Raw genomic sequence first — 72,089 nt, forward strand, 5'->3', positions numbered from 1 at the left:
CAAAAGAGTGTTTCTTCAGGGAGGAACAAAAATACCAAACTTCAAAAAAGCTCAATTTAGCCAATTAGGAGAGGCCATAGGCCTAACTAACTGGGACAAAGTCCTCAAAAATAAAAATATAGCCACAAAATGGGATATTTTTAAAAGCATCCTAAAATCTAATTGTGAGACGTACATACCTTATGGGAATAAAAGGTTAAGGAACAAGAAGAATACAATGTGGAACGGTAAAGAAAGCAATAAGTGACAAAAAGAAAGCATTTAAATCACTAAAACAGGAGGGTTGCGAGGAAGCACTGAAAAACTATAAGGAAAAAAGTAGAATATGTAAAAAACAAATAAAAGCGGCCAAACTTGAGATCGAGAGATTAATTGTCAAAGAGAGTGAACTAACCCTAAAATGTTCTTCAATTATATAAATGGTAAAAAGTATAAATCTGAAGGTGTCGGCCCTTTACTGAGTGATGAGGGCGGAGTTGCAGAGAGTGATGAGGAGAAAGCAAAGCTATTAAATATTTTTTTCTCCAATGTATTCACTGAAGAAAATGCAGAATGTAAAAGTAAATTCCCCATCAAAAGTGCCCTGTCTGACCCAGAAAGAAGTACAGTGGTGTCTTAAAAAGATGAAAATAGACAAATCACCAGGACCAGATGGCATACACTCCCATATCCTAAGAGAATTAAGTAATGTCATAGCCAGACCCTTATTTCTGATATTTAAAGGGGTATTCCCATCTTGCTATTTCATCTTCACCTGCAGCCAGCTTTGCTGTTCACTTCCTGGTTTCCTGCTTCTATGGCTGGGCGGGCTTAGGCAGTTTGAGTGAAGGCCTGCCACGCCTCTTTATGACATCACACTGAGAACTCAGTCCCTACATGCTCATTCATGTGGATGAGTCATCTTTCTGGCAGCCTGCAGTGTCTGTGAGGCCCTTCCCCCTGCTGGGAAATCATCACTCAGAGAGCTATGGTCAGTGACCTCAGTAGACAGTAATATGTTCTGTCCTGCAGTCTAATACAGTTTTGCACACAGAACCTGTCGCATCTTTTAGAAACCCATTCTGTGCATCAAAACAATAATTCACTACTATACATTAGCCCACAAGCATGTTAGCCAGTAGCGATATGATCTGTGCTTTTGACTTCCATAAAACATGATTATCCACCAATGACCAGCACTGATGCAAATTTTTCAAATACAGCTCTACTACAGTTGTGTATAAACCTTAGACCTTTTACTTGTATAGATGCATGTACAGCTCTGCTACATCTATCTTGCTCTTCAATATCAGTACTTTGTTGGAATCACTTCATATACAGCTCTGCTACATCTGTCTATTTCTCTCTCCCACCACCACTGTGCCTGAACCGTCTCCTATACAGCTCTGCTACACCGGTATTCCCTGAACTGCTTTAAATACAGCACTGCTACATCTGTCTTTCTCTCCACTACCAGCACTGTGTTTGAATCACTTCATATGCAACTCTGCTACATCTGTCTTCCTCTTCACTACCAGCACTGTGTTGTAATCACTTCATATATATCTCTGCTACATCTGTCAATTTTCTCTCCGCTCAGCACTGTGGCTGAACTGCTTTACATACAGCTCTGCTACATCTGTCTATTTCTCTCTCCATTCAGCACTGTGGCTGAACCTCCTCATATACAGCTCTGATACACCTGTCTTCCCTGAACATCTTCTTTTACAGCTCTGCTACATCTGTCTTCTCTCCACTATCAGCACTGTGTTGGAATCACTTCATATACAGCTCTGCTACATGTGTCTATTTATCTTTCCCCCCAGCACTGTGGCTGAACCACCTCATATATCTGTCTTCCCCTCCCCGACTAGCACTGTGGATGAACTGCTTTATATACAGCTCTGCTACATACAGCTCTGCTAAAATTGTCCCTAGCGTCTTTGCACTAAATAAAATTGTCCCCAGTGTCCCTGCACTAAATAGATAACCCCCTTTGATGGTTATAATAAATAAAATTGTGGATTAGTGGATGAAGTTATCCTGCCAGTTACATGCTGTAGCAGGGCACGTCCTCTGTACTGCCGCTTGCTCGTATAGGCATTCTCCTATCTCCTCCCCTTGCTTGGAAGGCCGTGCTGCATACAGAGCATGCGTGGCTCTGTATCAGATGCGGTGTTTAAGGAACCAGATGAGGGCATGCGCGGCTAGCGTGCGCGTTCCTGTGTAAATGACCGGCCGCCTGGGTGAAAAGTAAGTGCGGTCTGTGCAAGCGCGGCCCATAGATGAGGCCGTGGAGCGATGGCCGTATCTGTGGGTTGCCACATGACAACAATGGGGTAAGAGGGAAGGGAATTTTTCAAAATGAGTGCATCATAAATGATAAAAGCAAGTTGCAAAAAGTATCTATGCCATTAGTGTAAACTTCCCAACTATGATCTTGAAGGTGGAAATACCCCTTTAAGGACTCTATACTGACAGGGAGTGTTCCACAGGATTGGCACAAATGTGGTGCCAATATTCAAAAAGGGTCCGAAAACAGAGCCCCGGTAACTATAGGCCGGTAAGTTTAACATCTGTCGTGGGTAAACTGTTTGAAGGTTTTCTAAGAGATGCTATCTTGGAGCACCTCAATGAAAATAAACAAATAACGTCAAATCAGCATGGCTTTATGAGGGATCAGTCATGTCAAAGTAATTTAATCAGTGTATATGATGAGGTAAGTTCTAGACTTGACAGCGGCGAATGAATGGATGTCAAATATCTGGACTTCTCCAAAGCATTTGACACTGTACCGCATAAAAGGTTAGTACAGTATATAAAATGAGAATGCTCGGACTGGGAGAAAATGTCTGTATGTGGGTAAGTAACTGGCTCAGTGATAGAAGACAGAGGGTGGTTATTAATGGTACACACTCAGATTGGGTCACTGTCACTAGTGGAGTACCCCAGGGGTCAGTACTGGGCCCTATCCTCTTTAATATATTTATTAATGATCTTGTAGAAGGCTTGCACAGTAAAATATAATTTTTTGCAGATGACACTAAACTGTGTAAAGTAATTGACACGGAAGAGGACAGTATACCGCTATAGATGGATCTGGATCGATTGAAGGCTTGGGAAGAGAAGTGGCAGATGAGGTTTTAACACTGACAAATGTAAGGTTATGCACATGGGAAGGAATAATACAAGTCACCTGTACATACTAAATGGTAAAACACTGGGTAACACTGACATGGAAAAGGACCTAGGAATTTCAGTGAACAGCAAACTAAGCTGTAAAAACCAGTGTCAGGCAGCTGCTGCCAAGGCCAATAAGATAATGGGTTGCATCAAAAGAGGCATAGATGCCCGTGATAAGAACATAGTCCTACCACTTTACAAATCACTGGTCAGACCACATATTGAGTACTGTGTACAGTTCTGGGCTCCTGTAAACAAGGCAGACATAGCAGAGCTGGAGAAGGTTCAGAGGAGGGCAACTAAAGTAATAACTGGAACTAGGGAACTACAATACCCTGAAAGATGATCAAAATTACGGTTATTCACTTTAGAAAAAAGATGACTGAGGGGAGATCTAATTACTATTAGGGTTGAGCGAACCCCAACTGTAAAGTTCAGGTTCGTACCGAACGTTAGGATTTTTGGCCCCCGAACCAGAACATTTCTGTAAAAGTTTGGGTTTGGGTTCGCTGTTCGGCGATTTCTTGGTGCTTTTTGAAAGGCTGCAGAGCAGCCAATCCACAAGCGTTTAACTGTGTGCCCTTAGAAGCCATCACAGCCATGCCTACTAATGGCATGGCTGCGATTGGCCCGTGCAGCATGTAACCCAGCCTCTATATAAGCTGGAGTCACGTAGTGCTGCACATAACTCTGCTGTGCTTACTGTAGGGTGAGGATGCTGCTGCTGTGAGGGAGAGAATGGGACAGAATTTTTAATCAGAACTCCAATTGAACTCAGCGATCTACATACATTTAGTTGTGTGGGTGCAGTGCACAATCTTTCATACCTTGCCCTGAGCCCAGTGACAGAGAAAAACAACTGTCATATTCTGTTAGTAAAAAAAAAACCTTTTTGGGCAAAATACTTAATATTGCAGCCCTCGCTGCATCTTTGATTGTTAAAAACAAGTTTGAAATCACCCATTTTTAGCAATAATCTTCATCTTGGGCCTCTGCCGCATTAGTCAGTGTGCAATTTAGGCTAGAAATGCAGCTATAATTTTCTGGGTTTTAAAAAACACCCTTTTTGGGCAAAATACACAATTCTACAGCCCTTGCTGCATCTGCACGTATTAAATTCAAGCGTTATATACTGCTGTCATATTCTGTTAGTAAAAAAACACCCATTTTGGGCAAAAAATAATAATTTTGCAGCCTTTGCTGCATATGTCATTGTGAGATACACCCTTTAGATACTGTGGTTCTATTCTGCTATTTTTAAAAAAACACCCATTTTGGGCAAAAAACTTAATTTGGCAGCCTTTGCTGCATATGTCATTGTGAGATACACCCATAAGATACTGTGGTTCTATTCTGCTATTAAAAAAACACCCATTTTTGGCAAAAATCTTTAATTGCGGCCTAGTCTGCATCTGTACGTGTGAGATACACCCTTTATATACTGTGGTTCTATTCTGCTATTAGAAAAACACCCATTTTGGGCAAAAAACTTAATTTGGCAGCCTTTGCTGCATATGTCATTGTGAGATACACCCTTTAGATACTGTGGTTCTATTCTGCTATTAAAAAAACACCCATTTAGGGCAAGATCCTACATTTGAGAAATATGAGGAGAGCGTCAAATAAGGGACGTGGCCCCGGTCGTGGTGCTGCTGGTGGAGCTTCTGTTGCAGGGAAAGGACGTGGTCGATCTGTGCCAGCTACACGCACAAGTGAAACCCCTTCCTCATGTGCGAGTAGGTGACAGAACCTTCATCGGATAGTAGATTGGGTTGCTGACAGTGCCTCCAGTTCCTTTACATTGTCTCCCACCCAGTCTCCTGCTGAAAGATCAGAGTTGGCACCTGCAGCCGATGTCCATCAGTCTTTCACCTCACCCCCTTGCAAATCAGCCAAGCAGTCTGAGCCTCAAGTCATGCAGCATTCTTCTGCTTTTTGATGACTCTGTTAGCATGGTTTGCCAGGGCCATCCACCTAGCCCTGCCCTAGAAGTGGAAGAGACTAAGTGCACTGATGCCCAACCACTTATGTTTCAAGATGAGTACGTGGGAGGACCATAGCAGCACGTCTCGGTTGATGACAGAACACAGGTGCCAACTGCTGGGGCTTTCGAAAGTGTGCAGGCGAGGCATAAACGTTCTCAACCTGAGCACAACCTGCATGACCAGGCATCTAAGTGCAAAGCACGAGCTGCAGTGGAGTAGACACCTCAAAAACCAAGAAAGGTCTCTGGCTCCTCCTGCTTCCTCTTCTGGTGCAGTCTCGGCCTCTTCATCCACCTCTGGAGTGACAGTGCTACCTGCCACCCCGCAAACAGAGGATCTGCCAGCAACACCACCATCTGGGTCACCAAGCATGTCCACAATGTCCCACAGAAGCGTTCAGCTCTCCATCTCCCAAACACTGGAGCGGAAGAGGAAGTACCCCCCTACTCACCCGTGATCCCTGGCCCTGAATGCCAGCATTTCAAAATTACTGGCCTTTGAAATGCTGTCATTCTGTCTGGTGGAGACAGAGAGTTTTAAAAGCCTTATGGTGGTGGCTGTCCCACAGTATGTCGTGCCCAGCCGCCACTACTTTTCCAGGCGTGCCATCCCTTCCCTGCGATACCAAGTTGGGGACAAAATCAGGTGTTCACTGCGCAACGCCATCTGTTGCAAGGTGCACCTCATTACGGATACGTGGACCAGTAAGTACGGTCAGGGATGTTATATCTCCATAACAGCACACTGGATAAATGCAGTGGCGGCTGGGCCTGAGGCGGATAGCAGTTTGGCGCATGTCCTTCCACTACCGAGGATTGCAGGGCGCTTCAGTTTGCCTCCTGTTGCTTCCTCCTCCTACCCCACTTCCTCATCCTCTACTGGCTCCTCATCTGGTCAGCGTAACTCCTTCACCACCAACTACAGCACAGCCAGGGGTAAACGACAGCAGGCAGTTTTAAAACGTATCTGTGTGGGGGACAAACCCCACACCGCGCAGGAGCTGTGGAGGGGCCCTGAACAACAGACCGATGAGTGGTTGGTGCCAGTGAGCCTCAAGCCTGGCCTTGTGGTGTGCGATAATGGGCGAAATCTCGTAGCAGCTCTGGGACTAACCGGTTTGACGCACATCCCTTGCCTGGCGCATGTGTTGAATTTGGTGGTGCAGAGATTCCTTAAATATTACCCCGATATGTCAGATCTGCTGCATAAAGTGCGGGCCGTCTGTGCGCGCTTTCAGCGTTCTCACCCTGCTGCTGCTCGCCTGTCAGCGCTGCAGCGCAACTACGGCCTTCCCGCTCACCGCCTCATATGCGATGTGCCCACAAGGTGGAACTCCACCTTGCACATGCTGGCCAGACTTTGCGAGCAGCAGCAGGTGATAGTGGAGTTTCAGCTGCAGCACGCTCTGCGGAACAGCACCACTTCACCACCAATGACTGGGCCTCCATGCGAGACCTGTGTTCCTTGTTGCGCTGTTTCGAGTACTCCACCAACATGGCCAGTGCCGATAATGCCGTTCTCAGCGTTACTATCCCACTTCTATGCCTCACAAACACGAGGTACACAATTGTCCAGCCAGGGCACAGTTCTGGAGGATGACGAGGTGGAGGATGAGGAGATGGAGGAGGAACCATGTTGAAAGCAGGGTGGCACCCAGACCAGCTCATGGCCATCACTGGTGCGTGGCTGGGGCGATATAGAGGACAAAGACGATACACCTCCCACAGAGGACAGCTTTTCGTTGCCTCTAGACAGCCTAGCACACATGAGCGATTACATGCTGCAGTGTCTCCGCAACGGCCACCGATTTGCCCACATTCTAACTTGTGCTGATTACTGGGTGGCCACGCTGCTGGATCCCTGTTACAAGGACAACGTACTGTCCTTAATTCTCTCACTGGAGCGTGATCGTAAGATGCGCAAGTACAAGCGCAAGCCGGTAGACGCGCTGCTGGTGGCATTCCCACCTGACAGCGGGGGCACAGTGGAAGCACAAGGTGAAGGCAGAGGACGAGGAAGAGGTCTCCAACGCAGCTGGGGCACCACCAGCACCTCAGAAGGCAGGGTTAGCATGGCTGAAATGTGGAAAAGCTTTGTCTGCACGCCACAACAACCAGTACCATCAGCTGATATGGAACGTCTTAGCAGGAGGCAGCATTTCAGCAACATGGTGCAGCAGTATGTGTGCACACGCCTACACGTACTGAATGACGGGTCTGCCCCCTTCAACTTCTGGGTTTCCAGCTTGAGCACAATTTTGTCTGTTACATTCTTGGGTTGACATTTTAAAAATTTTGCCGTGAATAAACCTCTGCTCTGCATAGGTGACAAGGACTGAAATTTTTTAAAATAATCTGTTCCATTGGTTGGTGACATTAACCCATTTCTGGCAATGAAAACCCCCTGCTCTGCATAGGTGACAGGGACTTAAATTTCTAAAATTCGTCTTTAATTGGCCCTTTCTTTCGATCCTTCTGCTTTAATAACTTGTCCCACATTTCCGCTTCATCCCATTGCAGTCATTGACCTCCCTTGGATGAGGTCTCACTTTCTCACGCTCCCTCTCCAGCGTGGAACCCTGATTCGCCGATAACCGTGATCAACATGGTAGGCTCAGAAAAGAACATCGAAAGTTGATAGAGAAGATATCCAAATGGATCGTGGATGTCACAGGGACATGCGATCAGGCAGAAGTTATCTAGAGTCAACAAAGCGGCAGCAGGGCCTCTCCTGGCTAACGTTTCCAAATCCAAAATACCCCAGTGACATTCCTTATAACTTTTTATTAATCATTGAAATAACAGGGCATCTTAAGAGTCCTTGTATTGCTATTTATCGTCACTACCTCCCCGAGTCGGGAGTGGGTAATTGCCGGGCGCCCCCTCCTTTCCTTCAATTCTTCAGTTTTAATAGCTTGCCCACATTTCCGCTCGATCACAATTAAATTTCATCCATTGATCTCCCTTGGATGTGGTCTCTCTTTCTCACGCTCCCTCTCCAGGGTGGAACCTTGATTCACTGCTAACCGTGATCAACATGGTAGGCGCAGAAAAGAACATCGAAAGTTGATAGAGCAGATATCCAATTGGATCGTGAACATCACGGGGACATGCAACATGGTGGGGCAGTATGTTTGCACATGCCTACACGAACTGACTGATGGTTCTTCCCCCTGCAACTTCTGGGTCTCCAAATTGGGCACATGGCCTGAGCTTTCCTTTTACGCCTTGGAGGTGCTGGCCTGCCCTGCAGCCAGTGTATTGTCTGAACGTGTGTTGAGCACGACTGGAGGGGGTTATCACAGGTTATATTTCCCAATGTTTTGGGGTGTACCCCAATTTAAAAAAAAAATATACATTTAAAATCAAAAAGCAGTGTAGGCTACTTCCTGCTCCTCCACTGCGGCTTCCACCTACACCGCCACATCCACCGCCTCCTCAACCTCCTACTCCATATGGACCTCGTCCTCCTAGATCAAGATTTTGTTTTACGTATTTTATGTTATTTAAAGTCATTTCCCTATCCACATTTGTTTGCAGAGCACTTGCCATGCTCTTAACCACATTTTTATGCCATTTGTAGCCCTCTAGCCCTTTCCATGACATTTTTACAGCCATTTTAGTGCTCAAAAGTTCGGGTTCCCTTTGACTTCAAAGGGGTTTGGGTTCGGATCCCGAACTCAAACTTTTTTGTGAAGTTCGCCGAACCCGTCGAACCCGAACATCCAGGTGTCCGCTCAACTCTAATTACTATGTATAAATATATCAGGGGTCAGTACAAAGATCTCTCCCATCATCTATTTATCCCCAGGACTGTGACGAGGGGACATCCTCTGCGTCTGGAGGAAGGAAGGTTTGTACACAAACATAGAAGAGGATTCTTTACGGTAAGAGCAGTGAGACTATGGAACTCTCTGCCTGAGTTGGTGGTGATGGTGAGTTCACTGAAAGAGTTCAAAAGGGGCTTGGATGTATTCCTGGAGTGTAATAATATTACAGGCTATAGCTACTAGAGAGGGGTCGTTGATCCAGGAAGTAATTCTGATTGCCTGATTAAAGTCAGGAAGGATTTTTTTTCCCCTTAAGTGGGGAAAATTGGCTTCTACCTCACAGCAGTTTTTTGCCTTCCTCTGGATCAACTTGCAGAATAACAGGCTGAACTAGATGGACAAATGTCTTTTTTTGGCCTTATATACTATGTTACTATGTTACATGTTGTAGCAGCAGCTGGTTTGTTTCTTGCTGCTGCTTCTTAGCTTCCCGCTGCTGCAGGTTAGCCTACATCAGGGCTTTCACGACAGCTTCCATTTTTTTGAGGGACACGGGTTGTAATCTTGCTGGTTTGATGTAAGACATACAACCGTGCCCGAAAAAAAAAACTAAAATATTTTGGCCTTCAGACCAGCCTCACTGCGCTTGCATCATCCACCAATTGTGGGCTTTTACTCTGGTAGATAGGGTAAGCGGATGCAGTACACAGATAAAATACATCTGTACATCACTTTGCAGTCTTTGGTGTTAATTCACACACAAATGGAAAGTTCAATTTGCACAGAACACCTTATTGGCAGTTCTGCCTCCAGTAGTCCACAGCAGGCTTTAGTGGGCCTGTTCCCCCTGCACATGGGTCTCAGCCCTCCATTTAAACTCTGAGGTAGACAACTCTAGGCTAATCCCCCAAACAATCGGAAATTGACTCAAGGCTTCTCTAAATTTGCCAGCACCCTCTGTGAGTATTTCCTGGAATTGCCCCCCCCCCCCCCCCCCCTCCCCACACACACACTTTTCTTTCCTACCTGACATAATCTGGGGGCTTATAAGGTGGATGGTTGTTCCTGTTGGGCTAAATATGACAAGCAGTTCCGCAGGTCATGGTAGCGTGACATGATTTAACTTGGGATAGCCAGGATGTCAACCTGTGGCTTCTGGTAATGACTCCTAGTCATCCTGCATCTCACACCTTTCCAGGGAGGGCCAGTGCACACAGCAGAGCATTGGCCTACAGAGCCAATCCCAAGATATTACACCTCCTGCCACTTTAGACACAAATGTTCCCACCGCGGGCCTCCTGTCCCAAGTCCTGTCTTCCAAAAAGGCTACCCTTAGACTAGACAGGTTCAGTCCCTACTAGGGCATCTTGCATTTGCCAGCAAAGTGCTTCTCATGGGCAGAGCATTTCGCAGCAGGCTGTCCCTTGCTACTAAGGGCTTAAAGCAGCCACACCATTTTATAAGGATTACAAAATTTATCAAGCTGGACCTTTCAGTGTGGCCCTCCTTTCTGTCAGAATTTACTGGCGCCTTTTGCTGGCAGGAGCATAAGATCCCAAATACCCATTTGGAACTCTTTACAATTGCAGCGGGCAGCACAGGCATGGGGGGCTACTTTCAGGGTAAATGGTTTGCTACAGCATGGCAATAGTCATGGGAAGGGTCACCATTGCTCTATAATCTTACATGTCTGGAGCTCTATCCCATAGTTGCAGCGGCCGAGGTTTGGGGAGAGGAGATGAGAAAAAGACGCATAGTATTCTAGACAGACAATATTAGCATGGTATACGATGGGCCCAGATTTTTTCTTTTACTTTGTCAGCCAGGTACTAGTGCAGCGGCGACACCAAACAAGTAGGGGCCCCCAAAATAGCGGAAGACCGGCTCTCGCTGTCTGCCAACTGCTCCGGTACCTGGGTAGCAAAAGAAGAGTTGGAATTACCAGTAGGGAGGAGGAAAGAAGATGTGCTGTACATTAGCTGGAGAGGCAGAAAACTTTTCTAAAATAAGTGCTTTTCTAATCTGTTTACAATCGGTAACCGCCTCTCCATGCTGAGTCCCAGTTGCACTCACCTAGTGGACACTCTGGACCGTGACCTACTTTTTGGCGAATACCAGCTGAACTGGAGTCGCGATGTCTATGATGTCCCTCCTCGTGGCAGAGAGATTCTTGGGAAGGCTCTGACAAATGAGCAGAAGCCGCCGTGAAGCGGAAGGTGAGCAGGTAAAGCATTGCTGTGGAGGTTGGACACTGGTGAGCAAAGATGAGGTTGAGGCCTAGGGGATCTGGAGTGGTGGGAGCAGAGGTGTAACAGTGGGAGCTATTTGCGGTTGATCATCTTGCTGAGGATACAGGTGGAGGGATGGGGGTTATTTCTGGCAGTGCTGGGGTTAATGAGTACAGGACTGTGCACCTGAATGCAGCCTTGGGCTGGCTGGTGAGTGGCTCTGCACTCCTGAACCCTGGGCACAGGAGGAGAGCTCTGGAAGCAAGGCAGAAGAGAGGGGGCTGTGAGTGAGGATGATTGCTGTGAGGAGCAGGCTCTGTCTGTTGGCCTCCATAAGTGTCTGCAACTACTCCAAAATTCTCACCATCCCATGGGGACTGGTGAGGGACCTACTAGACCTGATGTGGAGGGGAGGGGGCTGTGATGGAGAATGATTGCTGTGAGGAGCAGGGCTCTGTCTGCTGGGCTCTGTAAGTGTGAGGAATGTCAGCAGCTACTCCAAAACTCTCACCAGTGAGGACTGATTGGGGGGGACACTACACCTGATGTGGAGGGAAGGATGAGAAGTGCTCCGATGTCTGCCTGTTCGGCGGCCATTTATCTCTTATAGCAGGCTTCTTGCCTCTTGACCTCTGAGTTCTGAGTCCTGTGTACAGGGCTGGGGCTCAGGCGATGAGGTGAACAAGAGCATCTGGAACGTGCTGGTGACACAGGTGGTGGGGATGATGCAGGGAGTGCAGAGGGTCCCATGTCTTCATAATTCTTGTCACCTTGAATGACTGAAGCTGCAATGCACTTTGTGCTGAAGAACTAACATTGAAGGTAGGAGCTAGCATCTCCCTACCAAGGTGTGTGTGTGGGGGGGGGGGGGGGGGGTGACCAATAAGAAGAGGGAAATCAAAACTAGCTTTTGACTGGAATATGTGACCCAGACATGACCCCTGCCTTGCTGGATGCTAGGGCTAGTCATGACCTCCGTGGCCTTTAGAGCCCAAGCACGCCTCTACCAGCATATGTAACTGCCCACACCCAAACTCTTTGCCGCCGCCCCCCTCCGCTATGTGAAATCTCACGCAGTCGCAGTACCGTGGACTGCCTGCGCGATGTAGAAGCTTCTGAGGGCAACAGCTTCAAATGTGTCACTGGGCATGCGCCGATCCCAGTGACAAATTTAAAGCTATTGCCCTCAGGAAATTCTACATCGCGCAGGCGCAGGCAGTCTGCGGTACTGCGCCTGCGTGAGATTTCACATAGCGGAGGGGGGCAGAGGCAAAGAGTTCGGGTGTGGGCAGTTACTAATGCCGGAAGAGGCGTGTTTGGGCTCTAAAGGAAGGCGGGTGTGGGCACTGTACGAGGGAGGTCCTGGGCTCCAGATTAGGATAATAACACCCCTCTGGGCACCTTGGACACTCATTTGCATAACATAAAAAGTGGATTTTATCGCTAATGAAACCATGAAACAAAGAATGAGGACTACAGCAAGAAAAAGGGTATTTTTATTGTACATGGCAGTAGTAACACCTTAATATGCTCAAACCAGGTGACAGATTCCCTTTACCTTTCACACAGCTGTAAGCCTTCAGAAAACAATATAACAGACATGGCACGTGTCTTTTTTTTTTTACAATTCTGTTTGAATGTCTTATTCCAAATTCACCATTATTTCTTGGCATGTGGAAGAACTAATAGAAGATATAATGTAATAAGCTGGTCACTCGTGGAGTGAGACTTTACATGTGTGCCACCAATGAAGGGACTTTGCTTTTTTCGTTGAGGACTTGGTCCATTTTCTCTAGTAAATGGGATCCCTAAATGAAAGGAGCAGCTGGATAAATGCTCAGTCGTGAACTATGCTATTTATTGAAAGGTTGGCTTCACAACAGTGTAAAGTGATACAAATAGATCCTGATGACTGATATATCTTTCATTTGTCATAGGAACATTGCAATGAGTCAATATAGCAGCAGTTTCCAGGATGTTCTTGATATTAAACAGTCCCCCCCCCCCCCTCCACACACAGTATTGGATGATACGTTTTGATATAAAACATATTGCCAGTTAGATTTCCAGTTTTAGTATCCCAGACCACCTAGGTATAAAACATCTCAATCTGTATTGTTTTTTTCCCAGTTTGACATGAACTTTTGTAGAATTGGGCATTCGTTCTGACTATAAAATATGAACATTGAGTTATTGTTTCAATTTCCCAAACATCAAAGTGGCTCCATAGTAAATAGTTTTATTCTTGATAAATGTACATGGTTGTTTTTATTGTTTAATTGCTGCCATCTGTCTTTTGGCGAACCGATCCAGGATTCCAATGCATTCTGTAAAATACAGAAAAGAACCTGTTTGCCAGGAGAATATGATGCTATCATATCAAGACAACTCTTTTCCATATGCCGTATATTAGCCAGAGCACAGAGATGCAGCATGCACAGTAAGTTCTGTACAGAAAAGTATGGTGGCTGTTACAGCTGTGGCTGAGAGCTGCCGTTGTTCCACTTACCTCACCTATCTGTCTGAACCCACCTCCCTGTGTCCTCTTTCTGGCAGGTCCAACCGCCAGGTCTGTTATGTCCATCCCCAAAGGCTATGGCCTGCTTTCTGGCAAGGCCTCTCCTCCTCTGTCCTTTGGGCCTGTGTGTGCGCCCAATTTTTCACCAGCCAGTGGCTGGCAACCTTCTGTACCTAGGGCACCGTCCCCGCTTGGAGGGTGCCTGAGAAATAGGTTGTCCAGCCTGCTAGTTCCTGCAAAGTTTTGCTGTATTCTGTTGTCTGCCTATGCTACTGAATTCTGACCCTTTGCTGCCTGACCTGACTTTTGCCTGAACTCCATATTGACCCTTTGTTGACTACTTTTTTTTTTTTTTTTTTGAAAGTTTTATTTTACTTTCGGTAAAACATACATTGAAACAGCACGCCAACAGAGGCGTAAAAGGGTACCATACACATCATCATAGAGGCACAATATTGTACACAACAGGTTAGGATAAGATCCTTACAGAAAAGGCAAGAGTTACTCCATAAGCACGGCTAGCATTCCATAGATTAGTGCATAAAAGACAGCATCGAGGCATGGCTGCATAGAGGGATTGTCAATGCAATTAGAGAGAGAGAGAAAAGCCCAAAGTAGTCTGACACAACTTAGTGAACTCAATACCGCCCTATATGTGGATAAGTCGTAGTCGGCTCGCAGCCGGGAGGGGATGTACATCTCTCTCTACCAGTAAGTTACCAAGCAGAACTGGTCAGAATTTAAATAAATAGACACATTCGCGTAGCTAATATGACCGGGTCGTAAAGGAGGCCATATGATGGTATGGGGTAGACTAATGCTTAGGAAATCTGTACTCCGCCCAAGGGGCCCACTTTCTCAGGAACATTGGGTGAGACCGTGACTCCCAAGAGGCCATTTCCTCAAAGCGGTAAATTTGGTCTACTTTAAGTCTCCATTGCTCCATCGAGGGTAAGGTAGCTTGAAGCCAATGCTTAGGAACCAAGAGACGGGCTGCCAGTAAAAGTTGCTTGAAGAGGAACGTGGGAGGGGGCGAGTTGTCATCATTAAAAAGAGAGAGCAAAGCACCATAGGGGGATAAGGCAATTTTTGAGGAGCAAATTGGATTACCGATCCGGAAAATTTCCGCCCACCATTTGTTGATGCTCGTGCACGTCCACCATATGTGTAAGAAAGTACCTTTCTCCTCTTGACATCTCCAGCACATTGTAGACGTAGCTCTGGAGAAGTGCGACGATTTAACCGGGGTGATATACCATTGTGAGAGGATTTTGTATCCATTCTCCTGTGCTCTAACACATCTAGAGGATTTGTGCGGAGTCTCGAATAATGTAGGCAAAATTTGAAGAGGGAGATTAACTCCTGTCTCCTGCTCCCAGGATCGAATGAAAGCTGGCTTAACAATTAGGGGGGGAGATCTTAGTTTGTTATATATAAGAGAAATAGGTTTTTTAGGAGGGTTAGGGCTAGTTATTAAAGCCTCAAACCATGTAAGGGGGCGAAGGAGTTCACCGTTCGTGTTGTTCTTATTAACAAACGAATTGATAAGTGGGATGAGGTTAAAATCACATGGTTGTGGATTGAGAAGAGTATTAATGGTATCATTTGTTGGGGCCAGGCCCTGGGGTTCTAGAAGAAGGGATATTGGCATGGAGGAAGAACCAACTAGTTTAGAGGAGGAGCTTCTAGGCCCGCTCGTGAATGAACCTAATATATCACTAATCGTGACCAGTGGGGACGGGAAGGGAATTGAGCAGTGGGAGAGATTCCACCATTTCCATGCTTCCACTGTGGCCCTAATAATTGGGAAAGGTTGCAAGTTAGTTTGAGGGGGTACTCTATGACCCAGACATAGGGCTCGAGCAGGTTGACCCATAATGCTCCGTTCCATAGCCACCCAGGACTTGCTGTCAGAGTTTCTCAACCAGTCAATGGTTCGGGACATAATGATAGCCTTTCCATATAGTTCAGGGTCTGGCAGTCCTATGCCACCAGAAGAACGTGACCTAGATAAAAATGAGTAGGATATTCTCGCTCTCCTACCATTCCATACAAACATTCTGAACTTTTGTTTCAGGGCCGAGTAATAAGACTTTGGGATGGGAATTGGGAGTACTTGTTGGAGGTATGTGAGACGAGGGATAATAAGAGCAGATAGGATATTTTTCCTTCCAAACCAGGAAAGGGTTGGTGCTGATTTAGTGAGTTTTTCCAAAGCTAAGAATAGAGCAGCCTTCAAGGGGACATAATTAAGTTTGAAAAGGTCTGAGATGTTAGGGCTAATTTTCACTCCTAGGTAGGTGATAGTTGGGGAGGACCAATTAAAGTGAGAATCCTTCATTAAGGAGAGTTTGAGTCGTGGCGAAACGCCCGTACAAATTACGGTGGATTTGTTTTCGTTAATCTTAAAGTTTGAAACTAGGCTGTAGTTCTTTAAATGTTCCTGGATTAGAGGGAGGGAAGTCTCAGGGTTTGATGTCATAATCATGACATCGTCTGCAAATGCAGCGATCTTGTGGGTCCTACCTCCTAGAGACAAGCCTTTAACCTCAGTATCCATTCTGAGTCTAGATAAAAGGGGTTCCATGGCCAGGATGAATAACAGAGGGGATAGTGGGCAACCTTGTCGAGTTCCGTTTTGGATCCGAAAGGGAGATGATAGGTCACCGTTGACCATCACACGGGCGGAAGCTTGGTCGTACATAGCAAATACAGCCTTGATATATGGATCAGGTAGGCCAAAGAAGGTTAGGACGTGTCGCAGATAATTCCAATTTATGCGGTCAAACGCTTTTTCGGCGTCAGTGCTAAGAAGTAAAAGGGGAGTAGAGGTATGTCTGGCATAGCAGAGAGCGTTGATGACTCTAGTTGTGTTATCTCTACCTTCTCTGTTACGCACAAAGCCCACCTGATCCATATGCACCAGCAGAGGGAGAAGGACTGCAAGGCGGTTGGCCAATAGTTTCGCGAGTATTTTAAGATCAATATTCAGGAGAGAAATTGGCCTATAGTTTGCACACTGCTTGGAGTCCTTCCCCTCCTTTGGAATCAAGGCTACATGAGCAGACGTCATATCCCTAGACAAGGGGACGCCCTGCAGGGACTGGTTGCAGACCGTAAGGAGATGTGGCAGAAGCTGTTTTTTAAATGTTTTATAGTAAAACGCCGGTAGGCCATCTGGGCCCGGACTCTTCCCCTGGGGCATTTGGGCTAGGGCAAGGGAGATCTCGTCCATGGTAAATGCAGCTTCCAGCGATTGCTTTTGATCTATCGATAGCGCTGGGCAGGTGGCAGACTTGAGATAAGCCTCCACAAATGTGGAGTGAGATGTTGGGAGAACGGTAGTGGGAAGGTTGTACAAGGCTTCATAGAAGTCCCTAAATTGTTTAGCAATCTTGAAAGAGTCAAATACCGGGTCACCCTTAGGGGAGGACAGTTGATGAATATAATTGTCTGCTCTTCTAGATTTAATTCTATTCATCAGAAATTTTGTGGCTTTACTATTGAGGTAGTATTTGGCTGAATTATTGTTTAACAGGGCTTTCAATTCGGCCCGTGCCTTAGAGAGCTCTTGGAGATGGGAGTCAGAAGGGGTAGTCTTGTGGGTGGATTCTAATTTGTTAACCTTAGAGAGAAGATTATTAATATTACTCTCCCTGGTTTTCTTTAGATGCGATCCTAAGCTAATAAGTTCGCCTCTGACGAAAGGTTTATGGGCATCCCAGACGGTTTGGGGCGAGATTTCTGGTAAAGAGTTCAATTTAAAGTATTCGTCTAATAGATTGTTGACTACCTTGACCTTGGATCGTTTAGTATGTATTCTGCCTGCCCTGACCTAGGGCTGCCCCTGACTACAGTTTTGCTTGACCCTCCAGTGCACTGCACTGGTGTCTCTGACTTACTGTGGTTCAGCTGTCAACTACACAAAGACTACTCCAAGAGGTTTCGGCTTAGTGGTTCCCCTGCACTGAAGTCCAGATCCCTGTATGGAGGTTATAGGGTGAATAACAGGAGAAGTCCAAAGTCGAATCTGTTGGTTGACACTTTGGTTCCAGACCCACTGCCATAACATGGTCCAAAGCTTTTATTAGATTACCAGGACTTTTTTAAGCCAACTTCAGGTGGTTGAAGGTACAGCTTCAACAGATAAAGGGGTTCTTGTGACAAGAACTTAAGCGCGCTTGTCCACAACCATAATACAGCTCCACGTTCTACTGATCTGTGATAAAACACTTTTAGATTTATACATGCTCATATCATACCTCTAAATTCCTCGAATTTCATATGGAGGCACATAGAGTCATGGGCTGACTGGTAACTTTTAGCCTAAGGGGCAAGCACACAGCACTGACCCATTTCACGTAATAAATACAGTTCACTTAATTAATGCAGCACCAGAACTAAGTTCACTACATAAATACTGCACCAGAACCAAGCCTATAAGGCCCCTTTCACACAAGCGAGTTTTCCGCGTGGGTGCAATGCGTGACATAAACCCATAGCACCTACACTAAATCCTGACCCATTCATTTCAAAAGGTCTGTGTACATGAAAGTTTTTTTTATTACGTATCAGTTCTGTGTTGCGTAAAAAACGTAGCATGTTCTATATTCTGCGTTTTTCACGCAGCCCTGGCCTCATAGAAGTGAATGGGGCTTCATTGAAAAACGCATTGCATCCGAAAGCAAGTGTGGGTGCGATGCGTTTTTCACTGATGGTTGCTAAGAGATGTTGTTTGTAAGCCTTCAGTTTTTTGTCACACACGTGAAAAACGCATCAAAACACATTGCACACATTGCACAATTGAACGCAATCACAGACAAAACTGACGGAAATTATATACAAAATGGTGTGCGTTTCACTGAATGCATCCTGGGCCTATAAATAATACAGCACCAGAACCAAGTTTACTGCATGAATACAGCACCAGAACATTGCTCAAAACACATAAACAGCACTAGAAACATTTTTACTACATACATACAGCACCAGAACTAAGCCCATAAGTGAAATACAGCACCAGATCCAAGTTCACTACATAAATGCCGCACCAGACCCATGTGTAGTAGTGATGTCGCGAACATAAAATTTTCCGTTCGCGAATGGCGAACGCGAATTTGCGAAGGGGGTCCATGGCAACGCGAATTCGCGGAGGGGGAGTGTGGTAAGTTGAAATCGCAATGCGATTTATAGAACTTGAATTAATCGCATTGCGATTTCAACTTTCTCAAATCCGACAGTACATTCTAGCATGGAGTCGTTCCCATGGTGATGGGGACGCTCCATGAGCATGGAAGTCAGCAGAAGTTTTGTTGAAATCGCAATGCGATTTATAGAACTTGAATTAATCGCATTGCGATTTTAACTTAGAGCTTCTGCCGACTTCCGTGCTCATGGAGCGTCCCCATCACCATGGGAACGGCTTCATGCTAGAATGTACTGTCAGATTTGAGAAAGTTGTAATCGCAATGCGATTAATGCAGGTTATATTAATCGCATTGCGAATTCAACTTAGAGCTGCTGGGTTCCTAATGGTTGTATTGCTAGAATATAACGAAGATTGAGAATATAGTGCTATATTCGTTATATTCGTCAATTCTAGCAATACAACCATTAGGAACTCAGCTTGAATTCGCAATGCGATTAATATAATCATTATTATTTGCATTGCGATTACAACTTAGATCTGAGTTCCTAATGGTTGTATTGCTAGAATTGACAATGAATATAGCACTATATTTTCAATCTTCGCTATATTCTATCAATATAACCATTAGGAACCCAGCTCTAAGTTGTAATCGCAATGCGAATAATATAACCTGTATTAATTGCATTGCGATTACAACTTTGTGACACTGCAGCTTCAGAATTAATCTAAGATGGATGCTGTCCTTGCTTTTTGATAGGCGGTGGGAGGGTCTGGGAGGGAGGGTCTGCTGCTGATTGGCTGGAATGTGTCTGCTGACTGTGAGGTGCAGGGTCAAAGTTTGCTCAATGATGACGTATAGGAGGCGGACCGAACATCGCATATGTTCGCCCGCAGCGGCGAACACGAACAAGCTATGTTCGCCGGGAACTATTCGCCGGCGAATAGTTCAGGACATCTCTAATTACAGATGAGGTCACCTCCTGAGTTCTTCCCCATCTGGAACAGGCCACCATGATGACTTCTCCCGGCCACAACTTGTCTCTGCAGATTTTGCCGAAACTATGTCTTCAAAAACTTTGATTTCTGTCCAGCATAACGGAAACCAGACGGATCCGTTAGGCTTTCCTCTAGGCACCGGCAGAGTTTCACATGTGGTCTTGTTAGTGCCTGATGAAGGGCTAATGTTAGCCCGAAACGTTGTGACTTGTGTACCACTGTGCCCAGCTGAAATTATATGAAATAAACATTTACTGATTATCATCATCACCACGGAGTGCTGTCTAAATCTATGTGATACTTACAGTTCTTGAGGTGGAGCTAAAGAACACAACCCGGACGTGCACCCAAGTTTGCCAGATTTAGAAAGAGTGCTGTGGTCTAATAGATTTGAGACTATACTCAGAATAGGTTATCAATATCCGATCAGTGGGAGCTCAACACCTCCACCAATCAGCTGTTCCTTATAGCCTCTGAATGAAACAGGTAGCATAGTCCAGCTTAAAGTGTAGTGGCCATGCTGGATTACTGCAGCTCAGGTCCAGTTCACTTCAATGGGAGGTGAGGTGCAGTACCCTGGCAAGGCCACCACACTTTGAATGGAGCTGTCCTTCCTACTTCATTTTAAGAGGAAGTTCCTGCACTGGAGGCTGGAAAGAGCAGCTGCTTAGATATTATTGACCGTTCATGAGGATAGATTGTTAATATGTGGAGCCATGTGGAAACCCCTAGTATTTAAAATATTTTCATCTTACAGAGGTTGTCCTTTAACAAATTAATATTCTAAACCTTAAAGGGTTTGTATCACGAAAAATATTCTACATTTTTCAAACCATTACCTGGATCTGAATACTTTTGTAACTGCATGCCTTTAAACATTTAGCTTAGCCACTGAACTATTCAATAAAATGCATATGTGTGGCGCTACTTGCTGTTTGTTCTTCTCTTTATTTCTTGACCACCTCACAGAGGTGGTTGCACAAGAGTCAGTTTAAACCTTCGACTGTCACTGTCTATTAAAAAAGGACACACACCCTGAGAAAGGATGTGCCACCTGAGCTGCCAGCCTGAAATACCTGTACAAATAGTCTAACAAATGGAGCAATGAATGGGAAGATCTCTGGTTCCTTTGGTTCTACGGTAGCTTTGTTATAAAGTGATTGTCATGTACTATATGATTTCTGATTTTGAATCAGTCACGGCATAATCCATTTAAGGGAATTTTAAACCAACAGTGCCCCTTGTACTGCAAAGCTGACACTCATTAAACATAATTCATATGGTGTGTTAATTTCAATGGGTGGGCCTGCCCGGGTCTGTTGTCGCTCTGAAAACAGTCATAAACATTGCGGCTTGTCTACAGCTGAATGGGTGGACTCACAATACCAAGACCCATACGATCTGCATCTGGAAGGAAGGAAGGGGAAGGGGGGGTTTAACCTCTTTAACACTTGATAACTCATTAAGACTGCTTCACATATTGCACAGACATCTGAATGTTTGAGCAGCACTGAAATACAGAATGTAAGCAATCAATGATATGGTCCTGTAAAAAAAAAAGGGTAAGGCCGGCCTGGGGCAGAATCCGACAAAAGCTAAATGATAAAGAAAATATATAATTCTACAATAAAATACATTTCACAAAGTAAACAACAGGATTTTGCAATAAATGTCCATTTGGCAAATAGAGTTGGCTGCCTACAATAAACAGTTTTTCTTGGAAAGTGCATTCATTTATTATTGCCCTCGAAAAATGAAATGTTTTGTATGTTCCAGTGGACAATATGTGTGATCCGTGCATGTCTTAGTGGTTATTCTAATGGGAAAAGGATGAGGGATGTTGATACAATTTAAAAATCTGGATATAAAGGAAATTTCCCTCGATGCAGTTAAGTGTGGTTGACCATGTGCCACAGGCAAAACCAAAAGAATGAAGGACAAGAGAAGATGAAAGAAAACCCTGTTAATATGACCAGACTCTCAAACCCTGCAAATAGAAACCTTATAGAAGAATGTCAAAGGGTTTACCTTTCTCTGTATAGCAGGCATGAGAACACAGGCAAAACATTATATATTATTATATTAAGTATATAAATGGTCCCAGAAAGATAGAAAAAAGTCTGGCAACCAGTTCTTGTGCTTTTTGTGCTAAAAGCTTACATAAATTGTGCCAAAAATGGATTCGATAGCAAACGTCATATTTATTATGTGTTTTAGACTAAGAGTTTTTTTTACTCCTGCTGGGGCAACGGTTTTTAAAATGTCACATGTGCATTTATATTCACTTGGTAAATTCAGGCATCCTATTACCGTACTGATAAATCTCAAAGGTAGAATGTTGGCTTTAAAATGAGACCAAGATTCAACACTAGGCACAATCTAGGACAAGATGGAACATGGTAAAATGGGAAGTGCTTAGATTTGGAGGGCCAGGCAAGATGACTGTGCAGGAACTTGGTCCTGTCAATCAAGAGAAGGGCTGGCAGAGGAAGCAGGAAGAGCAAGGGTGCACAGAGTGGCTTGAGCTCGCCCTCTATGCATGTAACAGCTCATTTGCAAAAAAATATGAACATGTACAGTGGATATAAAAAGTCTACACACCCCTGTTAAAATGTCAAGTTTCTGTGCTGTAAAAAATGAGACAAAGATAAATAATTTAAGAACTTTTTCCACCTTGTATATCACCTATAAACTGTACAACTCAATTGAAAAACAAACTGAAATCTTTTTGGTAGAGGGAAGAAAAAATATAAAAATAAAATAATATGGTTGCATAAGTGTGCACACCCTTAAACTAATACTTTGTTGAAGCACCTTTTGATTTTATTACAGCACTCTTTTTGGGTATGAGTCTATCAGCATGGCACATTTTGACTTGGCATGATTTGCCCACTCTTCTTTGCAAAAACACTCCAAATCTGTCAGATTGTGAGGGCGTCTCCTGTGCACAGCCTTCTTCAGATCACCCCACAGATTTTCAATTAGATTCAGGTCTGGGCTCTGGCTGGGCCATTCCAAAAATGTAAGCTTCTTCTGGTGAAGCCATTCCTTTGTTGATTTGGACGTATACTTTGGGTCGTTGCCATGCTGAAAGATGAAGTTCCTCTTCATGTTCAGCTTTCTAGCAGAATCCTGAATTTTTTGTGCCAATATTGACTGGTATTTGGAACTGTTCATAATTCCCTATAGCTTGACTATGGCCCCAGTTCCAGCTGAATAAAACAGCCCCAGAGCATGATGCTGTCACCACCATGCTTCACTGTGGGTATGGTGTTCCTTTGGTGATGTGCAGTGCACCAAACATATCTTTTGGAATTATGGCCAAAAAGTTCAACCTTGGTTTCCTCAGACCATAACACATTTTCCCACATGCTTTTGGGAGACTTCAGAAGTGTTTTTGCAAAATGTAGCCTGGCTTGGATGTTTTTCTCCGTAAGAAAAGGCTTCTACCCCATAGTCCAGACATATGAAGAATACGGGAGATTGTTGTCACATGTACCACACAGCCAGTACTTGCCAGATATTCCTGCAGCTCCTTTAATGTTGCTGTAGGCCTCTTGGTAGCATCCCAGACCCGTTTTCTTCTGGTCTTTTCATCAATTTTGGAGGGACATCCAGTTCTTGGTAATGTCACTGTTGTGCCATATTTTCTCCACTTGATGATGACTGTCTTCACTGTGTTCCATGGTATATCTAATGCCTTTGGAATTTTGTACCCTTCTCCTGACTGATACCTTTTAACAATGAGATCCCTCTGATGCTTTGGAAGCTCTCTGTGGACCATGGCTTCTGCTGTGGGATGTGACTAAGAAAATTTCAGGAAAGACCAACTAAAGCAGCTAAACTTTATTTGGGGCTAATCAGAGGCAATTTAAGTTATGGCAGGTGTATGCTGACTCCTATTTAACATGATTTTGAATGTGTTTGCTTAATTCTTAACACAGCTACATCCCCAGTTATGCACACTTATGCATCCACATTATTTTAGTTTTTTTTAGTTTTCTTCCCTCCACCTAAAAGATTTCAGTTAGTTTTTCAATTGAGTGGTACAGTTTATAGGTCACATTAAAGGTGGAAAAATTTCTGAAATTATATATATTTGTCTCATTTATTTACAGCACAAAAACCTGACATTTTAATAGGGGTGTGTAGTTTTTTTTTATATCCACTGTATAATCCACTATAAATTAGTTTTGATGCTTCTTAAACATCTTCTCAAACATGTCTAACAGCCAAAGTAAAAATATGTGATATGTATCAATTGATTGTAAAATTTGAAAACGCAACCCGAATTTTGCCAAACATTTTGATTCTCTCTCTCTCTCGTCAAGACACAACCGCTAGATGACAGAGCTCAAGCCTCTCGACGTGACCCCTGCTGCCACACCCCCTTTCTCTGCTGCGACCTGTGCCTGCACCAGAAACATTTAGACCTCTGCCCCTCCCCTGTGCAGGGCCTGGCACTTCTCTGTCTGGCATACTGTTAGATCAAATAAATAAATAAAAAGGAAATTAATAAACCTCAAAATAGGCTGTAATTTTCTAACTTCACCACACAACGGCTAATAAGCCCTTTTCCCCACTAATACATGCCAAAAGAAGCTTTAGAACATACAACTGCACCACTGAACAGCAAATAAGCCCTTATTTTTTTCCACTTATGCAAGCCAAAAAAGGCTTTAGAACATATAACTGCACCGCTGAATGGCAAATAATACTTTTTGTAATTTTCTCACTTCACCACACAACGGCTAATAAGCCCTTAGTTTTTTCACTAATACACGCCAAAAAAAGGCTTTAGAACATATAACTGCACCACTGAACGGCAAATAAGCCCTTATTTGTTTCCACTTATACGTGCCAAAAAAAGCTTTAGAACATATAACTGCACTGCTGAACGGCAAATAATACCTTTTGTTTTCTACTAATACACCACAAAAAGGCTGTAATTTTCTCACTTCACCACACAACGGCTAATAAACCCCCTTTTTTCCCTCTTATACACCCCAAAAAAGGCTTTAGAACATATAACTGCACCGCTGAACGGCAAATAAGCCCTTATTCACTCTGGTGAAGTCTTCTCTTGATTGTTGACTTTGACACACATACACCTACCTCATGGAGATTGTGCCGAGGTGGAGAATCCCAAGCCATCATTTCTTTGCCAAAAAGGCCAGTCCTTGAACCTGTCGCTGTCTGCCAAAGTGCACGGCAGCGCCGACGTGTGGAGCTGTAACTATGGTCAGGGACAATACATGTCCTTTATGGCCCACTGGGTGATGTGATTCCTGCATAGTCACACCAGCAACTTGGCCAGGTGACGCCGCTTCCGCCTCCACGTTGCCAAGCCGTTGGCCCAGCGACAATGTCTGCCTATGCCTCCTTAGCCTCCACTGCAGGGGCAATTCATAGTGCCCCTCCAGCATACCACATGTACAGAGCACGGCGGTGTCACGCTGTTCTGCACCTCGTTTGCCTGGACGAACGGAGTTACACAAGGGAGGAACTGTTCCATGTGCTTCAGCAAGAAATTTTATCCTGGCCTTCTACGCGACAACTGAAAATCGGATCCATGGTGACCGACAACGTGAAGAACATTGTGTCGGCGCTGTGTCAAGGAGGGCTGAGCCATGCATCTGCAAGACATTCTAAAAATGGCCAGGAAACTTTGCATGCACTTCAGCCACTCATACACCGCAAAGCACACCCTCCTTGAGCTGCAGCGGCAGAACGGCATCCGCCAACATAGGCTGATATGCGACATTTCCACTTGTTGGAATTTTACCCTCCATATGTTGGACCTACTGTATGAACAGAGAAAGGCCATAAACGATTTCCTGATGATCCAAGCGGACAGGAGTACTCCCCTGTGAAACTTCAATGTCAGACAGTGGCAGCTCATGCATGACACCTGACGTTTTCTCAGGCCCTTTGAGGAGGCCACATTATTTGTCAGTCGCCAGGACTATGGGATGAACGATGTCATTCCATTGCTTTATGTCCTGGAACAAATGCTGGTAAATCTGGCCGGTCAGGGGACTGGAGACGTGGCGCCTAGAAAGATGGTGGCAAAGTTTGATACATTTGTCTGTCAAGATCTCTGTTTACAATCAGTGAACGGGAACATTATTTATCGCAAGGATATGCAAACACCAACCGATGGGGTGTTAACCCCCAGAAATAGGTCATCGCAAAGAAGGAGCAGTCATTTTCACAGCCCAAGGTATTCTCCCGGAAGCTTGACTTCTGCACGTCGACGGTCTGCATTGCGAAGCTTGTCTCAAAGAAAAATCCCGCAGTGCACCCCCTTGGAGGAAACTCTTTATCCGGCACAGGCTGCTTTGCTCCTTCAAAAACAATAGACTCTGTACAGTGTGACACCGATGTATAATTTCTCATACACCAGACTGAAAGAGTATTCCAAGCACCTGTCTGCCCACATAGCTGCCGAGAAGCAGAAGGTTCTTGCCATTGAAGTGGGCTCAGAGCTGAACCTAAAAGCCAAATTTTCCGGTTTACCTGGACTCAAAGGAAAGGACAGAGATCCACTGGCTGTGCTCATACAGATTTCATCCAAGCCTCAACTCACCAAGGCAAGCACAGAGGACCAGATTGTGTGGACAGGTTGGTTTTGCAGGACGTACACAGAGGACAATCTTGGAGGTTTTACCAAAGACATTTATCGAACTTGCCTCCCGCTCTTCCTGTATAACGGCTCCGAGGCGCTCACGGCTATCGTAGGAATGTGGTTCCATAGAAACTTTGACTGTTGTTTCAGTAATCTGGTCATCAGTTCTCAGGACCTTACGTGGCTAGCAGCGATGTGGACTGGGTATGACGTGTCTGGATCAGTGTCAGCCACAGAGTTTGTTTTCTCTGTGCCCGTCGAACCTTGCATGGATATTTCTAAATCAAAGGACGAGGTCACGTTGGAGGAAGTGGACAATTTATTCCAATGTCTTTACTTGCAATTCTTCAGACACTTTAGAATCCACTTATCAGCAACCCAGCTCGTCAAGGTGACGGCATCTGTGGCATCAGCGCATTGTAAAGGAAAAGTGAAGTTCCTCAGTAAGTACTACCTAATCCGAGTGCTGGGATTCATCACGGAGCTAGCCATCAATAACATCCAGTATTGAACACATGGACGACTCTCATCTCGGACCGTGTCCACAATGTTCGGGACCCCCCGGACGTCTTACATGTCTTAGACATGCTCCCTGCAGTGCTTACTACATGTTATACTTGAGTTATTTGGTCAGTTTTGGCCCAGTGACTGCCCAAATAAGTAAAGTGTGCAGTGATTCTAAGAGCGACCGCTGTCATCTGCATGTCATTGCAACACGCCAGACCTGCAGGGTATAGCGAGGTGAGGTCACGGTTATGGGCAATCGAGGGTTACTCACTATATTTTGGAGAACCCTGGGCAGGCGCGTGGCAGTGAAGGAGAGGTAGACACGGTTCCTCTGGGGCACACTCTGTATATAGGGACCAGGCCTGATGGTGGATTGAGGTGCCCTGGATGTTACGGGTATTTTAAGTGCCTGGGGCAAGGTCCCTGTTGGATTCGTGACGCCAGTGCCTTTGGACGGTGGCACGCCGGTTGGTAGTTGAATGATGGAGGTACACAAGTAGAATAGTGAACCAAACGTTACTTTTTACTGAACAGTCCAACTTTGTACAGCAGGTATTAATACAGTCTTTCAATCACAGTCCACAAGTAGGCTTATTCACAGAATGGCAGGTATGAGTTATGCAAGATACGCAGAGGGTAAATTCACAAGCACTCAGCAGCAGGTTGTACCTTTCCTCAGAATCAATGTACACTGTCCTTTCTAGAACTCCTGCTCTGGCTTTATCTCCCAAGGCCCGGATGCCTAAAGAGTGGCTTAAATCCTTGGTTACTATCTTCCTCAGGTATTAATTAAATCCTTGCTTTCCTTTCTATTTGCATCTGCCCGTCAGGGTTACTTAGCTTACCCTGGAGTTTCCTCACTTGCCTGTGGATTGACTGCGGGTTTCTCCCAGGAGGTTGGGTCCTGCCACTGGGGTGACTTCAGAGCTAACTAAGGCTCTCTTGTTCTCAGGCAGGCTGGAGCTTCTCACTAGCCTCCTGGACATCACTAGCAGCCAGGGCTATCCAGCTGCATGTCAGGAGCAGGCTTTCTAACCTCTGTCTTCTCAGACTCCTGACTCTGCACACACTGCACTGCACTAACTCTCCCTGTCTGGGCCTGGACATTTATACTAGGGGCTCCCTATCTCCCTCTAGTGTCTGGGATGTCTAACTACACCCAACTAGGCCTGCTGTTGCATCATACAGGGGTACATTGCATGTAAAACACATTAGACCATACATAAAATGCACAATTAAATATAACATTTCTGTTCCTTGTGAGTAGGAGTAACGCGCACACCAATTGACCCTTGTGTAGTGCCCACCCCTACCTAGTGGGACACTACATCATACTGACTCACAGTATTATTTCACAATGAAGGCTCTCTGCGGCCAGGAAATAGCCGTTTTTAACGTAATTCACTACAAATAAATTCGTATCGAACCGAATTCTTCCCCAAAAATTTGGCGAACTGGCAAATCAAATTTTTTTTATTCGCTCATCTCTAACCGTGTCAGCAGATGTATCATGCCTTTTCCCCCAAGGCATGTAGCAGATGTCATTTTACTGAAGCCTTGACATGAATGGGCATTGACACAGGATAGAGGATAAATATTATGTATGTGGGGGTCTTACTGCTGGGACCCAGTACCTGGCAGGGCCACTGAAATTAGCAGAGTGACAGGTTGAACATGTGCAATCCTATTCCATTTATCTATATATAGGACTGCTGGAGATACGTGAGTGTACATCTAATTCTGGCAGGTCCATAGCAATGAATGGAGTAACAGTGTCCATGTCTGACCTGCCTCTCTTTTCATTTCGGGGAGCCCCGAGCGGTATGGTGATCCCATTATGAAGAGAGTTAGGGGTCACAATTGTAGGACTGTTACACCGTCTACTGTGGATAGGTGATAACTTCAAATTACTAGAATACCCCTTTAACTCATTGTGTGTAAGGCTGCTTTCACACTAGCGTTTTTCTTTTCCGGCATAGAGTTCCGTCACAGGGGCTCTATACCAGAAAAGAACTGATCAGTTTTATCCTCATGCATTCTGAATAGAGAGTAATCCGTTCAATTTGCATCAGGATGTCTTCAGTTCAGTCGTTTTGATTGAACAGGCAAAAGATAAAACCGTAGCATGCTACAGTTTTCTCTCCGGCGAAAAAAACTGAAGACATGCCTGAATCCTGGATCTGGCATTTTTTCCCATAGGAATGTATTAGTGCCGGATCCGGCATTTAAAATACTGGAATGCCGGATCCGTATTTCCGGCCTGCGCATGCGCAGATCGGTAAAAATGTGAAAAAAGATACAAGACAAATCCGTGTGTCCGCATGACAAGCGGAGAGACGGATCCTTCCTCGCAATGCATTTGTGAGACGGATCCGCATCCAAATCCGTCTCACAAATGCTTTTAGTCAGCGGCAGATCAGCGGATCCGGCGGCCAGTTCCAACGACGGACCTGCCCGGAGGATCACACTGCCGCAAGTGAGAAAATAGCCTAATATAGAAATATGATTATACCACAGTGAACGGATTATATTAATCACAAATTCAGCTGTATGAAGGCCTCTCATGAAGGTTGACAGGTTTTGCAGCCTTACATAATGTAGTTAGATATCTTCTGCAGGCTTTTCGTATTTGCATTTTTCTTTTGTCAGGAGACATTTGTATAGCAAACAATGATTTCATCAATAAACAGACTATTTCCTGCCTGATTATTGGCGTCTTAATTTAACATTCTCTGTTTCCTTTTCAGTGTTCTCTGAATAGCTAAGGCTCCTTTCACACTTGCGTCTGCATTATATTGTAAAAAAAATTCTAAGTGTGAAAGTAGCCTCAGACGGATCTGTCCAGACTTTACATTGAAAGTCAATGGGGGACGGATCCGTTTGAAAATTGAGCCATAGTGTGTCATATTCAAACGGATCCGTCCCCATTGACTTACATTGTAAGTCTGGACGGATCCGCCTGCCTCTGCACGGCCAGGCGTTCAGGTGTCCGCCTGCTGAGCGGAGCGGAGGCTGAACGCTGCCAGACTGATGCATTCTGAGCGGATCCGCGTCCACTCAGAATGCATTAGGGCTGGACGGATGCGTTCGGGGCCGCTTGTGAGAGCCTTTGAACGGAGCTCACAAGCGGAGCCCCGAACGCTAGTGTGAAAGTAGCCTAAAACAGTTCTCAAGGATTGTTGTAAAAAAAATGTCTATTTATTTTTAATTTTTTTGCTTTTTTGTTTTATTCAGATTTATCAAACTGGTGTAAAGTAGAACTGGCATAGTTGCCCATAGCGACCAATCATATTCCACCTTTCATTTTCCAAAGGAGCTGTGAAAAATAAAAGGTGGAATCTGATTGGTTGCTACGGGTAACTAAGCCATTTCTACTTTACACCAGTTTGATAAATCTCCCCCAGTGACTCTTATGTCCATGGGCTGTGACACGTATTACTGCCCAGTACTAATTCCAGACACAGCCCATGAACAAGAGTGGCCCTGTTTTTTACCCTTTTTTCCAATTGCTAAACAAGGCCTTTCATCTTTTTTACTGGCTATAGAATACTGACTATATTATGGCTTTAATAACTTTGTAAATGTGTGTGATCATCTACAGTTAGGCCTAGTTCACACTTCAGTTATTTGGTCAGTTATTTCCATCAGTTCTTGGGAGCCAAAACCAGGTTTGGGTCAAAAAAACTGAAGAAGTGCAAACCATATCATTAAACCAGATCTCTGTGGAGGCTTTACTACTGGTTTTGGCTCACAATAACTGATGGAAATAACTGACCAAGTACTGAAGTGTGAACTCAGCCTAAGTTTTATCCCATATACTCTAGATTAGAGATGAGCGAACCTTTAAAGATTCGGTTCGGTTTGTGAAGATGGTCAAGTGAGATAGCTGACAGTTATCCTCATGGGTTCTTTAAACTAAAACAAAAAATCCTGCAGTTTTCACACTGGCCACTATGTCTAATAATTGGCGCCACTTCTTGGTGTTTACAGATCACTATAATGGTATCACCTCTGTGTATAGATAACACAGGATCCACCATTCGCAATACGGTGGTTGTCAGAGCTTATCTATAGAGTTGAGCGAACACCTGGATGTTCGGGTTCGAGAAGTTCGGCCGAACATCCCGGAAATGTTCGGGTTCGGGATCCGAACCCGATCCGAACTTCGTCCCGAACCCGAACCCCATTGAAGTCAATGGGGACCCGAACTTTTCGGCACTAAAAAGGCTGTAAAACAGCCCAGGAAAGAGCTAGAGGGCTGCAAAAGGCAGCAACATGTAGGTAAATCCCCTGCAAACAAATGTGGATAGGGAAATGAATTAAAATAAAAATTAAATAAATAAAAATTAACCAAAATCAATTGGAGAGAGGTTCCATAGCAGAGAATCTGGCTTCCCGTCACCCACCACTGGAACAGTCCATTCTCAGATATTTAGGCCCCGGCACCCAGGCAGAGGAGAGAGGTCCCGTAACAGAGAATCTGTCTTCATGTCAGCAGAGAATTAGTCTGCATGTCATAGCAGAGAATGAGGCTTCACGTCAGCCACCACTGCAACAGTCCATTGGCATATATTTAGGCCCAGCACACACACAGGCAGAGGAGAGAGGTCCCGTAACAGAGAATCTGGCTTCATGTCAGCAGAGAATCAGTCTGCATGTCATAGCAGAGAATCAGGCTTCACGTCAGCCACCACTGCAACAGTCCATTGTCATAAATTTAGGCCCAGCACCCAGGCAGAGGAGAGAGGTCCCGTAACAGAGAATCTGGCTTCATGTCAGCAGAGAATCAGTCTTCATATCATAGCAGAGAATCAGGCTTCACGTCACCCACCACTGTAAGAGTCAATTTTCATAAATTTAGGCCCAGAACCCAGGCAGAGGAGAAAGGTCCCGTAACAGACAATCTGGCTTCATGTCAGCAGAGAATCAGTCTTCATATCATAGCAGAGAATCAGGCTTCACGTCACCCACCACTGTAAGAGTCAATTTTCATAAATTTAGGCCCAGAACCCAGGCAGAGGAGAAAGGTCCCGTAACAGACAATCTGGCTTCATGTCAGCAGAGAATCAGTCTTCATATCATAGCAGAGAATCAGGCTTCACGTCACCCACCACTGTAAGAGTCAATTTTCATAAATTTAGGCCCAGAACCCAGGCAGAGGAGAAAGGTCCCGTAACAGACAATCTGGCTTCATGTCAGCAGAGAATCAGTCTTCATATCATAGCAGAGAATCAGGCTTCACGTCACCCACCACTGTAAGAGTCAATTTTCATAAATTTAGGCCCAGAACCCAGGCAGAGGAGAAAGGTCCCGTAACAGACAATCTGGCTTCATGTCAGCAGAGAATCAGTCTTCATATCATAGCAGAGAATCAGGCTTCACGTCACCCACCACTGTAAGAGTCAATTTTCATAAATTTAGGCCCAGAACCCAGGCAGAGGAGAAAGGTCCCGTAACAGACAATCTGGCTTCATGTCAGCAGAGAATCAGTCTTCATATCATAGCAGAGAATCAGGCTTCACGTCACCCACCACTGTAAGAGTCAATTTTCATAAATTTAGGCCCAGAACCCAGGCAGAGGAGAAAGGTCCCGTAACAGACAATCTGGCTTCATGTCAGCAGAGAATCAGTCTTCATATCATAGCAGAGAATCAGGCTTCACGTCACCCACCACTGTAAGAGTCAATTTTCATAAATTTAGGCCCAGAACCCAGGTAGAGGAGAAAGGTCCCGTAACAGACAATCTGGCTTCATGACAGCAGAGAATCAGTCTGCATGTCATAGCAGAGAATCAGGCTTCACGTCAGCCACCACTGCAACAGTCCATTGTCATAAATTTAGGCCCAGCACCCAGGCAGAGGAGAGAGGTCCCGTAACAGACAATCTGGCTTCATGTCAGCAGAGAATTAGTCTGCATGTCATAGCAGAGAATCAGGCTTCATGTCAGCCACCACTGCAACAGTCCATTGGCATATATTTAGGCCTAGCACACAGGCAGAGGAGAGGTTCATTCAACTTTGGGTAGCATCGCAATATAATGGTAAAATGAAAATAAAAATAGGATTGAATGAGGAAGTGCCCTGGAGTCCAATAATATATGGTTATGGGGAGGTAGTTAATGTCTAATCTGGACAAGGGACGGACAGGTCCTGTGGGATCCATGCCTGGTTCATTTTTATGAACGTCAGCTTGTCCACATTGGCTGTAGACAGGCGGCTGCGTTTGTCTGTAATGACGCCCCCTGCCGTGCTGAATACACGTTCAGACAAAACGCTGGCTGCCGGGCAGGCCAGCACCTCCAAGGCATAAAAGGCTAGCTCTGGCCACGTGGACAATTTAGAGACCCAGAAGTTGAATGGGGCCGAACCATCAGTCAGTACGTGGAGGGGTGTGCACACGTACTGTTCCACCATGTTAGTGAAATGTTGCCTCCTGCTAACACGTTGCGTATCAGGTGGTGGTGCAGTTAGCTGTGGCGTGTTGACAAAAGTTTTCCACATCTCTGCCATGCTAACCCTGCCCTCAGAGGAGCTGGCCGTGACACAGCTGCCTTGGCGACCTCTTGCTCCTCCTCTGCCTTGGCCTTGGGCTTCCACTTGTTCCCCTGTGACATTTGGGAATGCTCTCAGTAGCGCGTCTACCAACGTGCGCTTGTACTCGCGCATCTTCCTATCACGCTCCAGTGCAGGAAGTAAGGTGGGCACATTGTCTTTGTAGCGTGGATCCAGCAGGGTGGCAACCCAGTAGTCCGCACAGGTTAAAATGTGGGCAACTCTGCTGTCGTTGCGCAGGCACTGCAGCATGTAGTCGCTCATGTGTGCCAGGCTGCCCAGGGGTAAGGACAAGCTGTCCTCTGTGGGAGGCGTATCGTCATCGTCCTGCCTTTCCCCCCAGCCACGCACCAGTGATGGACCCGAGCTGCGTTGGGTGCCACCCCGCTGTGACCATGCTTCATCCTCATCCTCCTCCACCTCCTCCTCATCCTCGTCCTCCTCGTCCTCCAGTAGTGGGCCCTGGCTGGCCACATTTGTACCTGGCCTCTGCTGTTGCAAAAAACCTCCCTCTGAGTCACTTCGAAGAGACTGGCCTGAAAGTGCTAAAAATGACCCCTCTTCCTCATCCTCCTCCTCCTCCTCCTGGGCCACCTCCTGTTCCATCATCGCCCTAAGTGTTTTCTCAAGGAGACATAGAAGTGGTATTGTAACGCTGATAACGGTGTCATCGCCACTGGCCATGTTGGTGGAGTACTCGAAACAGCGCAACAGGGCACACAGGTCTCGCATGGAGGCCCAGTCATTGGTGGTGAAGTGGTGCTGTTCTGTAGTGCGACTGACCCGTGCGTGCTGCAGCTGAAACTCCACTATGGCCTGCTGCTGCTCGCACAGTCTGTCCAGCATGTGCAAGGTGGAGTTCCACCTGGTGGGCACGTCGCATATGAGGCGGTGAGCGGGAAGGCCGAAGTTACGCTGTAGCGCAGACAGGCGAGCAGCGGCAGGATGTGAACGCCGGAAGCGCGAACAGACGGCCCGCACTTTATGCAGCAGCTCTGACATGTCGGGGTAGTTGTGAATGAACTTCTGCACCACCAAATTCAGCACATGCGCCAAGCAAGGGATGTGCGTCAAATTGGCTAGTCCCAGAGCTGCAACGAGATTTCGCCCATTATCACACACCACCAGGCCGGGCTTGAGGCTCACCGGCAGCAACCACTCGTCGGTCTGTTGTTCAATACCCCGCCACAACTCCTGTGCGGTGTGGGGCCTGTCCCCCAAACATATGAGTTTCAGAATGGCCTGCTGACGTTTACCCCGGGCTGTGCTGAAGTTGGTGGTGAAGGTGTGTGGCTGACTGGATGAGCAGGTGGAAGAAGAGGAGGAGGAAGCCGAGAAGGAGGAGGTGGCAACAGGAGGCAAAGAATGTTGCCCTGCGATCCTTGGCGGCGGCAGGACGTGCGCCAAACAGCTCTCCGCCTGGGGCCCAGCTGCCACTACATTTACCCAGTGTGCAGTTAGGGAGATATAGCGTCCCTGGCCGTGCTTACTGGTCCACGTATCTGTGGTTAGGTGGACCTTGCTACAGATGGCGTTGCGCAGTGCACACTTGATTTTATCGGATACTTGGTTGTGCAGGGAAGGCACGGCTCTCTTGGAGAAGTAGTGCCGGCTGGGAACAACATACTGTGGGACAGCAAGCGACATGAGCTGTTTGAAGCTGTCTGTGTCCACCAGCCTAAATGACAGCATTTCATAGGCCAGTAGTTTAGAAATGCTGGCATTCAGGGCCAGGGATCGAGGGTGGCTAGGTGGGAATTTACGCTTTCTATCAAATGTTTGTGAGATGGAGAGCTGAACGCTGGCGTGTGACATGGTTGAGACGCTTGGTGACGGAGGTGGTGGTGGTGGTGTTGGTGGTACATCCCCTGTTTGCTGGGCGGCAGGTGCCAACGTTCCTCCAGAGGCGGAGGAAGAGGCCGAGGCGGCAGCAGCAGAATAGGCCGAGGCGGCAGCAGCAGAAGAGGTAGCAGGGGGAGCCTGAGTGACTTCCTTGGTTTTAAGGTGTTTACTCCACTGCAGTTCATGCTTTGCATGCAGGTGCCTGGTCATGCAGGTTGTGCTCAGGTTCAGAACGTTAATGCCTCGCTTCAGGCTCTGATGGCACAGCGTGCAAACCACTCGGGTCTTGTCGTCAGCACATTGTTTGAAGAAGTGCCATGCCAGGGAACTCCTTGAAGCTGCCTTTGGGGTGCTCGGTCCCAGATGGCGGCGGTCAGTAGCAGGCGGAGTCTCTTGGCGGCGGGTGTTCTGCTTTTGCCCACTGCTCCCTCTTTTGCTACGCTGTTGGCTCGGTCTCACCACTGCCTCTTCCTCCGAACTGTGAAAGTCAGTGGCACGACCTTCATTCCATGTGGGGTCTAGGACCTCATCGTCCCCTGCATCGTCTTCCACCCAGTCTTGATCCCTGACCTCCTGTTCAGTCTGCACACTGCAGAAAGACGCAGCAGTTGGCACCTGTGTTTCGTCATCATCAGAGACATGCTGAGGTGGTATTCCCATGTCCTCATCATCAGGAAACATAAGTGGTTGTGCGTCAGTGCATTCTATGTCTTTCACCGCTGGGGAAGGGCTAGGTGGATGCCCTTGGGAAACCCTGCCAGCGGAGTCTTCAAACAGCATAAGAGACTGCTGCATAACTTGAGGCTGAGACAGTTTCCCTGGTATGCATGGGGGTGATGTGACAGACTGATGGGGTTGGTTTTCAGGCGCCATCTGTGCGCTTTCTGCAGAAGACTGGGTGGGAGATAATGTGAACGTGCTGGATCCACTGTCGGCCACCCAATTGACTAATGCCTGTACCTGCTCAGGCCTTACCATCCTTAGAACGGCATTGGGCCCCACCATATATCGCTGTAAATTCTGGCGGCTACTGGGACCTGAGGTAGTTGGTACACTAGGACGTGTGGATGTGGCAGAACGGCCACGTCCTCTCCCAGCACCAGAGGGTCCACTAACACCACCACGACCATGTCCACGTCCGCGTCCCTTACTAGATGTTTTTCTCATTGTTATGGTTCACCACAACAACAAATATATTATTTGGCCCAATGTATTGTATTCAAATTCAGCGGGATATAAATTTGAGGCCTAGTATTTAGGCGCTGGGTGACCGGTATGGATTTAGTGACAGAATTAGACTTGGAAATGCACAGAAGCGTGTGTGTGAAGTTATTCTGAATGACCCAATGTGCACCTTGAATATTATATACCCTTTTTGGGATAGATTTCAAATAGCTCTGATATAGCAGGAACCACTAAATTATGAAATTGCTAAATTGGGAATTGTACTTCAACCCAGAACAAAAAATGTGCTTTGACGGGCACTAAATAACTTTCCCAGCTACAACAGGACAGCGGTAACGAGAGATTTAGAGGGATTTAAATTTGAGGCCTAGTATTTAGGCGCTGGGTCACCGGTATGGATTTAGTGACAGAATTAGACTTGGAAATGCACAGAAGCGTGTGTGTGAAGTTATTCTGAATGACCCTATGTGCACCTTCAATATTATATACCCTTTTAGGGATAGATTTCAAATAGCTCTGATATAGCAGAAACCACTAAATTATGAAATTGCTAAATTGGGAATTGTACTTCAACCCAGAACAAAAAATGTGCTTTGACGGACACTAAATATCTTGCCCAGCAACAACAGTACAGCGGTGGGTAACGAGAGATTTAGAGGGATTTAAATTTGAGGCCTAGTATTTAGGCGCTGGGTCACCGGTATGGATTTAGTGACAGAATTAGACTTGGAAATGCACAGAAGCGTGTGTGTGAAGTTATTCTGAATGACCCAATGTGCACCTTCAATATTATATACCCTTTTAGGGATAGATTTCAAATAGCTCTGATATAGCAGAAACCACTAAATTATGAAATTGCTAAATTGGGAATTGTACTTCAACCCAGAACAAAAAATGTGCTTTGACGGACACTAAATATCTTGCCCAGCAACAACAGTACAGCGGTGGGTAACGAGAGATTTAGAGGGATTTAAATTTGAGGCCTAGTATTTAGGCGCTGGGTGACAGGTATGGGTTTAGTGACAGAATTAGACTTGGAAATACACAGTAGCGGGTGTGTGTGAAGTTATTCTGAATGACCCTATGTGCACCTTCAATATTATATACCCTTTTAGGGATAGATTTCAAATAGCTCTGATATAGCAGAAACCACTAAATTATGAAATTGCTAAATTGGGAATTGTACTTCAACCCAGAACAAAAAATGTGCTTTGACGGACACTAAATATCTTGCCCAGCAACAACAGTACAGCGGTGGGTAACGAGAGATTTAGAGGGATTTAAATTTGAGGCCTAGTATTTAGGCGCTGGGTCACCGGTATGGATTTAGTGACAGAATTAGACTTGGAAATGCACAGAAGCGTGTGTGTGAAGTTATTCTGAATGACCCAATGTGCACCTTCAATATTATATACCCTTTTAGGGATAGATTTCAAATAGCTCTGATATAGCAGAAACCACTAAATTATGAAATTGCTAAATTGGGAATTGTACTTCAACCCAGAACAAAAAATGTGCTTTGACGGACACTAAATATCTTGCCCAGCAACAACAGTACAGCGGGTAACGAGAGATTTAGAGGGATTTAAATTTGAGGCCTAGTATTTAGGCGCTGGGTGACAGGTATGGGTTTAGTGACAGAATTAGACTTGGAAATACACAGTAGCGGGTGTGTGTGAAGTTATTCTGAATGACCCAATGTGCACCTTCAATATTATATACCCTTTTTGGGATAGATTTCAAATAGCTCTGATATAGCAGGAACCACTAAATTATGAAATTGCTAAATTGGGAATTGTACTTCAACCCAGAACAAAAAATGTGCTTTGACGGACACTAAATATCTTGCCCAGCAACAACAGTACAGCGGTAACGAGAGATTTAGCGGGATATAAATTTGAGGCCTAGTATTTAGGCGCTGGGTCACCGGTATGGATTTAGTGACAGAATTAGACTTGGAAATGCACAGAAGCGTGTGTGTGAAGTTATTCTGAATGACCCTATGTGCACCTTCAATATTATATACCCTTTTAGGGATAGATTTCAAATAGCTCTGATATAGCAGAAACCACTAAATTATAAAATTGCTAAATTGGGAATTGTACTTCAACCCAGAACAAAAAATGTGCTTTGACGGACACTAAATATCTTGCCCAGCAACAACAGTACAGCGGTAACGAGAGATTTAGAGGGATTTAAATTTGAGGCCTAGTATTTAGGCGCTGGGTGACAGGTATGGGTTTAGTGACAGAATTAGACTTGGAAATACACAGTAGCGGGTGTGTGTGAAGTTATTCTGAATGACCCAATGTGCACCTTCAATATTATATACCCTTTTAGGGATAGATTCCAAATAGCTCTGATATAGCAGGAACCACTAAATTATGAAATTGCTAAATTGGGAATTGTACTTCAACCCAGAACAAAAAATGTGCTTTGACGGACACTAAATATCTTGCCCAGCAACAACAGTACAGCGGTAACGAGAGATTTAGAGGGATTTAAATTTGAGGCCTAGTATTTAGGCGCTGGGTGACAGGTATGGGTTTAGTGACAGAATTAGACTTGGAAATACACAGTAGCGGGTGTGTGTGAAGTTATTCTGAATGACCCAATGTGCACCTTCAATATTATATACCCTTTTAGGGATAGATTCCAAATAGCTCTGATATAGCAGGAACCACTAAATTATGAAATTGCTAAATTGGGAATTGTACTTCAACCCAGAACAAAAAATGTGCTTTGACGGACACTAAATATCTTGCCCAGCAACAACAGTACAGCGGTAACGAGAGATTTAGAGGGATTTAAATTTGAGGCCTAGTATTTAGGCGCTGGGTGACAGGTATGGGTTTAGTGACAGAATTAGACTTGGAAATACACAGTAGCGGGTGTGTGTGAAGTTATTCTGAATGACCCAATGTGCACCTTCAATATTATATACCCTTTTAGGGATAGATTCCAAATAGCTCTGATATAGCAGGAACCACTAAATTATGAAATTGCTAAATTGGGAATTGTACTTCAACCCAGAACAAAAAATGTGCTTTGACGGACACTAAATATCTTGCCCAGCAACAACAGTACAGCGGTAACGAGAGATTTAGCGGGATATAAATTTGAGGCCTAGTATTTAGGCGCTGGGTCACCGGTATGGATTTAGTGACAGAATTAGACTTGGAAATGCACAGAAGCGTGTGTGTGAAGTTATTCTGAATGACCCTATGTGCACCTTCAATATTATATACCCTTTTAGGGATAGATTTCAAATAGCTCTGATATAGCAGAAACCACTAAATTATGAAATTGCTAAATTGGGAATTGTACTTCAACCCAGAACAAAAAATGTGCTTTGACGGACACTAAATATCTTGCCCAGCAACAACAGTACAGCGGTAACGAGAGATTTAGAGGGATTTAAATTTGAGGCCTAGTATTTAGGCGCTGGGTGACAGGTATGGGTTTAGTGACAGAATTAGACTTGGAAATACACAGTAGCGGGTGTGTGTGAAGTTATTCTGAATGACCCAATGTGCACCTTCAATATTATATACCCTTTTAGGGATAGATTCCAAATAGCTCTGATATAGCAGGAACCACTAAATTATGAAATTGCTAAATTGGGAATTGTACTTCAACCCAGAACAAAAAATGTGCTTTGACGGACACTAAATATCTTGCCCAGCAACAACAGTACAGCGGTAACGAGAGATTTAGAGGGATTTAAATTTGAGGCCTAGTATTTAGGCGCTGGGTGACAGGTATGGGTTTAGTGACAGAATTAGACTTGGAAATACACAGTAGCGGGTGTGTGTGAAGTTATTCTGAATGACCCAATGTGCACCTTCAATATTATATACCCTTTTAGGGATAGATTCCAAATAGCTCTGATATAGCAGGAACCACTAAATTATGAAATTGCTAAATTGGGAATTGTACTTCAACCCAGAACAAAAAATGTGCTTTGACGGACACTAAATATCTTGCCCAGCAACAACAGTACAGCGGTAACGAGAGATTTAGAGGGATTTAAATTTGAGGCCTAGTATTTAGGCGCTGGGTGACAGGTATGGGTTTAGTGACAGAATTAGACTTGGAAATACACAGTAGCGGGTGTGTGTGAAGTTATTCTGAATGACCCAATGTGCACCTTCAATATTATATACCCTTTTAGGGATAGATTCCAAATAGCTCTGATATAGCAGGAACCACTAAATTATGAAATTGCTAAATTGGGAATTGTACTTCAACCCAGAACAAAAAATGTGCTTTGACGGACACTAAATATCTTGCCCAGCAACAACAGTACAGCGGTAACGAGAGATTTAGAGGGATTTAAATTTGAGGCCTAGTATTTAGGCGCTGGGTGACAGGTATGGGTTTAGTGACAGAATTAGACTTGGAAATACACAGTAGCGGGTGTGTGTGAAGTTATTCTGAATGACCCAATGTGCACCTTCAATATTATATACCCTTTTAGGGATAGATTCCAAATAGCTCTGATATAGCAGGAACCACTAAATTATGAAATTGCTAAATTGGGAATTGTACTTCAACCCAGAACAAAAAATGTGCTTTGACGGACACTAAATATCTTGCCCAGCAACAACAGTACAGCGGTAACGAGAGATTTAGAGGGATTTAAATTTGAGGCCTAGTATTTAGGCGCTGGGTGACAGGTATGGGTTTAGTGACAGAATTAGACTTGGAAATACACAGTAGCGGGTGTGTGTGAAGTTATTCTGAATGACCCAATGTGCACCTTCAATATTATATACCCTTTTTGGGATAGATTTCAAATAGCTCTGATATAGCAGGAACCACTAAATTATGAAATTGCTAAATTGGGAATTGTATTTCAACCCAGAACAAGAAATGTGCTTGAACGGACACTAAATAACTCGCCCAGCTACAGCACTAGGGACAGATTTAGCTGGATATAAATTTGAGGCCTAGTATTTAGGCGCTGGGTGACCGGTATGGATTTAGTGACAGAATTAGACTGGGATATGGCCAAAAAATAAACAGACTATTGCTGGTTAAATGCACTTGGTGTGACAGCTTCACCCTGATGTAGGCTTTAGCCAAAAAACAACCACACCATTGAGGGTTAAATGCACTTGGTGACAGGCGCAGCTTGCCCCTGATTTTGTATATGGCCAAAAAATGAACAGACTATTGCTGGTTAAATGCACTTGGTGTGACAGCTTCACCCTGATGTAGGCTTTAGCCAAAAAACAACCACACCATTGAGGGTTAAATGCACTTGGTGACAGGCGCAGCTTGCCCCTGATTTTGTATATGGCCAAAAAATGAACAGACTATTGCTGGTTAAATGCACTTGGTGTCACAGCTTCACCCTGATGTAGGCTTTAGCCAAAAAACAACCACACCATTGAGGGTTAAATGCACTTGGTGACAGGCGCAGCTTGCCCCTGATTTTGTATATGGCCAAAAAATGAACAGACTATTGCTGGTTAAATGCACTTGGTGTGACAGCTTCACCCTGATGTAGGCTTTAGCCAAAAAACAACCACACCATTGAGGGTTAAATGCACTTGGTCGCAGCTTGTGCTGGCGCACCACAAGACACAAAATGGCCGCCGATCACCCCAGAAAAATGAGACTGACAAACGGTCTGTGCAGCCTAAAAACAGTGAGCAATTGAGGATCAGCAGCTCAATGATCCACAGCTGCAGATCGATCAGTTAATCAAGTCCTTTGGAGGAGTTAATCTGCCTAATCTCGCCCTACTGTCGCAGCCGCAACCTCTCCCTACGCTAATCAGAGCAGAGTGACGGGCGGCGCTATGTGACTCCAGCTTAAATAGAGGCTGGGTCACATGGTGCTCTGGCCAATCACAGCCATGCCAATAGTAGGCATGGCTGTGATGGCCTCTTGGGGCAAGTAGTATGACGCTTGTTGATTGGCTGCTTTGCAGCCTTTCAAAAAGCGCCAAGAAAGCGTCACAAAAGCGCCAAGAAAGCGACGAACACCGAACCCGAACCCGGACTTTTACGAAAATGTCCGGGTTCGGGTCCGTGTCACGGACACCCCAAAATTCGGTACGAACCCGAACTATACAGTTCGAGTTCGCTCATCCCTACTTATCTATTCTTTTCTTGTACAATGTCCTCTACAATGTCCTCTGCACAGATCACAGAGCATGCCTAGAAAACTTTCCCATAAAAGTCAATGAGGTCTCCTCACCGTTGTGTCTATGGCCCATGGAGCTGCCATAAAGCAATTTTTTTTAAAGCTGTTAAAACATCTCAGACAAGATGGCTGCCCCCATAATCATGTTCATAACAGAAAATAAAAAATTATATAATCAGAAAATAAAAACAGATTACGGTAGTTTTACTATCTGATTATATTATAACTGGCACATTGTGGTATTGCTGACACATTTCCTTTAAGTTGAAGCATTTAGCTTGCTTCATGTATAAGGGACAAATGCAGCTTTATGGCTCTCCAGGGTGTAGCTGGCGGTCTATGCGGTTTGTATATTTGTACGTGTTTTGTCGGTTGCAATCACAGGATGGACTTACAGTAAACAATGATTTCATCAATGAAGGTTGTGACTGGTTATTTCCTGCCAGCTAATCTGTATGCAAACAACTTTCGATCACTGTTTTCCCATCTCAGGACTTTACTTTATTGACATCTGAGAAAATATACATGCCATGTACAGTAACTGTATTTTACATTATGCAGATGAATGTAAAAGAGGCCTCATTGATTATCTAAAAAATTACATTTAGAGGAAAGTAGGGGTGGACTGGGAACAGCTGCCATCAACAGCTGCCATTGGGCAATTTTGCTGTAAGGGTATGGCCGATCTACCGCTAGAATTAAGAATCAATACAAAAAGTAAGGGAAATATAGGCACATTTGTAACAGGGCCCCACACTACCATGTGCCATTTTTGATACCATTGATTTATGAGGCAGGGCCTACCTTTAGGCCTTCTGAGGCACCAGGTCTTGGGTGATCATAGTTACCAATTGCAGTGTCCCACTCAAGTAACCGTGGGCCCGCAAACGTATCTTAATTATGTATTAATGCCATGTGATATGCCTGTATTTTGTATTTTATCTCCTGTCATATTCTCCATGTCACAATGTGATTCCATATGCAAAAATCCTTTACACAGGCCTAGTCAGGGTGCACTACACTTGTTTCTCCACAAGATGGAGCTGTGTCAGTGTGTATATATAGCTAAGCTCAGACCTAAGTTAGGCTGTGCAAAAGTGTGCAGTTGTGTGCTGTTCTGTGCAGTTCAGTTCCTGGTTGAGGTAAATCCAAACCAGTGCAGATGAGCTCAGGTAAATCCAAGTGAGAGTTCAGTTGAATGCAGTTCTCTCATGAGCCTTCAAGAAAGCAACAGCCATGTAGCTGAATATCGGGAGGGAGGCCCCTTCCTAGCCTCTCTACTCTGTCCTTGTCGGCTCCACAGCCCAGGGTTAAGGCCTGCAAGTATTCTTCCTAGAGGTGAGCAATCCACTCCTATAGATCGCTCCTCCAGGGTGACCAAAGTCTAAACTGTATGCAGCCGAGTATTTAAAGGGACACTGACAGGCCCAATAAGCATATTTAGCTATATATATGCATGCATAGGTCTTCTAATGTGTATTAAAAACATATAAGTCTAACCCCTGTCCACCTTATAAATACAGCAAAATCATGTTTGATAACCTAATGTAACCGCTCTTCATTCTGCCCAAGGGGCGGCGTTCTGAAGCGCTGGAGAGGAGTGCCCGGCGCAGGCGCAGAATGGAGAGGCTGAAGTGGCCTCAAAGAAGCAGAGGGGATGCAGGCGCGATGTGATCCCGGCGAGTGAGGGTGCCGGGCGCATGCAGAAGCTGAAAGTGAGGTCGATGCCCATAGCTTTCTATTGGGCATGCGCGGGATCTCGGAACGTCGGGGACAGCAGAAGCCGCCCAGCGAAGTGAATATTGATGAGCTGGGTGGCACTTGAAAACGGCGGGTTGGGGCGCGTGTGTGCGCCCATGTGGAGCTAAAACGCCGCCCCTTGGGCAGAAAGAAGAGCGATTACATCAGGTTATCAAACATGATTTTGCTGTAGTTATAAGGTGGACAGGGGTTAGACTTATATGTTTTTAATACACATCAGAAGACCTGTGCATTCATAAATATAGATAATTATGCTTATTAGACCTGTCAGTGTCCCTTTAAGCAATTATCACGTTTATGCAAGATAGTCATTACCTAAGGACTTATTAGGCACCTTTGTAGTAGGTGTAGGAGATAGCTTGAAGCATCCACACCTCCAGTTCAAACTCTGAGGACAGTCAGGCCAACTGTCAGAACAACATTGGAATAGAAGTTTCAGGATTCAGAAAAGCACCTTTAATCAAGGATTAGGATCAGGTCGGAGTTGTTACCAGTGTAAGACTTTAATTATTACCAGCCTAGTCTGAGCATTAGTTTTCTTATGTATTACATAATTTGCATTTCCCTTTCCTCATATGTATGGGAGATTGTGCTTAATGCGGGATTAAGCACAATCTCCCATACATATGGGGAAAGGGAAATGCCAATGGATGTACTGTAATCAAGAGTCATCGTCAGTAAAGTACCATTTGGAGTTTCACCCTGCTTACCTCAGACTCAGTCCCTCTATTAACACTATAGTAAATGGTTGTACCTCCAGACAAAAGGTAATGGCGTCACGACTACAAGGGACCTTACCACTGGCACATTAATACAGACCATCAAGGGCACCTCAAACCACCTTCTGGCCTGTGTCCCTTACACCAGAGTGTGCCCCAGAGAATTCCTGCGCCGTTCTCCTCATCACTTATGCGAGCCTGCCCAGGGACGACATAACTGTGAGTAACCAGAACTGTATTTACCTCGGCCCACCTATTGCTCACAGCGTGACCTCACACATAATTCCCCTACTAGGTCTGGCATACCGCACAATGGTCCCAAATGTTCAGGAACAATCATGGAATATTTGTCTGATCAGGCTTATGTAAACCCCAGGAGTGGTTGTTAGTGAGTGGGTATAGGAAATGGCTCAAATTTACCAACAGAAATGTTGGTAAGTATGGGCGGGACTGATATCTATACACCCCCTATTGCTGCTGTTTTTATAGCGAAAACTTTTCAAAGTGATTGAAGACAAACCTTCTATCGGGTTAAAAACTTATCTGAAATGGATAGATTTGTATAGAACATTACAAAGATTAAAGGGCTGGAGAATGGTGGATTTTATGAGTAAGGGAATTAAAAAGGAAAATGGAGACATCATCAGTATGAAAAAGCTAGGAAATTATTACAACAGTATTGAGAATAAGGTCATGTGCAGTGGTTATCAGTGTGTGGTATTTACAAACAAATTATTAATGTACTAGTGTACTGTGTGACATTCCTGTACTATGCCCTATGTTTATTCCCTGTGGTGTGGCATCGCTGTGATTATTATGCCTATGTTGTGTTGTAACTGTATTTATTTTCCCTGTATTCTGACATCACAGTGTTTATTATTCCTGTGCTATGACATCACTGTCTTTTACCTCTATTGTGAAATCACTGTGTTTATTATCCCTGTATTGTGACCTCACTATGTTTATTCCCTGTGCTGTGACATCACTGCATTAATGTTCCCTGTACTGTGACATCACTGTGTTTATAATTTCTGTGCCGAGACATCACTGTTTATTATACCTTACTGTGGCATCACTATTGTTTATTATCTCTCTATTGTGAAATCACTGTGTTTATTATCCCTGTATTGTGGCCTCACTATGTTTATTCCCTGTGCTGTGACATCACTGCATTAATGTTCCCTGTACTGTGACATCATTGTGTTTATCATTTCTGTGCCCAGACATCACTGTTTATTATACCTTACTGTGACATCACTATTGTTTATTATCTCTCTATTGTGATATTACTATCTTTATCATTCTGGACTGGTGGTGGGATCTATTTTGCATGCATTTTCCAGTTTCTGTGACAACACAGTGACATCACTGCAGAAATCAACATAATGAATATACATATAGTTAAAATTTCCTTTGCACAAAATATGGGGTAAGATGGATATTGATAAAATTGCATCAAATGTCCCCATTGGTTTGAATGCAAGTGATGGAATTATTAATGTCAGCAGTTACAAATAAACTGTAGTCTTGGAAATCCACTCTCAAATCCGTCACTTTCACATATTCTTCTCTATACAGTGTTAAAATTTGAGAAGATGGGACCAATAACCCTAAGAAAAGCCAGGGCCCTACTAATATACTTGCACAGTAAAGTTCAACCTTACTGAACCAGAAACTGTGCCTCCTACATAGCGATTACATAATAATAACCAGGTAATTGAAAAGAAGTGTGGAAGACTGGGCCGTTTGTCATGACGGTCTGGACTAGTGGAGTCCAGGACAAATGCCGTACACTTCAAAGATTTTCTAATCAGAGTTTCCCCTGTGACCCAACAATTCACATAACCAGTGATGATATGTTTATAGCATTTGTATATGAATTCCTATGATACCCGTACTTTGTTTACAGGTCCTAAGGGAAGAAAAGTTTGGAAATAATTTATTTAAGCCCTGAAAACAAAAATCAACTCAAAATGATTGTAAACAGTCACAAGTATAATGATAGGAATCCAGATAAACTGAAATACAGTATGTTTTCTTAAAGAGACAGTGTTATCAAAATGTTGTTTATCAAAATATCACTGCAAATGGCCCACATTAAGTCCTACCTTTTATTGAAAGCAAGATAAGAACTAAATATGTACAGTAGAATATATGTTAGAAGAGTCATTGAAGTAGAGGGGTATGCTATTAAATCAGTAAATATAATTTCAAGCAGTATTGAGTGCTACCAAGTAAACATTGGTTAAAATGGTTTTACTCTGAGAAAATTAAAATGTTGTGAGTTTAAATCAATGTGCAGAGTTGTTGTTTTTTTTATAATTCCACTTTTATACCATCACTGCACAATACCATTTATAGATTATGGAGTTAAAGGGACTTTCCAGTCCTTTTAAATTGATGACCTTTCAAATCAGCAGGGGCCTGAAATCTTGCACCCCTGCCAATCAGCTGTTCTTCAGTAGCTTTGGTGCTGTTAGTCATCCTCAGAACCAGTGTGTGTACGGTAGTGGCCAGCAGAGGCATTTCTAGGGTTTCAAGAGGAGGGGCCAAACCCCAATGCATATGTGCCACATTCCCCATCCAACCTGCCTCTCCCCTGCCCCAGTGCTAATTGCATACTTGGACAGACATTATATTCAGAAATACTAAACATACAGGAGTATGCGGCACTGCATACCTGTTACTTCCAGTGATTTATCTTCTGATTATACAAGTTCTCTTTCATTATCTTCTCCATTTGGCCCAGATTGCCATGACGACTTTTTAGCTATGTCTTTTCTCTGCAGAGTTTTTCCCTCCTATTGCCCAAACATTGACATCCTGCTGCTACCTCCAATACTGTGCCCACTGTGCTCCCAATAACCCCCAACATAATATAGTGAAAAAAAATAACATTACCATACAGATAGTCTCTCCCATACTAATAGAGCTCCAAAAAGTCCCACTAATTGTAATCCTCTCCTGGGGTGCCTTAATTACTAATAGTGCCCCCTACAGTGATAATGAGAGTGCCCCCATTAGTAGCAGTGCCCTCTACATTGTGCCCAATAATAATAATACCCAACCATGATCTCAGTAGTGATACAGTTCCCCAAAGTGCCCCCAGTAGTAATAAAGCCTGTAAAGTGCCCCCAGTAATAATAAAGCATCCTAAAGTGTTTCTAGTAGTATTAGGGCCCCCTAAAGTGTTCTTGGTAGTAATACTGCCCTACTAAGATGCTCCTAGTAGTAATAATGAGCCTACATAAGGTCCCATTACAGACCCCAGTAGTTATAATGTGTTCCTCTATAGTGCCCCCAGTAGTTATATTGTGCCCCTCTACATTAAAGTTATAATGGCCCCTCTCCTCTTATACACGTAATACCCCTTGTAGTGCAAACCTCCAGTAGTATGTTCTCCCGAAGTGACAAGGAAAACAAAATACTCACCTGAGTCCCTATCATACTTCCATCCGCAAAGCAGGCCACAGACTTATTCCAGCCTGAGTCGCCCACGTCACAGAACAGGTGGTCCCAATGAAGTCATTGTACTACCTGAATCCTGCCGCCATAACGTAATCACACTGCTTGCTTGATGTCATCCCTTTGTGATTGCCTAAGCAGTGTATCTGCTACATAGGCCTCAGGCCTAATTGTCCGGTGGCCTATCAAAGTGAATGGAGAGGACATAACCTATTGGCTACCAATAGATACATCTGCGGTAGCCAGTAAGTTTGGGGCCCTAGGAAAAATAGGGGCCCAAGCCTCAGTTATTTTGGCCTAGAAATGTCCATGATGGACAGAGCTAGTTACTGCAGCACTACTCCCCTTCACTTCAATATAAATGGTTTATTTTCTATTACCTTATTTCTACACTCTACAAGGCATGTTGCTTGTCATAAATAATTTCAGCATGGCACAGAGCAGATGATGTATTTCTTCTACCTGCCATCAGAAGAGGATCATTTACAAATCTCAAGAAGGATACCTTTCTGCATACTATGCTACAAATGGCTATTGGCTAGTTAATAGCATTAGAATATTTACATATTGCAGAAAAATGAAGAAGGGGGTAATCACAATTAGTAATATATGTAGCAGACATATTCGGCCTTGCATTTTAATTATAAGTTACCATCTAGCTTTGACTGATTAGGGTGGAGTGCTGATTGTAGTGTCAATTTAGATTCCGGCTTCACATCATTCTAGTTGTCAGGTATAGTGTTTGCCATGTGTATGTCTTCCCAGATTCTATTATAGTCTGGTATGTAGTACCACAGAATCTAATGTGATATCTGTATATTATGGTATATGTAGTTCCACTAAGTTTTGTGTGCTTCAGTTTTGGGGAATTTTTCTGTTCCTGTGATGTTGAATTGTCCTGGTTGAATTGCTGGGTGGAATTGCGACAGTTCAGTGTTGCTCTGTTTCTCTTCACTGATATACAGGGTGGGCCATTTATATGGATACACCTTAATAAAATGGGAATGGTTGGTGATATTAACTTCCTGTTTGTGGCACATTAGTATATCTGAGGAGGGAAACTTTTCAAGATGGGTGGTGACCATGGCTGCCATTTTGAATCCAACTTTTGTTTTTTCAATAGGAAGAGGGTCATGTGACACATCAAACTTATTGGGAATTTCACAAGAAAAACAATGGTGTGCTTGGTTTTAACGTAACTTTATTCTTTCATGAGCTATTTACACGTTTCTGACCACTTATAAAATGTGTTCAATGTGCTGCCCATTGTGTTGGATTGTCAATGCAACCCTCTTCTCCCACTCTTCACACAATGATAGGAACACCGCAGGAGAAATGCTAGCACGGGCTTCCAGTATCCGTAGTTTCAGGTGCTGCACATCAGGTGCTGCGCATATGCTGTGAAGATACGAGATGTGCAGCACCTGAAACTACGGATACTGGAAGCCTGTGCTAGCATTTCTCCTGCGGTGTTTCTATCAGTGTGTGAAGAATGGGAGAAGAGGGTTGCATTGACAATCCAACACAATGGGGCAGCACATTGAACACATTTTATAAGTGGTCAGAAACTTGTAAATAACTCATGAAAGAATAAAGTTACGTTAAAACCAAGCACACCATTGTTTTTCTTGTGAAATTCCCAATAAGTTTGATGTGTCACAAGACCCTCTTCCTATTGAAAAAACAAAAGTTGGATTCAAAATGGCCAACTTCAAAATGGCCACCATGGTTACACCCATCTTGAAAAGTTTCCCCCCTCACATATACTATTGTGCCACAAACAGGAAGTTAATATCACCAACCATTCCCATTTTATTAAGGTGTATCCATATAAATGGCCCACCCTGTACACTGTACATCTACTGTACCTCTATACCATATACTGTATCTGCCATAAGTGCTTCATTTATATGGTTTTTGCAACTGTTAAGTTGTTGTGCAACTTAGCCCTACTGTAAGTTCTTGGGGTACCATGAGACACAGTTAGGATGTGGAAAAAGAGACTGCTACAGGTAAAGTCCAGTAGTGTGATCTTGTCCATAGTGACAATCACATGCTATCTAAAAGCCACATATCATTTCAGACATTCAGATTAACTATTAACATGGTAGATTTTTTCAGCTTTAAGTTTTCAATTCATTTCTGGTATTTTTATTGTAAGCTGGTACTTACACTGAACAAAAATATAAACGCAACACTTTCGGTTTTGCTCCCATTTTGCATGAGCTGAACTCAAAGATCTGAAACATTTTCTACATACACAAAAGACCCATTACTCTCAAATATTGTTCACAAATCTGTCTAAATCTGTGTTAGTGAGCACTTCTTCTTTTCTGAGATAATCCATCCCACCTCAGGTGTGGCATATCAAGGTGCTGATTAGACACAATTAATATTGCACAGGTGTGCCTTAGACTGCCACAATAAAAGGACACTCTTAAATGTGCCCAGTTTTGTCTTACTGGGGGGAGGGCTCAGAAAACCAGTCAGTATCTGGTATGGCCACCATTTGCCTCACGCAGTGCAACACATCTCCGTCACATAGAGTTGATCAGGTTGTTGATTGTGGCCTGTGGAATGTTGGTCCACTCCTCTTCAATAGCTGTGCAAAGATGCAGAATATTGGCAGGAATTGGAACACGCTGTCGTATACGCCGATCCAGAGCATCCCAAACATACTCAATGGGTGACATGTCCAGTGAGGATGCTGGCCATGCAAGAACTGGGATGTTTTCAGCTTCCAGGAATTGTGTACAGATCCTTGCCATATGGGGCCGTGCATCATCATGCTGCAACATGAGGTGATCTTCGTGGATGAATGGCACAACAATGGGCCTCAGGATCTCGTTACAGTATCTGTGCATTCCAAATGCCATCAATAAAATGCACCTGTGTTCATTGTCCATAACATACACCTGCCCATATCATAACCCCACCGCCACCATGGGCCACTCGATCCACAACGTTGACGTCAGCAAACCGCTCACCCACACAACGCCACACACGCTGTCTACCATCTGCCCTGAACAGTGAAAACCAGGACTCATCCATGAACAGAACTCCTCTCCAACGTGCCAGACGCCATTGAATGTGAGTATTTGCCCACTCAAGTCAGTTACGACGACGAACTGCAGTCAGGTCCAGACCCCGATGAGGACGATGAACATGCAGATGAGCCTGAGACGGTTTCTGACAGTTTGTGCAGAAATTCTTTGGTTATGCAAACCGATTGTTGCTGCAGCTGTCTGGGTGGCTGGTCTCAGATGATCATGGAGGTGAACATGCTGGATGTGGAGGTCCTGGGCTGGTGCTTTTACACGTGGTCCGCGGTTGTGAAGCCGGGTGGATGTACTGCCAAATTCTCAGAAACGCCTTTGGAAACGGCTTATGGTAGAGAAATTAACATTCCTTGCACTGGTAACAGCAGGTAGACATTCCTGCAGTCAGCATGCCAATTGCACGCTCCCTCAAACATTGCGACATCTGTGGCATTGTGCTGTGTGATCAAACTGCACATTTCAGAGTGGGCTTTTATTGTGGGCAGTCTAAGGCACACCTGTGCAATATTCATGCTGTCTAATCAGCAACTTGATATGCCACACCTGTGAGATAGGATGGATTATCTCGGCAAAGGAGAAGTGCTCACTAACACCGATTTAGACAGATTTGTGAACAATATTTGAGAGTAATGGGTCTTTTGTGTATGTAGAAAATGTTTCAGATCTTTGAGTTCAGCTCATGCAAAATGAGAGCAAAACCAAAAGTGTTGCGTTTATATTTTTGTTCAGTGTATATAAGTACATATTCGAGTACAGTATTTGTTAAAGGGAACTTGTCAGAATAGTACCACCAATGCCTAAAAGTTCTTGCTCCAGTCTCAAATAATGTTCTTATTAGACTAAAAAGGTGCCTCAAAATGATAAAAAACAACTTTGTTGCCTCCCCGCACCATATACAAAGAATGTACCTGAAGTCAGGGAGGTGGAAATGACTCCAAAAAGACAAAATGAAAAAAAGTTAAGGCTCAATGAAATCTTACCTCTCCTGGCTTGATTGATGTCCGGCGGAGATTATTAACATTATTACAGACTGAGACAAAGTGAACAAAAATGGCAAATGTGCAAGATTTCATCCCAGTTTGTAATCCGAGACATCAATCAAGTCAAAAGATGCAAGATATAGGCATGGAGAGCTTGACCTCTTTGAGCTGCATTTCTACCCTCTTGACTTCAAGAACTGAACTTGCATACAACACATGAAGGGATTAACAATATCTTCCATTGTCTTCACAGTAAAACTTTACAAAAACAATACTATTTATTTTCAGCCAATTTTGTAGACAAATTAATGGGAACTGTTTTAAAGGAGACATCCTCTCTGATTGGAACAACTCTCTTTCCCTTTACTACTCTACACAAACTTCCAATTCTACTGCTTCTTTAATTCTACCATCCTGTTGTTTACCTCATTACTGTGCATGGTGCTGCTCCTGGTGCCCTCATGACCATAGTTACCACCAAAAATATAGTGCCAATAATTGTGCCCCCTTTGTGCTCTTAGTGCCTAACTCATAGTAATGATGCTCCCTTACTGCTCTTACACCGTAAAAGTGCCCTGCCGTCTTACTGCCCAACACACAAAGTGCCCCCTCAATGTATCCACAGAGTAAAAGTGCCCCGAAAAAAATATATTCATTGCCCACAATGAACAGAGCAGCTCAGACTTACAGCCTTCGGCCTGTGCTGTTAGTGAGATTGAGTAGGCCTATGTTGAGTTACCTGTGCTTTGTATAGCACAGGCTACAAGACTGTATGGTTGGGAAGGGAGTCAGCCATACCCTGCTGCATCATAGTATTCAACTGAATCCATATTCTAAAGATGTGGATACACTTGAAAATGGTGCTGCTACCAGGTGGCCTCTGTGCAGGTGGGCTATTTGCCCTATGGTTAAAGCGACTCCGGACAGTAAAGTTGGATGAGATGTTCACTCCCACAATTAGTGTTCCAATTCATCCAGTGGGGTTGAGGTCAGGGGCAGGGCTCTTTGCAGGCCACTAAAGTATTTCCACACCAAGCTCATCAAACCATGTCTATATAGACCTTGTTTTGTGAACAAAGGCACAGTCATGGTCAAAAAGAAAAGGGCCTTTCTAAACCTGTTGCTTCCCATTAATAAGTCTAATTACAGTTCACCAAGTTGGGGATAGCAAGGTTCTATCTTTTTGTTAGCAAAGGGTCAGATTCTCTAGCAGATTAAATAATACATTTGAAGCTAAGTTCAAGCACATTAGATGTATTGGACAATTAGGCTAAACAGGTTCCAAGAGCAATGCTATCCATCAACTTTTCTCCCTTTAGCCTTGGCTGTATGGAATAATGCCTGCCTACACTGACATAAATGACAATTATTAACAGGAGAAAACAGCCATATCAGCTACCCTCCTAATATGAACAAAGGTCGCTAATAATTAACATAGTTGACCCAATGTATAGATGTGCAGCTTTGCTTGTGGCAGCAAAACTCAGCACATACTGGCATTTTGCTGAATATATGGTACATACTGTGACTTGTTTTTGTCTGTTACATTATTATTTACAAGGTAAGGTCAAGGTTGTTGGAGGACCCTGGGTGAAAAGAAAATGATGGAGGCCCACTTCTCAGTAATGGTGTCCATATGCATTAAACTAACATTGACTGAATGTGCTCATTATGGAGGGACCATCTGACCATCTACTGTGCATTAGATGTTATTCCAAGATCAGTTCAACAAATGACCGGATAAAGGATTGGGAATTGTTGAATTTGATTCTTTGTTTTCATGTCAGGTACTGTAAGCAGCCGCCACAGGTCTCTGACAGCAGCATATTCCACTCTTGTGTGTGTATGGGGGAGGGGAAAAGGTCAGTAGGATTAGTTGTCTGTCAACAGCTCTTGAAGCTGTATGGCCACTTTAAAGGGGTTTTACCATGTCAGACATTGGGGACATAGCGCTAGCATATGCCCCAATGTCTGATAGGTGCTAGTCCCACCTCTGGGACCTGCACCTATACTTAGAGCGGACCCCACAAATGTCACGGATGTGGTGTGGGTGAGAAACTCCACACGAGCACAGGAGGAAAGGGGATAGAAACTAGGCCTGGAAACTAGGGTAAAGGAGAAGGCCACCTCCTAAAACAACCTTAATCCAAGTCCTGACTAACTATCAGTATGAACTGACCTCGATGGTAGGAAAGTTCATACACAGGGACCTAGAGTCCTAACACACCCTGTAGGGCCCTGGTATAGTGACAGTATTTGAGACAACCTATTCCTCCACCAGAAGGATGAACAGGAGTCTCCCTCAGGCCTAGATACAAAAGACAAGGAAATACAATAAACAAAATACAAATAGAGAAGACGGCACTTAACTTCACGTGGAGCAAAGGCAGCGGCAGGAGCTCAACCGAGATGGTATCCGCACCACAGACATTGGGGACATATCCTAGCGATATATCCTAGCAACCCCTTTAACACTTAAAGCACATCTTATTGTGTCCCTTCAAACTTATGGGCAGACATATGCACCTGTATGTTTTTGCAGTAGCATATATTTGCCATTGAGTGACATTTTCACAGCATATCCTAACTAAATATATGACAAAATTTCAATATTTTTGACATGTTTTCTAATTAGTTCTATGGCTATGCAGATGTAAATGCAGACAATGCACCTCCGATAGTCTGAATTTCTGCTAACCAAGTTATACTGTATAATTTGTGGCCAACCTAAAGGGAATCTATCAGCAGTTCCGGTCATGCTAAACTGTTGACAGCACTAGGTAGGGGAAAGGAGAGCAGCACAAACATACCGGTACCCTTTGTGGAGCTTTTATCAGGAGTAGAGTGAATACGAACTTTTATTCTACCAGATTCTGCTTCTGCACGTGCAAGAGAGTCAGATCTTCACTGTGAAGTGCTCTGTGCATTTAGCTGTTTCACAGCCTCTCCCCACTGCTCTGACTGACATCTGTAGCATTAAACCTGGAGACTACTGCAGTTGTTACTCAGAGCAGTGCGGCTGGCATGCATCTCAACGCAGAGAGCACTTCACAGTGAGCCACTGCCCCCAGTGCACTTAAGTAGCAGAACCTGGCAGAATAAAAGTTCATATTCACACTACTCCTCATAACAAAAATGCCACAAAATATATATTTGTATTGCTCTCTCAAGTCCCTACCTAGTGGTATCAGCAGTTTTGCATGATCAAAATACTGCCAGATTCCCTTTAGATGGGGGTTTTATTGCAGGACAATATTGATGGCCTATCCTAAGAATAAGCCATCAATATTTGATTGTCAGGAGGTCTGACTCTTAGCATCACCACCAGTCCACTGTTTGAAGAGGCCTTGGTGCCACAGGCTCTTCACAGCTTACCAAGCACAGTGCAGAACATTGTATAGTTGCTGTGCTTGGTATTGCAGTCCAGGCCCAATCACTAGAATGGGACTGAGCTGCACATAGACCATGTGACTGATGAATGTGATGTCACAGGTCTAGGAAGAGGCCACAGGCTGCAGCGCTGCAACCTCTTCAAACAGCTGATGATCGACAGTGATGCTGTCAGTCAGACCCCCACTGATCAGATATCGATGACCAATCCTAAGGGCACTTTGATTTCAGTGATCAGTGATGTGCAAGCAACCAATCACTTTGCGGCAATATAATTGCCAAATGCATCTTCATTTATGAGAATGACGTGGTGAGAATGATCTTGGAGTCCTGCAAAGTTTGGACAGAAGAAGGACATTTTCACTTAGAGCAGTAAAGTTTAACAGATCTGAAAGCGTCACATTGTGTAAGAAGTATCCTTGGTTCTAATCTACTGTGTGAAAATTCTCTGCTGTTTGTTTCATTCACAAAAATGTTATCGGCCCAAAAGCAGAAATAAACTGAACGAAATTGAACAAATCCCACAAGATGTATTTTACATTGCAGCTGATACATTCTCCCTGCTTCCAAGTTATGTGTTACATATATTGTACTGGATATTTTTCACTGTTGAATTTGGCTTGATAACATGAGCAATGTTGCATATGGAGGCCTTCAGGCTCCGGATATGAGAGATTAGAGTCAATCCTTGAAGTCATTGGGTAATACATTTTACTAATATTTTAGGATGTTTCATGTAGAAGTTTCTAAATGTGGCTCTAATTTTACTATACTAGGCCTTGCCAGTATTTTTTATATAAACAGTATTCCAATATTTCATTGAAACTAATAAATTGAAGATGTTCTCTACCTTATAATATATATTGTTTGAATATTACAACATGTTCATAGGTCTAAATTCCTAATATATGCATAAATGTTGTTCTTTTGGCCATCACTTGCTGATAAGGATGCAGCAGTCTGTCCACCATCAAGCAAGCATTGCTTCCACTAGTTGTAGATTAGTGGTTCAGATCATACAGGGATTTCCTGCTCTGAGTAACAGAGCTGTTTTTGGAGTACAGAGGTTTACCTACAAATGTTTCCAAGTTCTAATTTGTTTGAAGACTCCAATTTCTCATGAAACCAAATCTATATGATATAGCGACAATGCTTACAAAACTCTTGACAGGATGCAATTCAAAACCCAACCACTAGGTGTAAATTCACTGAACAGAGGGTAGTTTACGTTCCACTCTCTGACTAAATATCACTGAATGAAGGAACGTTGTGTAGAAATGATAAAATCACCTTTATTAAATATTATTAAAATACAAGGAGGGACAACACAAATTCTATCTAATTAATGGACGACTATCCACAAGTGAGAGACCAGTCCAGAAGTGAGTCTGATGTGCTGAAAAGCTGTGTCGCTGAAAATCAGTGTAACTGGACGCTCACATGTGGAACAACAAGTCAACCATATACACCACTTAGAACTATGCTATGACCATACCATAAGCATTGACAAGTGGTGGTTATTGCACCTCTAATAGACCAGTCTGGTTACAAAAGGTCAACACCACTAGCTAAGTGTGGTCACAGTATTACCTGCTGGTGCAAGCGGCTAATTGCGCTGACATATGGGCTGCAATTCTGGCTGTAGGTACCATACCAAAAGAGACTCTCTGCCCTATGTCCTATAGGAGATTGATAAACATCTGCTCACATCCTAGTATGTATCCACATTGCAGTGACGGGATGCACCCAGTATCTTTGATGTGGGCACCAATCAATCTCCCATTAACTGTTTAGCATCTTAGCCCCCAATCCTGCTCTACACGTTTCACCCTAAGTCGGGATCCTCAGGAACCTTAAAATATTTGGGCTGCAGACAAATAAGAATGCCAACCGCCTTGTGTTCTGAGGTCGGCGGCAGCTGCACTAGAATGGCTGTACGCGGCCGCTGAGATGCTCAGGTTATGAGGAGGAGGCCCCTCCCCTAGGTTGGATCAAGCTCCTGGGTCGGCCAATGGCATGGAGGGGTGCAGCTAACCGCAACTCAACCCCGCCCACAATGCCCGCCCACTGAACGGAGCGATACGAGCCAGGGTGTCAAAACACTCCAAAGATAACCGGGGGACCGATCGGCGGTATTACATACTGCAGCAGCACGGCAAGGATGGTAATCAAGGCAAGTTATGTACATTTAAAAAAAAGAAGACATATTTTATTACTGTCATTACAATCATATTAGGAAAGCGGTGAGGCAGACTTATGAGGATATATCCATATAGACACATGAGTGTAGGAGGATGACTGAGGAGTGTATAAATCCATAGGGAAGTTTAGAAACCTCAGATCTATATAGGATATACTGTAAGAGATATCACTAATGAAGATGGTGATGTGTGACAAGAGGGGATAAGCATACATATGCATACATAGACAAGAAGCACACATATGAGATGTGCTCATTCAGACCCTGCGGTTGGACCATTCGCAGTCTGAATATCCATTGCGCCTCCTTCTGTAATAATATTCTGTCAAAATCACCCCCTCTTGGCAACCTTCTAACAACTTCAATCCCTTGGAACTTGTTCGCATTCATGTCATCCTTATGTAGGGAGGCTACATGTTGCGCAATTGCCGTATCAGCATTCTAGCGGATGTCACCAAGGTGCTCTCCAATTCTTCTCCGGAATTCGCGAAAAGTCTTTCCTACATATTGTTTGCCACATTTACATGTGGCCAAGTACACCAGCCCCTTAGTTCTGCAGTTCACAAAAGATCGAAATATCAAAGGTTCTGCGCGCAACGGCGCTAGTGAACTCATTGCCCAATAATATGGCGCTGCACGCCACGCATCCCCCACATCGAAATATACCTTTGAGATTGGTACTGAGCCAAGTGGTACTCATAGGAGCTTGTAAAAAAAAATGTGTACCAGGCGCCCACGGCAATACGTGATCACCGGTCTTTCTTCAAGAAGATGTTCCACATCTGGGTCAGATTTCAATATTCCCCAGAATTGTGTAAGGACATCTCTAATCTCCTCATGTGCCTCATCATACGTAGCAATGATGCAGAGCTTATTGTTCTTCATTGATGTCACTTTGGGAGCCAACAATGTATTCCGATCCATGGCTAGAGATTGTTGGTATGCCCCAGCTAGGACGTTTTGTGGATATCCTCTGCACCTAAACCTATGTTGCAGATCTTTAGATGCAACGCGGTAATCACTCACTCTGGAACTATTGCGGCGCAGTCTTAAGTATTGACCCTTGGGAATACCTCTTTTCAGGGACGTAGGATGACAGCTGTCCCAACGCAGGAGACTATTGGTAGCTGTTTCTTAACGGAACAGCCGAGTCCCCACATTACCCTCTCTGTCCCTATAGATAGTAAGGTCCAAGAAGGTAATCTGATGTTCATGGATCTCGGATGTAAAGATCTCAAAGGTTGTTACTTTAGTGCATAGACAGTATGAATTTTCTTCATTTTTTTTATGTACATAACTTGCCATGATTACCATCCTTGCCGTGCTGCTGCAGTATGTGATGCCGCCGATTGCGACCCAGGGGCTTGATCCAACTTAGGGGAGGGGCCTCCTGCTCATAACCTGAGCATCTCAGCGGCCGTGTACGGACATTCTAGCGCAGCTGCCGCCGACCTCAGAACACGAGGCGGTTGGCGTTCTTATTTGTCTATAGCCCAGATATTTTAGTGCTCTTAAAGGATCTCGCATAGAGCAGGATTGGGGGCTAAGATGCTAGACAGTTAATAGGAGATTGATTGGTGCCCACATCAAAGATACTGGGTGCATCCCGTCACTGCAATGTGGATACATACTAGGATGTGAGCAGATGTTTATCAATCTCTTATAGGACATAGGGCAGAGAGTCTCTTTTGGTATGGTACCTACAGCCAGAATTGCAGCCCATATGTCAGCGCAATTAGCCGCTTGCACCAGCAGGTAATACTGTGACCACACTTAGCTAGTGGTGTTGACCTTTTGTAACCGGACTGGTCTATCAGAGGTGCAATAACCACCACTTCTCAATGCTTATGGTATGGTCATAGTTCTAAGTGGTGTATATGGTTGACTTGTTGTTCCACATGTGAGCGTCCAGTTACACTGATTTTCAGCGACACAGATTTTCAGCACATCAGACTCACTTCTGGACTGGTCTCTCACTTGTGGATAGTCGTCCATTAATTAGATAGAATTTGTGCTGTCCCTCCTTGTATTTTAATAATATTTAATAAAGGTGATTTTATCATTTCTACACAACGTTCTTTCATTCAGTGATATTTATACAGCCACTAGGTGATCGATATCTTGTGACACAGTATCATAAAATCAAGTAGTTTGAAAAAGCAGGTTTTTTTCGTGGCACATATTAGGACAAGTTCAACCAAGAGCAAAGGTAAGGAAGGGAACATCTGTATATCTGCAAGCAAGTAAATAGTAAAAACGAATTCATATTTAGTTTGGGTTTAGAGCGGTTGTCTCATGAAGATAATCCTGTCCATATGCCCTATTAGGCTGTTGGAGCTTAATCAGCTCCCATACTGGCAAATTGATCAGGCACTGCAAGAAAAATGTCTGACTAGCCATGGCTTTCCTTGGCAAAATGTTTGCCAGAGGTGTCAAGAACAACACCATCAATGATCAGCCAATCACCCTGGTGCCCCTATCTTAGATTGCCTTTAATGAGACAACTCCTTTAAGAGTATGTCAGGTGTATGCCATTACATGACAGGGGATTACTGTTTACTTTACGAGGATAGTAACACCAAATCTTGGATTCAGGCTAACCAGTTACAAAAAGAACAAAAATGATAGAAATGATTGATATAATAATTTTTTAATGTTATTTCTAAATGTTTGATGAGTAAATGGATGCTGAGAGAGACTTTCCCTAAGAAGTAATGAATATGAGTGACTAGAGGAACTACATTAAGGTCTTCTAGTCTGTTGCTTACTATCAGCCAGGGGTAACAGTATGTTTGGACTATAAGACTAATTTTGTAGTAGGAAAAAATCTTGCTTAAAAGTGTATGTCTGTTATAGTCTGCAGTCAGGGTGATCCAGACCCTCCTGACCGCTTTCTTAATGATGCACCAGAGCGCTCATAGAGCTCTTTGCTGGATCAGTGAGAGAGATTTGCTTTTGCACACTTCTCTCTCCCTGCTTGACATCAATCTGTGTGATCAGTGCAGGCAAGACAGGAGGGTGAACGATCGTTCAGCTCATGGAGAGGACTGTGAGAAACACCTCCCTTCCCATGTAGAAGGTCCCCAGGCAGCAGGGTAAATACATTAAAACTCTAAAAGACCTCTGATGATGTCACCGGTGGAAGGATAGGTCACCAGTATAAAAATCTCGGAAAACCCTTTTGAGTTGAAGGTTCTGGTTCAAGAAAAAAAAATCCCATTAACTGGGGAGCAAACAGAACAGTTACATGGTTCCCTCCTTTTCATATTTTTTGTTGCAAATCTGCTAATTCTTGGTCTCCTCTATTACCATACAAGATGACCTCACTGCTTCCTAGACTGCCTGATGCATATTGTGCACATGGTAGTCTAAGATTCTGCCTTTGGATTGGCCAGCACTGCTCATGTGAACAGTGCTGGGCAATCCCAGAGCAGGGCTTGACAAGTAGAAAGTGTCTTGAACATACTGTGTGTCTATTACATGCCGTCCCCTTGGCCCTAACATTCCCACTAATCCCTGGTATCACTGTATGCAGCTGTGTAGTGCTCTGCAGTCCTAAGCTGGCGTATGCATGGTGCCTCAGTGAGAACTTTGCCCACTGCTGGGAGATGCAGGAAAACAGGAGCAGTCGACCACAGTGTGTATGAGCACCCCTAGAGTCATTGTTTGCTGTATTTCTAAAGAACCTTTAAACTTAGTCACAACAAATGTAGACAAACTGATTACAGAAGAACCAATTTCCCAAAATGTACTTTGTGTTCGATTCAGTCAAATCAGCCAACAAATTTGATTTGGTCTAAATAGAATGTGCCCCACTTACCCTGAAAGGTCATGTATGACACTATTGGATCTCAAAGAACTGTATCCAACTTATTTCAAGATCGTTAATGCCAAGGCAGCATTAATAATGTCAAAGTGACATATATGACTATGGGTAAGTGGATGGTAGGGGGTGGTAGCAAACAGCCTATTTAATAAGAGATTGCACTCCCCGTTTTTTTTTTTATTTAAAATATGGTCCAAAAATGATCCCTTTTTGGTGGAAGATGTCTTCTCCTCGGTCTTCTGATCTGTAAAATGGTGGCTGCTATTTTGAGCATCTTGGTTTTGCTAAAATTAGGATCTTTTGGGAAATTCATAAGGAATTTGATTTCTATAGAATTGATTCACTCATCTCTGAAACTGATTCATAACAGTGTCAGTGTATTTACTTGTAAAGGAGCGATCTGTCCCATTGAAATTAATGGGACCGCTTGGGTGTAATTACACCTGCTCACCACTGCAGATGTGACGGCGAGCAGGTGATCAATGAAGAGGAGGCAGCACTGGCACGGCGCACTCCTTCTCTTCAAACAGCTGATCAGCGGCGGTGCCGGGTTTCTGACCCCCACCGATCTGTTATTGATGACCTATCCTGAGGATAGGTCATCAATAAATATAAATTGGACAACCCCTTTAAAGGATAACACTGTTGTAAACCCAATCCTTGTGTTTTTGGAATAGTAAGGGATACTTACAAATACTGTCTGTTAATTTTATAAGAACATTTCTACAATCTCCAGAATATTCCCAGTGTGCAGAGCGAAAACAATGCAACTACAAACTGAGACTATGTTTCCACATTACAGGATAAGCTTGTACTTACGATCCAAAGGCTAACATATAATAGAACAATTTTTTCCACAGAGTTCAGCCATGACGCAACAAGCCACAACGACGCCTCAAACCTCACCAGGAGGCCTGAGCCTTGCGTCAGAGCAAGGCAAATGCTAAGGGTGTGAATGTCCCTGGGCAGGATGGCATTTGAAAAAATCATTGCCAAATTCTGAGGCGGAGCAACTCAAACAGTAAGATTGTTGATCCCTCAGCAGATGTTTTCACTGGTTCTCAGCCAGACTGCACTTACTGACCATAGGAGATCATCCAAGTACTGCAGTGTTAATGCCATTTCTTCTTTAAAGGGCCTTGTAATATAAAATGGTGCAATCTCGTTCTACTGAACTGAGCTCCCAACACACTGTGAAATGACCTGTGTTGTTTATGTTCTTGCTGTATACCGTGTTGTTCAGTTTATATGTGTTACCAGATATTATCCTGTTTATTCATACAGTTCCAGAACTGTTTAGTGAACTGTGCAAAAACAGCACTAAGGACGGCTGTGAGTGTGCACCTTTAACCGCCACGTGTTCCGATTAGAGACAGGGAAGTAAACTGTTGCCAGACACTTCTGGAGAAAGGTGCATCATCACCATTGACAGCAATCATGGATTTCCTTAGGCTTCTTTTCTTCCTTTGTAAGCAATTTAATCACAGAATAAAGCTCCAAATCCCTCAATTTTTTTGTAGACCTGCACTGTACTGCACTTGCCATCCTGTCACTTCCAGTGCTTTCATCAGACTGAACTAATACTGTTTGTGCTGCATGTCCAGACATGCCTCAATGTCCAGACATATCCTACCATGCTGGGGTAGATAACTTATTGAACACCCCTCATATGTTCATTTTTCCATAGGCTACGAGAATACTGTATGTATAATATGACTACAATGGCAATTTACTAATACAAACTCATTAGCAGATTGTATTCCTTTAGCAGATGCAGAGAACCGTTAAAAAGAACCTGTCACCACAAAATGCAGTGCAATCATCATGTTATAGATCAGGATAAGCTGAGGAGCTTGATATATACAGTAATTTTGTGGGAAAGTACTCAATAGCACTTGTAATATACTATCAGTGGTTGTGTGTATATGTGTGTATACACAGATAGCTGTCAGTCACTAATAACACATTCCCTGTGTACAACAGGAAGAGAATTAAATGTATCAATGACAGGTTTTGCTGAATCTTACACAATGAAACTATATATCAATCTGCTCAACTTCTCCTGCTTTATACCATGCTGCCTGTGTTTTGTAGTGACAGGTTCTCTTTAAAGCATGCACAACTGCTGAAAACTCTACCCCCATCTGCAGCCTGGCCACCTCTCTCTCTAAGGTTGTTTAATTAGAGCAGAAAATACTGTAGTCAGAGTTCATTTTGAGGCCTAAGCCCAAACAGATATGAGTCTTTTGAGAGTCCCATCTAGAATAGGTTTCCTTGTCGCTCGTAGATGGGCTCACACACTTTGATCAAAATGTGCACTATGTACATTATGGATAAAGCAGTACCGATAATTCAGTTTAAAAAAAAACACATATTTAACGTGTGTTTGTTTTTGTATTGCAGCCACACTGGTTTGTATCTGTTAAGTTCATTTTTAGTAAGCTCCCTGAAACGCAAAAGCTACAGCCGAGCGAATCAGTTCTATCGAATCAGAATTCAACCCAAATTTTTGGGAAAACTTCTAATTGTAGAGAATCAGAATTTTAGGTGACTCAATTTAGAAAAATTTTGGGAGAGAGAGAGCAGGGGAAAAGAATGCAATTCCCAGCTTTTCAGGGCAATTGAAGCACTTTCATTTCAGGTAGAATTCAATCAGATCAAAACTGAAATGAATGGTCAATTACTGTAGGTACAGTACCTCATATTGATATGCCAGTTGCTGAGAGTTTTGCTATGTGAAGTACCCCAGTACAGTGGGTATCGACAAATGTTTTTTAATGTAATGTTACGGATAGAGTTGAGCGAACACCTGGATGTTCGGGTTCGAGAAGTTCGGCCGAACATCCCGGAAATGTTCGGGTTCGGGATCCGAACCCGATCCGAACTTCGTCCCGAACCCGAACCCCATTGAAGTCAATGGGGACCCGAACTTTTCGGCACTAAAACGGCTGTAAAACAGCCCAGGAAAGGGCTAGAGGGCTGCAAAAGGCAGCAACATGTAGGTAAATCCCCTGCAAACAAATGTGGATAGGGAAATTAATTAAAATAAAAATTAAATAAATAAAAATTAACCAAAATCAATTGGAGAGAGGTTCCATAGCAGAGAATCTGGCTTCCCGTCACCCACCACTGGAACAGTCCATTCTCAGATATTTAGGCCCCGGCACCCAGGCAGAGGAGAGAGGTCCCGTAACAGACAATCTGGCTTCATGTCAGCAGAGAATCAGTCTTCATGTCATAGCAGAGAATCAGGCTTCACGTCACCCACCACTGTAATAGTCCATTTTCATAAATTTAGGCCCAGCACCCAGGCAGAGGAGAGAGGTCCCGTAACAGACAATCTGGCTTCATGTCAGCAAAGAATCAGTCTTCATATCATAGCAGAGAATCTGGCTTCCCGTTACCCACCACTGGAACAGTCCATTCTCAGATATTTAGGCCCCGGCACCCAGGCAGAGGAGAGAGGTCCCGTAACAGACAATCTGGCTTCATGTCAGCAGAGAATCAGTCTTCATATCATAGCAGAGAATCAGGCTTCACGTCAGCCACCACTGCAACAGTCCATTGTCATAAATTCAGGCCCAGCACCCAGGCAGAGGAGAGAGGTCCCGTAACAGACAATCTGGCTTCATGTCAGCAGAGAATCAGTCTGCATGTCATAGCAGAGAATGAGGCTTCACGTCACCCACCACTGCAACAGTCCATTTTCATAAATTTAGGCCCAGCACCCAGGCAGAGGAGAGAGGTCCCGTAACAGAGGATCTGGCTTCATGTCACCAGAGAATCAGTCTGCATGTCATAGCAGAGAATCAGGCTTCACGTCACCCACCACTGCAACAGTCCATTTTCATAAATTTAGGCCCAGCACCCAGGCAGAGGAGAGAGGTCCCGTAACAGAGGATCTGGCTTCATGTCACCAGAGAATCAGTCTGCATGTCATAGCAGAGAATCAGGCTTCACGTCAGCCACCACTGCAACAATCCATTGGCATATATTTAGGCCTAGCACACAGGCAGAGGAGAGAGGTCCCGTAACAGACAATCTGGCTTCATGTCAGCAGAGAATCAGTCTTCATATCATAGCAGAGAATCAGGCTTCACGTCAGCCACCAATGCAACAGTCCATTGTCAGATATTTAGGCCCAGCACCCAGGCAGAGGAGAGAGGTCCCGTAACAGAGGATCTGGCTTCATGTCACCAGAGAATCAGTCTGCATGTCATAGCAGAGAATCAGGCTTCACGTCAGCCACCACTGCAACAATCCATTGGCATATATTTAGGCCTAGCACACAGGCAGAGGAGAGAGGTCCCGTAACAGACAATCTGGCTTCATGTCAGCAGAGAATCAGTCTTCATATCATAGCAGAGAATCAGGCTTCACGTCAGCCACCAATGCAACAGTCCATTGTCAGATATTTAGGCCCAGCACCCAGGCAGAGGAGAGAGGTCCCGTAACAGAGGATCTGGCTTCATGTCAGCAGAGAATCAGTCTTCATGTCATAGCAGAGAATGAGGCTTCACGTCACCCACCACTGCAACAGTCCATTTTCATAAATTTAGGCCCAGCACCCAGGCAGAGGAGAGAGGTCCCGTAACAGAGGATCTGGCTTCATGTCACCAGAGAATCAGTCTGCATGTCATAGCAGAGAATCAGGCTTCACGTCACCCACCACTGCAACAGTCCATTGTCATAAATTCAGGCCCAGCACCCAGGCAGAGGAGAGAGGTCCCGTAACAGACAATCTGGCTTCATGTCACCAGAGAATCAGTCTGCATGTCATAGCAGAGAATGAGGCTTCACGTCAGCCACCACTGCAACAATCCATTGGCATATATTTAGGCCTAGCACACAGGCAGAGGAGAGGTTCATTCAACTTTGGGTAGCCTTGCAATATAATGGTAAAATGAAAATAAAAATAGGATTGAATGAGGAAGTGCCCTGGAGTCCAATAATATATGGTTATGGGGAGGTAGTTAATGTCTAATCTGGACAAGGGACGGACAGGTCCTGTGGGATCCATGCCTGGTTCATTTTTATGAACGTCAGCTTGTCCACATTGGCTGTAGACAGGCGGCTGCGTTTGTCTGTAATGACGCCCCCTGCCGTGCTGAATACACGTTCAGACAAAACGCTGGCTGCCGGGCAGGCCAGCACCTCCAAGGCATAAAAGGCTAGCTCTGGCCACGTGGACAATTTAGAGACCCAGAAGTTGAATGGGGCCGAACCATCAGTCAGTACGTGGAGGGGTGTGCACACGTACTGTTCCACCATGTTAGTGAAATGTTGCCTCCTGCTAACACGTTGCGTATCAGGTGGTGGTGCAGTTAGCTGTGGCGTGTTGACAAAAGTTTTCCACATCTCTGCCATGCTAACCCTGCCCTCAGAGGAGCTGGCCGTGACACAGCTGCCTTGGCGACCTCTTGCTCCTCCTCTGCCTTGGCCTTGGGCTTCCACTTGTTCCCCTGTGACATTTGGGAATGCTCTCAGTAGCGCGTCTACCAACGTGCGCTTGTACTCGCGCATCTTCCTATCACGCTCCAGTGCAGGAAGTAAGGTGGGCACATTGTCTTTGTAGCGTGGATCCAGCAGGGTGGCAACCCAGTAGTCCGCACAGGTTAAAATGTGGGCAACTCTGCTGTCGTTGCGCAGGCACTGCAGCATGTAGTCGCTCATGTGTGCCAGGCTGCCCAGGGGTAAGGACAAGCTGTCCTCTGTGGGAGGCGTATCGTCATCGTCCTGCCTTTCCCCCCAGCCACGCACCAGTGATGGACCCGAGCTGCGTTGGGTGCCACCCCGCTGTGACCATGCTTCATCCTCATCCTCCTCCACCTCCTCCTCATCCTCGTCCTCCTCGTCCTCCAGTAGTGGGCCCTGGCTGGCCACATTTGTACCTGGCCTCTGCTGTTGCCAAAAACCTCCCTCTGAGTCACTTCGAAGAGACTGGCCTGAAAGTGCTAAAAATGACCCCTCTTCCTCCTCCTCCTCCTCCTCCTCCTGGGCCACCTCCTCTTCCATCATCGCCCTAAGTGTTTTCTCAAGGAGACATAGAAGTGGTATTGTAACGCTGATAACGGTGTCATCGCCACTGGCCATGTTGGTGGAGTACTCGAAACAGCGCAACAGGGCACACAGGTCTCGCATGGAGGCCCAGTCATTGGTGGTGAAGTGGTGCTGTTCTGTAGTGCGACTGACCCGTGCGTGCTGCAGCTGAAACTCCACTATGGCCTGCTGCTGCTCGCACAGTCTGTCCAGCATGTGCAAGGTGGAGTTCCACCTGGTGGGCACGTCGCATATGAGGCGGTGAGCGGGAAGGCCGAAGTTACGCTGTAGCGCAGACAGGCGAGCAGCAGCAGGATGTGAACGCCGGAAGCGCGAACAGACGGCCCGCACTTTATGCAGCAGCTCTGACATGTCGGGGTAGTTGTGAATGAACTTCTGCACCACCAAATTCAGCACATGCGCCAAGCAAGGGATGTGCGTCAAATTGGCTAGTCCCAGAGCTGCAACGAGATTTCGCCCATTATCACACACCACCAGGCCGGGCTTGAGGCTCACCGGCAGCAACCACTCGTCGGTCTGTTGTTCTATACCCCGCCACAACTCCTGTGCGGTGTGGGGCCTGTCCCCCAAACATATGAGTTTCAGAATGGCCTGCTGACGTTTACCCCGGGCTGTGCTGAAGTTGGTGGTGAAGGTGTGTGGCTGACTGGATGAGCAGGTGGAAGAAGAGGAGGAGGAAGCCGAGAAGGAGGAGGTGGCAACAGGAGGCAAAGAATGTTGCCCTGCGATCCTTGGCGGCGGAAGGACGTGCGCCAAACAGCTCTCCGCCTGGGGCCCAGCTGCCACTACATTTACCCAGTGTGCAGTTAGGGAGATATAGCGTCCCTGGCCGTGCTTACTGGTCCACGTATCTGTGGTTAGGTGGACCTTGCCACAGATGGCGTTGCGCAGTGCACACTTGATTTTATCGGATACTTGGTTGTGCAGGGAAGGCACGGCTCTCTTGGAGAAGTAGTGCCGGCTGGGAACAACATACTGTGGGACAGCAAGCGACATGAGCTGTTTGAAGCTGTCTGTGTCCACCAGCCTAAATGACAGCATTTCATAGGCCAGTAGTTTAGAAATGCTGGCATTCAGGGCCAGGGATCGAGGGTGGCTAGGTGGGAATTTACGCTTTCTATCAAATGTTTGTGAGATGGAGAGCTGAACGCTGGCGTGTGACATGGTTGAGACGCTTGGTGACGGAGGTGGTGGTGGTGGTGTTGGTGGTACATCCCCTGTTTGCTGGGCGGCAGGTGCCAACGTTCCTCCAGAGGCGGAGGAAGAGGCCGAGGCGGCAGCAGCAGAATAGGCCGAGGCGGCAGCAGCAGAAGAGGTAGCAGGGGGAGCCTGAGTGACTTCCTTGGTTTTAAGGTGTTTACTCCACTGCAGTTCATGCTTTGCATGCAGGTGCCTGGTCATGCAGGTTGTGCTCAGGTTCAGAACGTTAATGCCTCGCTTCAGGCTCTGATGGCACAGCGTGCAAACCACTCGGGTCTTGTCGTCAGCACATTGTTTGAAGAAGTGCCATGCCAGGGAACTCCTTGAAGCTGCCTTTGGGGTGCTCGGTCCCAGATGGCGGCGGTCAGTAGCAGGCGGAGTCTCTTGGCGGCGGGTGTTCTGCTTTTGCCCACTGCTCCCTCTTTTGCTACGCTGTTGGCTCGGTCTCACCACTGCCTCTTCCTCCGAACTGTGAAAGTCAGTGGCACGACCTTCATTCCATGTGGGGTCTAGGACCTCATCGTCCCCTGCATCGTCTTCCACCCAGTCTTGATCCCTGACCTCCTGTTCAGTCTGCACACTGCAGAAAGACGCAGCAGTTGGCACCTGTGTTTCGTCATCATCAGAGACATGCTGAGGTGGTATTCCCATGTCCTCATCATCAGGAAACATAAGTGGTTGTGCGTCAGTGCATTCTATGTCTTTCACCGCTGGGGAAGGGCTAGGTGGATGCCCTTGGGAAACCCTGCCAGCGGAGTCTTCAAACAGCATAAGAGACTGCTGCATAACTTGAGGCTGAGACAGTTTCCCTGGTATGCATGGGGGTGATGTGACAGACTGATGGGGTTGGTTTTCAGGCGCCATCTGTGCGCTTTCTGCAGAAGACTGGGTGGGAGATAATGTGAACGTGCTGGATCCACTGTCGGCCACCCAATTGACTAATGCCTGTACCTGCTCAGGCCTTACCATCCTTAGAACGGCATTGGGCCCCACCATATATCGCTGTAAATTCTGGCGGCTACTGGGACCTGAGGTAGTTGGTACACTAGGACGTGTGGATGTGGCAGAACGGCCACGTCCTCTCCCAGCACCAGAGGGTCCACTAACACCACCACGACCATGTCCACGTCCGCGTCCCTTACTAGATGTTTTTCTCATTGTTATGGTTCACCACAACAACAAATATATTATTTGGCCCAATGTATTGTATTCAAATTCAGCGGGATATAAATTTGAGGCCTAGTATTTAGGCGCTGGGTGACCGGTATGGATTTAGTGACAGAATTAGACTTGAAAATACACAGTAGCGGGTGTGTGTGAAGTTATTCTGAATGACCCAATGTGCACCTTGAATATTATATACCCTTTTAGGGATAGATTTCAAATAGCTCTGATATAGCAGAAACCACTAAATTATGAAATTGCTAAATTGGGAATTGTACTTCAACCCAGAACAAAAAATGTGCTTTGACGGACACTAAATATCTTTCCAAGCAACAACAGTACAGCGGTAACGAGAGATTTAGCAGGATATAAATTTGAGGCCTAGTATTTAGGCGCTGGGTGACAGGTATGGGTTTAGTGACAGAATTAGACTTGGAAATACACAGTAGCGGGTGTGTGTGAAGTTATTCTGAATGACCCAATGTGCACCTTGAATATTATATACCCTTTTAGGGATAGATTTCAAATAGCTCTGATATAGCAGAAACCACTAAATTATGAAATTGCTAAATTGGGAATTGTACTTCAACCCAGAACAAAAAATGTGCTTTGACGGACACTAAATAACTTTCCCAGCTACAACAGGACAGCGGTAACGAGAGATTTAGCGGGATATAAATTTGAGGCCTAGTATTTAGGCGCTGGGTGACAGGTATGGGTTTAGTGACAGAATTAGACTTGGAAATACACAGTAGCGGGTGTGTGTGAAGTTATTCTGAATGACCCTATGTGCACCTTCAATATGATCTACCCTTTTAGGGATAGATTTCAAATACTGTAGCTCTGATATAGCAGAAACCACTAAATTATGAAATTGCTAAATTGGGAATTGTATTTCAACCCAGAACAAAAAATGTGCTTTGACGGACACTAAATAACTTTCCCAGCTACAACAGGACAGCGGTAACGAGAGATTTAGCAGGATATAAATTTGAGGCCTAGTATTTAGGCGCTGGGTGACAGGTATGGGTTTAGTGACAGAATTAGACTTGAAAATACACAGTAGCGGGTGTGTGTGAAGTTATTCTGAATGACCCAATGTGCACCTTGAATATTATATACCCTTTTAGGGATAGATTTCAAATAGCTCTGATATAGCAGAAACCACTAAATTATGAAATTGCTAAATTGGGAATTGTACTTCAACCCAGAACAAAAAATGTGCTTTGACGGACACTAAATAACTTTCCCAGCTACAACAGGACAGCGGTAACGAGAGATTTAGCAGGATATAAATTTGAGGCCTAGTATTTAGGCGCTGGGTGACAGGTATGGGTTTAGTGACAGAATTAGACTTGAAAATACACAGTAGCGGGTGTGTGTGAAGTTATTCTGAATGACCCAATGTGCACCTTGAATATTATATACCCTTTTAGGGATAGATTTCAAATAGCTCTGATATAGCAGAAACCACTAAATTATGAAATTGCTAAATTGGGAATTGTACTTCAACCCAGAACAAAAAATGTGCTTTGACGGACACTAAATAACTTTCCCAGCTACAACAGGACAGCGGTAACGAGAGATTT

The 72,089-nt window shown here is 44.6% G+C and overlaps 1 pseudogene; it reads left to right on the top strand.

Annotated features, from left to right (window-relative positions):
* The first annotated feature begins 25,950 nt into the window (after positions 1–25,950).
* On the top strand, positions 25,951–26,946 carry LOC122930266 (annotated as a pseudogene).
* The last annotated feature ends 45,143 nt before the right edge of the window (positions 26,947–72,089 follow it).

The sequence above is a fragment of the Bufo gargarizans genome, chromosome 3 (assembly GCF_014858855.1).
Source record: "Bufo gargarizans isolate SCDJY-AF-19 chromosome 3, ASM1485885v1, whole genome shotgun sequence".
NCBI lineage: Eukaryota > Metazoa > Chordata > Amphibia > Anura > Bufonidae > Bufo > Bufo gargarizans.